This window comes from Myotis lucifugus, unplaced genomic scaffold (assembly GCF_000147115.1).
Source record: "Myotis lucifugus unplaced genomic scaffold, Myoluc2.0 scaffold_195, whole genome shotgun sequence".
Lineage (NCBI taxonomy): Eukaryota > Metazoa > Chordata > Mammalia > Chiroptera > Vespertilionidae > Myotis > Myotis lucifugus.
In genome coordinates, this window is record NW_005871243.1 from 1404333 (window position 1) to 1476421 (window position 72089).

At 46.3% G+C, this 72089-nt stretch overlaps 1 protein-coding gene across 2 annotated transcripts; it reads right to left on the reverse strand.

Moving 5' to 3' along the window:
• Positions 1 to 1055: 1055 nt before the first annotated feature.
• Positions 1056 to 59472, reverse strand: TRANK1 (tetratricopeptide repeat and ankyrin repeat containing 1). 2 transcript variants are annotated; one of them, XM_023760858.1, is made up of 25 exons: positions 58975 to 59472; positions 55851 to 55982; positions 53148 to 53186; positions 51970 to 52096; positions 49538 to 49688; positions 47422 to 47540; positions 46543 to 46626; positions 46185 to 46323; positions 44028 to 44159; positions 39227 to 39397; positions 34860 to 35021; positions 33191 to 33445; positions 31540 to 31716; positions 28008 to 30908; positions 26567 to 26766; positions 26131 to 26268; positions 21676 to 21819; positions 20082 to 20238; positions 17217 to 17305; positions 13469 to 13572; positions 13231 to 13363; positions 8409 to 8554; positions 4557 to 7606; positions 3650 to 3748; positions 1056 to 2557 (listed from the first exon to the last, which is right to left on the reverse strand). In XM_023760858.1, the coding sequence occupies exons 2-25, from the start codon at positions 55979 to 55981 to the stop codon at positions 2457 to 2459; spliced, it is 8949 nt and encodes a 2982-aa protein (XP_023616626.1). In that variant the 5' UTR covers position 55982; positions 58975 to 59472; the 3' UTR covers positions 1056 to 2456. The 2 variants fall into 2 exon arrangements, with proteins under 2 accessions (XP_023616626.1, XP_023616624.1); XM_023760856.1 differs by lacking the exon at positions 58975 to 59472 and having other exon boundaries at positions 55851 to 56009.
• Positions 59473 to 72089: the final 12617 nt, after the last annotated feature.

Sequence of the window (72089 nt, forward strand, 5' to 3'; positions counted from 1 at the left end):
AGTCTTCCACTGCTGGCAAAGCCCTTGCCCGCCAGCAAGATGTCAGGGTCCCGAGGGGACGTGGCTAAGATGACAAATGGATGTTTCCATGGGTGGGTCCTAGGATCCCTCAGGGTACTAGGGCACTAGGACACCCCCCCCCCCCCGCCCCGGGGCCAGGAAAACAGCTGGAGCCCTTTCCTTCCAAAGGCAGACTGACAGGGTCTTGGGGACCCTTGACACACACCCCCATCCTGGACTTCCAGGCAAGGCCCGGGCACCAAAGTGCCTGCTACTGGACTGGGCCTCAGGACTGGGTCATGGATGGGAATTACTGATTCTCCGCCCCACAGTCCCACACCCACACTCTAAGGGCCAGGCGAGCTGAGGACATGGCTCCCTGGGAGTTCTCTCCAGGCGGCTGTTTTAGAAGGTGCTGACATAGAAGGAGCAGCACCATCTCTCCCAGACCTGAGCCTCTGGGACCCTGAGGCATAGGACCAGAGGACACTTTGCTTCCTTAGACTCAGCTGTCCTGCTCACCCAACACAAGCAAACACTGGGATCACACAACCAAGACCTGAGGGTATTCAAGCCTTAGACCATTCATTTCCAAAAGGGGGAAACTGGGGCCAGTTGGCTATGCCCCCAGGCGGCCCACATGTCCATCACGCTGCTTCCCCATCTCCATCTCTCGCCCCCACCCCAGGGTGGTGTTCATGGATCTGACTCATCCCAGGTTACTGGCTCATTAGGGGCAGGACAAGGACTCGACTCCAGGTCCCCTGCCTCCCAGGGCAATGTTAGGGGGTGGTCCCAATAGACAGCACTGACCAAACTGTCCACACCTGCATGCTCAGAGCATCCAAATGGGAAAGAATTTGCACAGGCAGGCCCTCAAGGGACACTGCGACCAGCTGCGAGTGCCGGGCTGTGCTTTGTCTGTCCCTGCCTTAGTTTTGGGAGGCACAGCAAGCTCTGGCCCACATCAACCAGCTACCAGAAAGAACCAGCCCAAGACTGACCCCTTCACTCTCTGCGCAGGGACTGGAAATAAACAAATGGACGGCAGCATATAAGAGAAATGATTTAACTTTATAAAATGTGATAATACAGCAAGATTTGATTGGGGTTGTTTATCTGGCAAGTGAAGTTTATAAAAAACACCTAGAATAAAAATTAGAAACATAACTAATAAAAGTTAGAAACATAAACATTTTGAGGAAATAGTCATTTAGAAAGACAGTGACAACAATGAGCAGCAAAAGCAGCAGCGACGACGTGGGTGGAAAGTCGGTTCCGTTGTGATGACAAAACAATGAAGGGCCGAGGGGGAGCCTGACCTTCCGCTCCAAGCCCAGCTGAGGGGCTGGGGAAGCGGCGGGCAGTGATCTCGAGAGAGGCACCAAGGCCTCCAGAATGGAACCCTATTGACGGCCGCTGGCCCAGCGGGGTGGGGGGAGCAATGCCTCCTGCACACCAACGCCACCCCCTCCTCTTATGGGCCTCCCAGCCGTGGGCAGTGATTCACAGCTGAGTCCCTATGGATTGGCACTGTACGACCGGCCTACTACTCTGTCCACCTTCCTAACCTGCATCGCTGCAGGCCGCCCCTGTCCCACGTGGTGAGCTCAGTGGGAGAAAACTCATCAGAATATCAACCTGAGCTAGAATGACAAGCTGCCAGGAAGAACCAAGGAAACGACATACACGGCTACACACAAAACACTTTTAGAGATGTCACCCCACAGCCGAGGCGAAGTGAGGGCCACCTTGGCGAGGCAGGCTGGAAGGCCCTCAGCATCATCCCCATCCTGGCCGCCCAAAGGACATGGGGGGATTCTTGACTACATTGTGAGGTAGTCTAACCATGACTTGCACATGTAGCTGGGCATGGCAGGGGAGGGGGGGCAGAAAAGTTGCCACAGAGAAAAGGCTAACCTATATGACGAAACAAACTATGCTACAAGTAGGCCCGGAGATGACCAGACTGGATTGGGGTCAGGAGAGGCCGGTGGCAGGGCCCACACAGACCTGGGCACGCACAGCCCTGGTTGCAGCGTGTGGAAGGGGATGAGGGAATCCCTGGAGGGATGTCCCGGCCCAGGGAAGCGGCAACTCTGAGGTGAGGGGTGTCCCTCCTACTGACTCATGTCGTGATGGTTTTGAGCCAGAGAACTTGGGGATTTGGGGGAGGAGTCCCAAGGTTCCCTTCAGTGATGGCTCCTCTCATCTGACGAGTTTTAGGGGAGCTAATACTGCTAGGCCTGAACTGGGAAAGCACTAGAGGTCCCGCTCGGAGGGAGCAGTCAGACCCTAAGCCACCTTGGAAGGAGCAATATCACAAAGCAAAGAGGTTGCTAGACTCCCCTACTTTTTTATGCTAATTGACATTCTTTTCTCTTCTGCCCCAGCACTCAGAATTCTAAGTCCGGACGGAATGTTCTGAAGGTTAGGCAGCAGCAGCTGTGTGGATCCTAGTATTTTCTCTGCTTTCCACATTTCCGTGAACGCCTTCTAGGACGGAGCTCACCAAAGTCCTCAATTTCATTTTCATATTCATCTTCCTGAACGATTCCTATTTAAAAAGCAAACAAAACCAAAAAAAAAGAAAGAAACAATGTGCAGAATGGTGATTTTTCCCCACTCCACTGCAAAACATAACACCCTAGTAAAACCTCGTGTTTCTGTAATTGTTTTAAATTAAAGGGGAAAAGGTCTCCCACCAGGGTGACAGAAAGTGAGGATGTATCTGAGCACGGATGCTGCTTCCCAGGATGAGCCAAAGCCAAGGGAAGCCCTCGTCTCTGGAATTAAGTTCTCTTACAGGCTGGCTCCTTTGGCCTTCTTTTAGAGGCCCTTTAAATGAAAGAAATCAAACAAAACCCAAACTCAACCACAGACTAGAGTTGATACATCAGTTACCTCCATCTTGAAATAATAGTCCCAGATTTTTTTTGTTGGCATAGACATTTGTGCCAACGGCCCTCCAGTTCCCCCCAGCTCTGGAGGCTGCAATTTCCAGTAGCGTCTGGATTAAAAGGACTCAAAGAAGGGCCACCTGGGCCGGGCAAAATACTCAGAGCAAGAAGAAATGTGGGCGGGTGGGGAGGGGGCAGCAGTTGGAATGGGCAAGAGAGAAGACTTTCCAGATCAAATAGAACTTGGCAAGATGATTCTGTCGGGAGAGAAGTCTGACTCATCCGACACAGCCTTCAATGTTCTGTGGGAAGACAATTGCAAGCTGCCCCAATGATTCTGTTTGTTTTCTATCCCAAGCCCAGGACAGCACTGACACACACTAAACACACATTAATAATCATTAACTTATATGCAAACATGTTTATCAAGGAATGGCTTTGCAATGCTTTGTGCATCCTTGGGAGTCACTGTTCTGAGTATGAGTAGTGACCGACCAGCATTGATAACAGCTCGAGTGGCAAAAGATTCTTTTGAAAAAACAACTAACATAAACCCAGAATAACCCTCAGTCTGGTGGAGAAGCTCAGATACTGTGTGACAAATAATCTCACTCAGCGGGGCAGTGGTGCTAGACAGACAGTGGTCAATGCTGATGTCCTAGACAGCCCCACGTCAGCCTGACCTGAACGTCAGCAGAACCAAGAACCATGGGACCCAGAGCACGGTCCTAAGACAAAGGGCTCCTTACCTTCCTCCTTCAGGTGCAGCTCTGTTTTCTTCAGCCACTCCCTCGCATCCTTGACTGACGGGATCAGAACATTGACCAGTCGAGTCATCACCTCCTTCGCTGTGGGAACCAAAGAACAAGGGCTCTGAGTGAAGGGGCTGCCATAGGGCCTCAAACACCCAGAACTAGAGCCAAAGCCCCCGCCTTCCCAGAGCTTGTCTCTGTGCTTCCCCCGAGGAAAACGGCAGGCAAGGCCCCACGGCCCCCTTCTGCCACCAGCAGCATAAACTGCGATTATATGCTAGCCCGGCACCATTCCTGTGTGTCTGTTACACCTTAAACTGCAGTGTCTGAATTATGGAATGATTCTGAAATAATCAATTTCACTCACTTTGTACGGAACATAACTTCCACTCTGTGTTGCTAAGTAGCTAATGAGGAAGTTAGAGGAAATCTGATTCAAAGACCCATTAGCATTCTTATCATTAAGGGCTCACACTGGGTATGGCTTAAGGACCCTCCTAAAGGGAAGAGACCAGCTACGCACCTACAGATCTTAGCACAGAGTGGGAGCTCAAGAAATGATCATGAATGAATGAATCAGAAGCTTAAAGAGTTTCCTCAAGACTTTAAACATTCTCCCTATATTATCTCCGTAGAACTAGGCAGCAAGCCCTATTCTTGTCTGTAAGGCTAGGGGAACCAGCCCAGCCCAAGATAATCAGGAAGTTTTTCATTGGGGAAAGGGTGGTCCAAACCATGGTGCCTGGTTCTAATTTGAGAACACACAGTCCTTACTTGTATTTCTGCAAACGCCAAGTTCCATGACCCCAGGTCAGACCTCAACACAAAGGGCTTGATTCTGACCCGTGTTCTCAAAGCCCAGGTTCTACCACCGCCTGGGCCCCCATTCCCGAGGGCCCCTTACCGCCAGCCCAGGCCTTCTGCCTGTAGAGATCCTCCACCGCGTCTGAAACCTTCCTGATGTTCTCCTGGACCTTCCTCTGCAGCATGAGGCTGTGCTCCTTGGAGCCCAGGTGACTACGAATCCACACGCTCTGCTCGATGTCCTGCACCACCAGCTTGCCTTCGTCAATGGCCGGGTCCACCTTCTCATGAAAAAATTCAGAGTATTTCTGGTAGGCCATTTGCTGCCTCTGGTGGCCTTCTAGGTGGATGTGATGCTCATAAGACTCGCTGTTCCTCTCCCGACCTTCCTTGTCACCCAGCTCAGCCTCGGAGAGGGCCACCGCCTCTGAAGTCTCTCCCTCAAAGGCTTTACTGGGGCTGAAATAGTTCTCAGGACTTCGGGTGAACTTCACCCCGCACAGGTCGCACTGGGTCCTGTCGACGTCGGCTTTTTTGAAGATCCCGGTCCCAGGCTCCCTGGTCTCCTCCCTGGGACACCCCATCTGGGCACTCACCCTCCTCTTCCAGCTGATGCACAGGGCCACCACCAGGCATGCTCTCCTCAACTTCCGCTGGATGGAAGCCTTCCGCTGCTTCTGGGACAGGATGGTGGCCAGGAGGTGGTCTCGGTCTTCCAAGGCCAGCTCATCCGTCTCATCCTGACCAAACTCACACTCTGGTTCGGCAAAGTAGCCCACGGGGTCCACGCAGAGCAGGCGGTTTAGTTTGACCTCCTCGTGATAGAGGCCGCGGACCGTGACCCCTTTGGTGTGCCCGCTGTCCCATCGCCAGTGGCAGTCCATCAGGTACTCTTCATCGCGCTCAAAGAGCAGGTCCTGCAGCGCCTCGGCCACTGACTTCACATCGGCCGCCATCAGCACCCGCTTCACCACGTCCCGGAGCCTCTCAGGCACCTGGTCTGGGTAGTCGACGCTCATCAGCTGCAGCCTCTTCTCGATCTCCTGGAAGTGGCGGTACAGGAGCGACTTGCAGAACGGCTGCAGGACCACCTCGGCATTCACCAGCATCACCAAGCACAGCACCAGGGTCCGCTCCGCCTCCCCGGAGACCACACAGTCAATGTCACTGAAGGCATCGAGCAGGACGTTGAAGTTCACATTCTCGTAGCCGCACAGCACCTTGACGAGGTAGGAGAGGTGGAACCGGAAATCCTGAATGGCTCTCGTCACATCCTTCGGTTTGTAGTCCTGAATGATGGAGAACACGTCCCCGAACTCCTTGTCCCTCTTGCTGAACAGAAACTCCCAGTAGTGCAAGAGCGCGATGTAGCTTTTGGGGAGGCACAGGATGGCGCTCTTCCGGAGGCGGGCCAGGACCACCCCGCAGTGGACGAACTGGAACTCCAACAGGGCCACCGTGTTCCCAATGCTGGGGATGAGCGGCTCTTTGCACCTCTTGACCAGGACGTTCATGAAACGGAAAAAGAGCCTCTTGTAGTTTTCTGGGTTCCTATACACGTAGAGCTGGTCGATGCAATTCTCCAGCAGCCGGATGAAGCACAGGTGGGTCTTCTCGGTGCTCTCGTCATCCTTGTTGGGTGCCAGCATGCCGAACTTCCCCTCTATCCCTTTCATCCTGCTGCCTCGGCCCCGGCCCCGTTCCTCTTTCTCCAACGCTAGAGCTTTGAGCTCCCGGTGGTAGTTGTCTTCCTCCTGGTGGAGCAGCTTCCCGAACTCCTCGGGGTAGCTGGACGAGAGCAGGAAGGCCTGCATGGCGCTCAGCCACAGGTCGGTGGACTCCCGGCGGCTGCGCGCCCGTTCGTTTTGAAACAGGAAGTAGATGTACTCCTTCAGAGCAAACCTGTAGGACCGGAAGGACTTGTAATTGGGTTTGAGGATCTCTTTGCACGCCATGGGGTTTTCGGACAACACTCGCTGATGGAAATGTTTAGGGAAGACTACACTCAGGAAGGATTTGCAATGGCCATACTTATCTGCAGACAGAATATAATCGATCTGTTCAAGTTCTTCAGCTAAGCTTTTAGGGAATACTTTCTTGGCTTCCAAAAGCAGCCCGTTGATGGCCACCTGGTGCATTTTCGACTGAACCAAACACTTGGCCTCACAACGCCGCAGAGGCCTGTGGTAATCTTCACAGTTTCCATCCTCACATTTTAAGCCAACAATGAACCGCAGGCAGATGCCCGGGTAGGTCTTCCTCAGCAGGCTCTGCGTGATCTGACACAGCCTGCTAAAGAGGTGTTTGTTTAGGGCCAGTTTCACTTGGTCAGTCATTATCAAGAAATGATCTTTTGTTTTCTTCTCTTTCAAGTTTAAATCCAGGTCAAAAATTATTTTTAATATGGGTCCAGGGTCATTCTGAGCTATCTGGCAATACTTGGCATCCACTTGAGAAATCCCAAAAAACTCAAAGCAAAACTTGACCATATCCTTCTCTGCGTTGTTGGTCACTCTTTTGAGGGCCCTGACCAGATTGAGGAGGACTTCCAAGCCCCCTGGAGCCAAGGCCAGAACCTTCTGAGGGTCAGCCTCACAGTGGCTGGTGGCTTCGTAGAGCGCTTCCACCACGCCAGCCGAGTGGTTGAGAGTGTCGAACTTGAAGAAGGCATCCTTGAGATTCTGAAAGTCTTTCAGGATCACCCCCAGCAGGAACTGGGCCTCAGCAATGCCGAACAGCTGATTGGTTTGATAGCAGAGATCCAGGGCTTCTCTCAAAATGGCCTTGGTATGTTCTACATCCGAGTCCCTAGCCACATTGAGGCGGGCAGCCTCCAGCAGACACGAGGCCTGGAAGTCCTTGTCGGCAGTGAGCTTGGCGGCCTCCAGCAGGAAGCCGTGTTGCTTCATCAGCATGGCAGCCTCTTCTCTCCGGCCTTCCCTGTTCAGCAGGTCTGCGGCCTCTGCGAGCCGTTTCCGAGACTTCAGGAACACCAGCTGGTCGTCCACGTCCAGCTTCGAGAGGACAGCCATCATCTCCTTGATCTTATTTGCACTCAGGTACTTTGCTGCAGCTTCTAAGTAAAACTGACTGGCTGAATAGGAGAGCTTGGATACGGGAAGGGTCTTGCTCCTTAGCATTGCTTCATACCTACAGGGAAAGATGACCCAAATCATAACTCATGGTCATGCACCGATAGAAAACTTCCTCCAAAATACAGCACAGGGCAACTTAAGTAAAACTGCCACATGTAGTATGTAGCCTACTTTTCCAGGAGCCGAGAGGGGATTCAAACCCCTGCTGAGCAGAAATGCAGAATAACAGATTCTAATACCACGAGGGAGATCTCTTGGGGGCCTCAACCACTTCAACCACATGCTGTTTCTAGATTCCTTGTCAAGCTTTAAACCCACCCATTTCCTCTTCCCCTTTGGAATAGCAAATAGGCTAAAGGCTCAGGAGGCCTCCATTGGGTCATGTATGAAACCTATGTATCTTAAAACTGAGGGTATGTGCACATACCTATCATATACATATTTATAAATACATAGCTGAGCATCTACCAGTAGATCACAATGAAGCAAAATCCTAACTTGCCACTAGTGCTCTTACCTTTATCTAGCCACACACCAGTGAAATTGTCATCTCAGCAGGTAAAGGTGAGAGGACAGAACCGTCACTAAGCACAAAATTGCTGTGCATTTTATATACACATTTTATATACAACCTCTTCTTCAGCCCCTTCCCTTCATGACCCTGTGTCAAAGCTTATAAAGAGCATGGAGAACACAGAGTCCTGTTCTCAAGAAGCTCTTGACCCAGCACTGAGACCACCACTCAAGTGGAAGAAGGGTGACATGGTCAAGCCATTATGGAAGAACAGGGTGACATCACCCAGGGAAGGCTGCCCCAGGAAGCAGGGGTAGGGGAGGGAGAGAATAAAACCACCTACTTTTCCACTGCAACAGCAGCTTCTTCATAGAGCTCCTCTTGACAGTACATTTTAAGTGCTAGATCAAATTCCTGAATCTGCTCAAAGCATCTGAAAGCATCTTGGTAGCACTGGCTTCGCTTATAGAAATAGGCGGCATCTTTTATCTAAGATGGAATACAATTTTCTTCTCTGAATACTCAGAACATAACTTTTTATCTTAAAAATAAACCAAACATCTTGAGTGATAAATAAAATAGTCATATGTCTTGCTAATTGTTAGAATCCATTCGGGGGGGGGACTAAAACACAGGTAATGTGGGGAAAACTAATTCCTTATAGGGAGAAAAATAAATGTAAACCCCAACCTCACACCATACACAATACACAAAGTGAAGCTCCAGATGGGTTAAGCTATAAGTGTGAAAGCTATTGGGGGGAATGTATGAAACTATCTCTTGTGACTTGAGAGGTAAAGAAGGTCTTCAGCAAAACCCGAAACACACATTCAGGAGAGGAATGGATGGATTTGGTTACATCAAAACTGTTCAACAATGAACAAGTGAAACACAGTTAACAGAGAGAAGAAAAACACTGACATCTAGATCAGCACTGTCCAACCGACCTTTCTGTGAAGATGGAAATGTCCCATATCTATGCTATCCAACATGGCAGCCACTCACCAGGTGTGAATAGTGAGCAATGAAATGTGGGCAGTGCAATCAAGGAGCTGATTTTTTATTTCATTTAATTTTGATTAATTTTAATTGCCACATGTGGCTAGTGGCTACTGTACTACACTAGGCAGGTCAGAACATAAAATGGATTCCTGCAGCCATTAAAAAAAGAAAGAAGAAAAAAAAAAGACTTTTCTAAAAACACAACAGAAAACTAAGCCAAAGATATAAACTGGCAGTTCACAGTGGGGGAAACTTAATAATCAGAGAAATGCAAATTAAAACCATATGAGATCCAACCATCTGGTTTGCAAAATTCAGAAAATCAGTACCCACTGAATGTGGAGCCCACAGGCACCAAGTGGCATGACTGTTCTGGAAAGCTCTCACCTTCACTTGCTGATACTAAGTATATGCATACCCTGGGGCCAGCAATCTCATTTCTAACATCACATCTCCCAATCTCACACAGACCTGGAGGAGACATCCTGCACTAAAGTACCATGTCTGGCAGCCAGGAGTTGGTGGTCACTTGGGTGTTCACCACTAGGCAAATGGATAAGTAATACTGAAGATGCCCACTGTGGAATACTATCAGTGATCAGCAACCTGGCCAGACATAACACTATACCAGGAGGTGGGGGGAAAAAATAAAAAACAGAATAGATGTATTTAGATAAGCTTAAAATATACATGCACAGAAAATACGACTATTTATTCTTCCATTGTGCATGCACACGAGGACATATAGTAAATGCATTGGAATGGCTGCCAATAAGAAGAGAATGGGAATGGAGACTGGCTATGAAGAGGAAGAGGATGAACAAAATGAAATGCAATGAGCGTGGCCTTGTACCACGTTCATTGGTGGGCTTGCCACGAACAGAAGAGCATTCCACTCCTCTCCCTCTCACACTCCCCATCCAACCCATCACTTAATCCTGCCTGCTTGGCTCTCCCAACATTTCCCAGATATGACCCCTTCCCATCACCTCCATCACCATCGTGGCAATCCAGGCCACCTACCTCAGCCTCAGCCACCACTAGACTTTCTTGACATTTCTGCTTCTACTCTTGCTGCCTACAGACCTCTTGACAGAGCATCCAAATAATTAGCTTCATGTCAGTCCTCCAATCCAAACCTTCTACTGGCTTCTCCGCGCCCCCCTTCCCCCACGTGAACAAAGTCCAGTCCCCTACCATGGACTCTGAGGCCCTACATGATTTGTTTCCACCCGTCTCTTGCTCACTTTACCATTTCTACCTGGCTCGCTCTGCTCTGGCCAAAAGGCTTCCTTGCTGTTCTTCAACCTCGCCCACACGCTGCCATCTGTGGCCTTACCCCTGCAGGGGTCCTTGGCCTGCCATGCCCTCCAGCAGTTGTTCTCAGAGTCTCCGCTCAAAAGTCAGCTCCTGACACCTCCTGTCTAAAACAGCAATACCTACCACCCTGTCTCCTCTCACCATCGCTGACATCTTACACTCCACTGGTTTATGTGTCATCTCTCCCTCACACCAGAGAGGGAAGCTCTGCAGACAGAGCCCCTGCTTTGTCGCCTGCTGCCTGCTGAGCACCCACAGTGCCTGGCACAGCAGAGGTCCTTGGATTTGTTGAACATTTAACTTCATAGCTCTACTTGCTGTACCTGAGGTCCAAAGAGAAAACAAAAACCAGGTACATATGCCAGGCCCTCTGATAAACCTCAGCTGGGTCTTATTTAGTGCGACAAGCTCCATGAAGGACCCAAATATGCATAAGATTTGAGTGTGAGCCTCCTCTGTGTCCAGAGACCGCACAGACCTGAGAGCTCTTAGACCCATCTTCCACATCGATAAAACCCCATAACCAGTACACCTAACTGCCCTGGCTCCTTGCCTCTCCATAACCAATACATCTAACCGCGCTGTCTCCTTGCCTCTCCTCGACAATGCTGATTACTCTGAAAACATTTCCCTAAGTATGAGTGAAGGCCCCAATAAGTGCCAATGTGCCCCCAGCTGAAGAAAAGAGGGGATGACTCTAAGAGGCAGCTCCCCACTAGGCCGGCTCTGCTCCATGAGGGGGTCCCCACTGCCATCAGAGCAAGGGCTTTGAGAGGTTTCCAGGGAAACCAATGTTGCTCTCTGGAGAGAGGCTGGAGGCAGGCAAGGCAGAGGAATCCCTGAAAGGAAATCTCGCACTCCCACGGCCCCTCCTAAGCATTTCTTCCGTGGGGGAGGAGGGAGTACACACGTGGGGCTGGGAGCAGGGAGGCAATGTGGCTGAAGGATTCTCACAAAGGCTGCTGCCAAGCTGGTCAATCTGAGTAAAGCTGGTGATTTGGTGGGATGCCCCAAAGGCCAGAAGCTGGCTGAGGGTCCAATCCTCTTCCAGGAAGGGGCCTGAGCAAAACAAAAAAGGGCCCAGACACTCCCTTGGGTGGGGCTTGGAGCTACTGGAATGTTCTGGTCAAGCCTGCAGCAGTGGAAAGGAGGAGGAGGCTGTGGCTCTGGGAGCAGGCGGTCTCCACACTCTGTGGGCACTGACGTCCTGGAGGGGAGAATGTGGGCTGTGCTATGGCCGCCTGGGTCCCCCCCACCCCACTTTCAGAGGCAGAGCTTGGCAGGCTGGGAAGGTGAGGTGACAGATAGGAAGGGGTCTCTGGCTCAGTCATGACTGGCACTGGTAGGCAAAAAGGGGAAAGCAGTAGGCATAGGCCTGCAGTTGTCACCGCTTGGGGTCCAAGTGGTGGCATTAGAGATTGGAGGGTGATGGCATTAGAGACTAAGGGACACGGAGAGTTTGGAAACTATTCTAGTTCCTGAAATCTTAGCACCCAGAACTTCCAGCCACACAGAAATTCCTATTCCATCCCCATCCCCCACATCCTAAGTCACATCCCATAATAAACATGGCGCAGGGCAGGCAGCATGGGAGCCACACTTCAAACTTCCCCACAGGTCCCACCTCCACTCCACCTAATGCTCGGGGTGCTCTGAGGATCCAGGAGTTACCGCATTTCACATACAGACATGGAAGCCCACCTCCCTCCTGGAGCGACACGGTAACCCACCAGGGCAAATGCACCAGCCACAGCTGGACGCTGTAGAGCACTGCTTCTCAGACAACTGGCGGTGAAGGACTCAATGGTTTTACACGTCCAATCCATCACCACTGATTCATTAAAACAAATCACATAACTTCCAGCACGGTGATTATAGTCAGTAATGTTGTCATGCATTTGAAAGTTGCTAAGGGAGTAAATCCTAAAAGTTCTCGTCACAAGAAAAAAATCTTAACTCTGTGTGGTGATATCAAACTTATGGTGGTGGTCATCTCACAATATATACTAGTACATATATCAAATCACTATGCTGTACACCTAAAACTAATACAACGTCATATTCTATTCTAACTCAATAAAAAATGTTCACTAAGAAAATTGTCACCAGTTGGATGCACAGCAATGCTAAATTGCTATACAAGTGTCTGACTGCTTACTTTCATCTTCTGTGCCAATCTTGTTGCAGAAAAGCCATAGTGTGTGGCCTCGGCCAGCCCGCTGCCCACTGTGAGTCGCCGTGCCCTAGGCTAGCAGTCTGTCTAGCAGAGCTCTCTGCAACAATGGAAATGTTCTGTAACCGCGAGCACTTGAAATGTGGCTGGTGAGGCTAAGGAAATGGACTGTTAATTTTCTCACACTCTAATTAACTTAAACTTTAAACTAAATAGCCACATGAGGCTAGTGGCTGCCAGAATGGTCGGTGCGGATCTAGAGCAATTACAGGGAACACAGAACAACCGCCATGCAAATGCCAAGCCGTTCACCCAGACGGACGCCAGACTGCGAACACAGAGAAAGAGAAGAGGAATATTCCAAAGCCCGTCTTCCCTTTGATTTGAACATATGGCCTCCCCATGGTTAATATCAGGTCTCAAACATTCCCACAGACATGAACACACACACACACACACACACACACACACACACGTGCGTATCCTTGGAGCCCTCTGAACATTTGTGCAAATGGAGGAAGGACTATCCTAGAGTGAACAAGGCCAACCTCTCCCTCTTTGGAGGACTGGAGCCCCTTCCTGAAGCAAGAGAGGCAGATGCTCCCCCCACTCCCCCATCTGCTCACAGGGAGCCCAGTTTTCCCAGGAGCAGCTGTGGGCCAGACTGTACCTTCCCCAGCCTCTCGCACAGCTGAGCGGAGAGCTGGAACTCCTTGGCGTAGCTCAGACACTTCAGGGACAGCTTTGGCTCATTGCATTCCAAATAGGTCTTAGCCAGTTCCAAGTACTCCATCTGCTTTTCCCTGTGAGGGGAAACAAAACAGAGTTTCCATGGGACGTTGACCTAACACCAATGTATTTACCTGCTGAGCTCACCACAGCAAACCTGAAAGGACTGAGGCTCTTACTTGGGGCTGACTTTCTTGGATTTCATGTTCAGGGCGGTGTTGTGGGCCAGGGCCAGTTTCTCCTTCTCAAACGCACCTCCTTTCTGGTAACACTTGGCTGCAACCTGGAAAAGGCGAAAGGTTTTGATTCCCTGAAAGGGAATGGAGGTGACCAACAGAACCAGAGTGTCTGAGCTGACAAAACATGAGGCTCACCCCAGCCCAATCTGAGAGGGAGGAGAGGAAGGTGCTGGTGAGCTAAAGAAAACGGCCTCCAAGGATCAAGTCCAATAGTGTTACCGGCTAACACTTCACACTCAAAGGTTCCTTCTCGAAGTACCCGGCAGCCATGGAAAGGGTACACAGTGCATACTTTTACAGGCCACCATCATAACACCCTCTGTTAATCATCCAACAGTCACACATGAGAGATTACATCCTTCTCTTGTACAGAGTAGCAACTTCAGGTAAGAGACACAGAGTAATTGGCCCAAAGGCACACAGTGGCTTTTCTGGGCTCAACACAGGTTCTCCCCGGTTGGTAACTGTAACGGCTAACTGGTGGTGTTGGCGGAACAGCCTCAGTGCACCCACTGGGGGTAGAAATAGGGATAGAGACAGTACCAAACATATCCCCACAACCTAACAGATCTGGGACATACAGATCTGTGTAAACCAAACAGAAGGTGGGCAGACAAGTGTCACAGGGAGTCAGCCTGCACCCCAATCCCTTCCAGCAGAAAGCTGCTGTTCTCCAACAGAAATGCTGACACCATGTCTGCAAGCCCAGGCTACAGGGGCAGAAAGTTCACATTCTGTCCAACAGGTTGAGATTGGGCCTCATGGGCAAGGGAAGGGTTAAGTGGCACTTGCTGATAAAATGGACAGGATGGCATCTCTTCTGCTCAAGCTCTTTGCTGCAGCACCCACAGCCCCATGGGCTTCCTTTCATTCCTGTGATCTGTGCCATACCCCTTTCCACCACAGGGCCTTTGCACATACTGTTCCTGATTGAGATGTTCTTCCATCCCTTATCTGCCTGGTTAACTTCATTCATCCCATAGGTCTCAGCTCAACACTCCCTTACTCGAAGCAGCTTTCCCTGTCCAGGACAGGTCATTCTGGGGGCAGCTGGTCTCTCACCCCTGACATCTGCAATAACTGGGACAGTGCAATCTTCTGTTTGCCTGCCTCGCTCATCATCATATCCCCACAACCTAAACACAATATTGGCCCCTAGCTTAATAGGAATCTGTTGAAGGAATGAATCTCAATCATTTCTCATTTGTACAGTGGTTCTGGAACATTCACTGACAGGCAGCCAGAAACTCAATAAACCACCTGAGTCCTGAAGTCCTTTAGCGGAATCTAAATAAAGTCAGAGAGGAGAAGGCTTTTTATAACATTCTCATCTGTGCTGGCTCCCCTAAAAAGATTTCTGCAGCTAAAGACTACATATTTACGAAAATACTTTCCAGATACGCCCAACAGTGCAAATTCTGTTTTCTCACCCCTTGGGATTCATGGGTGGCCACAGTTCTTCATTCCTCCCTGTATCTGTCCACGCCCTTTTATCAAATAACCCTGCACCTTCTCCCATTATAAAGGCTGCCCATGTCCCCGCCCTTCTGATCTCAGCTGAGACTTGCTTGGCCAGCAGGACACAGGGAAGCAACACTGGAGCAATCCAGGTCAGGCCTCAGGAGGACTGCGTGTGTCTGCTGCCCTCTTTGAACCCTGCTCAGGCGTCATATGAACCAGCCCAGGTTGGTCTGCTGGAGGCTGAAGGGCATGTGATCCAGGAACCCCATCACCCCATCACCTGAGCCAAGAGCCAGAAGCAACCTGCTTGCCACCTGGCAGCTGCATCCAGACACGTGAGGCCCCCAGCTGAGACCAGAACTGCTCAGCTAGACTCAGCTTTGCAAACCCACAGAGCTGTGAGCTGCCTAAGTGACTTGTTTTAAGCCACTTAAGTTTTGGGGTGTTCGGTATGCAGAAAAAGGTGAATCCTACATATGACTTACTTGCTGTAGACTTAAAACCACTTTCTCTGCCATAGGAGACAAAATTCTCCTAAGAATTTGGGGAAAGAAAACTCTTGGAATTCCTTCTCCAGGCATGTCAGATGGAAGACACCTCCAACAGTGACTCCCAGTAAGTTCTGACTTGTATTTTCATTGCACTCATCACTTCCCAGTACCTTCACTCGGGTCCAACGCTAAGAAATTCCAATGAAAAGAAAGATCATTAAAGCGGCAGGACAAGCTCTTCAGAGAAATCACGGTCTCGGAACATTTCTTCGGGATTAGCAAGAGAAACTGCAGGCACTTTTCCGGTAACGTGTGAGGAGCTGGACCAAGCCTAGCGTGAGCGCGGAGGCGTGGGAAGGAAAAGCCATGCTCTGGCCCAGGCTCAGTTCCGGTGTTCTCTCAGGAAGCACTGCCCGCGCCTGCAAGCACGGGGCACTCCGGGTGCCTGCGGGAGCCAGATCTGAGAGAAATGTGCCTTTCCGTGCGGCCATGCCTGTGGTGGCCGACCCTGTTGTCAGTCACCCACACCCACTCCTACCTTTCTTGCCTAATGGCAGAACCTGCCTCCCATGAAAGGCCAGATGGGATAGCTCTCCCAGACTCCCATGGAGCCAGGCATGGGCATGTGACTGAGTAGTAACCAATGAGATGTAAGGAGAAGTCCACTGGGGACTTCGTGATAAAAAAGAGACCCAGGAGAAGAAAGTGCCTGCCCTTCCTCCCTGCTTGGGATGCTGCTGAGATGGTTGGCACTGCCATAGCCATCATGTGACCATGAGGGGGACATCTCAGACAAGCTGCAGGTGACACAAGGAGCAGATGGAATGAGACTGGGCCCATGTGGACTTGGTTGAGCTGAGGTGTCTGTGACCTGCAGGTGAAGACGTCATTAACACTGCAGCAGACACACATTCAATGGTGCCCCACCCGAGACCATGTGATCTGGAGGGATAATGACCATGAGGAAAAGGATGGGGCCCTTTAAGCTGGTTCAGTATTTTGAGAGGACTGCCAGTGGTACCATTTCTCAGAAGAACACTGCTCAGGCTCACTAAGATGTCCTGTGGCTAGAAATCAGTCAGCTCAGTCTAGTGAAAAAGCTTAACCTATGCCCATCAGACTCAAATGGGCAGTGAAGTCTATGTCTGATCAACTTAAAAAAAAAAAAAAGGACTAATCTATTACTGTTTTAAAATGTCTTTTGATTGCCCTGGCTGGGTGGTTCAGTTGTTTGGAACTCATCCACCGAAAGATTCCGGGTTTGATCCCCAGACAGGGCACAGAGGGGAGGCAACTGATCAATGTTTGTCTTTCATATCAATGTTTCTCTCGGGCTCTCTCTCTCTCCCTTCTTCTTTCTCTAAAATTAATACACACATCCTAAGGTGAGGATAAAAAAGTTGTCACATGTTTGCAGCAAAAGCTTTTAAGCACAGAACACAGGAGGGAAAGAAAATAGCTAGCAGTGTTCCTTGGTGGGGCAAAAACCTTCCATTTTTGTATCAGCACACGCTGGCCCTTGGCCAAAATGAAGGGCTGCCATGGTTGCATAGGGGAAGGAGTATGACAGGGAACTCCCCTCATCCAGGGGTGACTTGATGTTGCAGGAAGTGGCACAAGCACCATCACCCCCACCCTGTCCTGGTGGGAAACATGATGGTAAGAGACATGCCGGTGAGGCTAGATGAGGCCACCGGTCACCAAGACTTCCCCGGCCTCCTGGCCCAGCCCCTTACCTTCCAGCACTGGTGTTTGGCATAGTATTCCCCTTGTGCGATCCACTCCTTAGCAGTTGAGGTCTTAACAAACATGCTATCATCGAAGTCTAAAATGAAAAAGAAAAGTAAATTTGCTTCTCTGGGCATTTGTTCACTTAAACCTGTTTTTAGGGGATGAATTTTGCCCTCCCCTTCACCGACCCCTGAAAATTTAAACATTGAAGCCCTAACCTAGTACTTCAGAATGTGACTATATTTGGAAATTGGGCCTAAATGAGGCTGTTCTGGTAGGCCCGGAACCAATCCAACTGGTGTCCTTATAAGAAAAGGAGATTGATGCCAGCGGCTCGCACAGAGGAAAGGCCACCTGGCAGCCAGAAAGAGAGGCCTCAGAAGAAGCCAAACCTGCTGACAGCTTGATCTTGGACTTCTAACCTTGGGAACTGTGAGAAAATAAGTTTCTGTTGTATAAACCACCTAGTCTGTGATATTTTACTATGGCACCCCTAGCAAAAGAATACATCTGCGTTGTCTTTCTGGCATTCATTTAAAGATATGTTATAGCTTACCAGGCCCGGATGTTGTGGGTTTCGAAAGGAGGGTATGGTGGTGAGAAAATACATTTTTTTGGTTTTTGAACTTGGTTGGCCCTACCTTCCTTTTCTATGACTATAGATTAGAAGACAGGTAGCAATTCTAATTCCTCCTTGAAAATCCAAAGCCATGTACCTCTCAGCAAACTCAGATGTCGAGACTTTAGCAAGGGACAAGGTGATGGGATTTCACAGTGTTCCCAAATGTGCACTCATAGTGAGCAGTATGACACTCCCTTGGTGAGCATAGACTGTTATAACCACCCGCTGTCAGACCCACCTGTTAGCCTCACTAGCCTGCTGGTGAGGGTATCGCTCCCCCACCCCCCGCCCCCTGAGCGACACCAGGAATGGGCAGCATTCTGCGGGTCTGAGCCACAGCTTCATCAAGCACATGATGACAGTGACTACCAGGACAACGCAGACAGCCAAATCTGAGCTGAAGGGGTCAGAGATACCCAGGACAATGGATGTCAACCGGGGAGCCAGGCAGTCATGCCAGCTTTGTTTAGAAGGTGCAAAGCCATGCCTTAAGCCTTGCAGCCTGACCCCTCCCTGCGGGTCCTCTGCTGTCCCTACAGCACTGTGTACAAAGATGACTCCGCAGCATCTTGTTCTGACTCAGTGTGCACTACCAGTGCCCTGGTGACATTTAACTCACAGCCAAGTGCTGCCGTTTCTCTGCAGAAGGCCAGTGAACGCTGCCGCACTGTGTTGAAGAAACCCGAATCAGTCACTACACTCATCCCCAGCTCCCTGGCAGAGTGGGAACAGATGTTCTCAAAGACTTGACCATGTGCTATTTATAACACAATTAGGACTATACTTTTCTTGTGTTCTTTCTTTCTTTTTTTTGGTTAATCCTTTATTTCCATTGATTTTTTTCCATTGATTTTCAGAGAGAGTGGAAGGGAGTGGGAAGAAAGAGAGAGTGAGAAACATCATGTGAGAGAGACACATCAATTGGCTGCCTCCCGCACATGCCCCGACTGGGCTGGCGATCAAGCCTGCAACCTAGGTACATGCCGTTGACTGGAATTGCACCCGGAACCCGACACTCCATCCACTGAGCCAAACCAACCAGGGCATTTCCTCGTATTCTTAATGCTACCAAGACATAATAAATTGTAATCCTTGTTCATTTTGAATTTTTAAATTTGTAAAATGCCTATCTTGATGGTCTCTTATAATGGGATGCCTCAACAGATTTTGAGAATAATGGCATGCAGGAAAGATTAAGGATGCCCACAGCAGGCTAACCCACTCATTTTCCTTTCAGTTGAGGAAGTGAAGGCCCAGGGAGAGAAAGTGGGACCTGAACAAGGTCATGTGGCTACACAGGTGGAGAACACTAATGAGACGCTAGGTTAACCCAAGCCTTTGACTCTTCCCACTACACCCCAACAGTCAGGGCCCACAACAGAACATCTAATTCTGGTTCCCAACTGAGCCATTGGCTATAACCAGAAAGCCTCCATACAACTGGTTGAAACACGCTCAGGAAGCCAGCAAACATCTCTGTGCAGCAGCTGAGCCCAGCGCTTGGCCCTGTCCTTGGAGAAATTAACTAAGACCTGGACAAGCCAATTCAACTGCTAACCCACAAGAAAGACCACTATTTTCTCCTTTATGCAGGGCTGATTATTTCTCCCGAGTTATCCTATCAGGAGACCTTCACTCCATTTTTTAATTAACTAGTCTCTGTAAATTATGAAAATGTTCTTCTTTAAAAAAATGAAAACACTGCAAACAGCCTGGAAGGGCATAAAGTTGAGAAGAGGTGCCCACATCTCCACACCCACCAGTCCTCCTGGCACCATAGGAGCCACTATGAATGGTTTCACACTGGGGGACACATAGGTCGTTTTTAGCTTATCATTATAAACAGGGCTGTGATGAGCACTCTTGTTCATGTATCTTTGAGATTTTATACAAGAATATCCTAGGATAGATTCCTAGAGTGGAATTACTGCGTCAGAAGCTATGCTCATTCTTTATTTTTATAGAAATTGCCAATCAGCTATCCAAAAGCCCACAGCAATTTGTATTCTCCCAATAGAGCCTATCTCCTCTAACCCTTGACCATGGCCCTCACTGGTGAAGGACAAATAAAAGATCTTCCCTAAAGGAGTTAACCCTCCCAATCCCATTACAACTCACTGTCCATCACACTTTACCAATAAATGAATAGAGAGATCTCAAAATCTATGCCCTTTATACCTGACCCTAAGAACAAGTGGGAGTAACACACTTTCTATCCCACAGACAGAATATGTTAATGAGATCTTACCTTTATTTTCATCTGTCTTCACAACTTGGACAAAATTTCTTCGAATGAAATATTTAAAAGCAGGAGCCCGCTTCTCCGGATTTTCATCGAAGATCCAGAGATTGGCGCGAGCCCGGGTGATGGCTGTGTACAGCTGCTTCAGCTCTCCATTGAGGAGCTAAAGGTGGGATGAGGACAGAGACCGTAAGTCTTGTGTCTAGAGCTACAAGGTGACACACTTCAGTGGGCTAACTCTGATTCTGGAGAAATACAGGAAGTAAATTATAGAGAAGTCCAGGAAGGCGATGAAGAATGAGGAGCTCACTGTGGTCTCAGCACTGATCAACACAGCTCCAGCAGGGAGTACACATTAGTTCAGCACCTCCCTTGAATATACGGTAGTTTTATCTTTCAAAATAAATTATAGATTCATAGGAAGTTACAAAGATAGTACAGAGAGCCCTGCCAGTGTTGTTCAGTGGTTGAGCGTCAACCTATGAACCAGGAGGTCATGCTTCAATTCCCAGCCAGGGCACATGCCCAGATTGCAGGCTTAATCCCCAGTAGGGGATGTGCAGAAGGCAGCTGATCAATGATTCTCATCATTGATGTTTCTCTCTCTCTCTCTCTCTCTCTCTCTCTCTCTCTCTCTCCCTCCCTCCCTCCCTCCCTCCCTCCTCTTCCTTCCTCTCTGAAATCAATAAAAATATATTTTTAAGAAAAAGATAGTACAGTGAGGTCCCATATACCTTCCATTCCGTTTACTCCAATGGTCATATCTTACACAATGACTGTAACTTATTTTTAAAAATTAAACCAGTCCTACACTTCTATTATAACCATCCAAGTACTAAATTACCCATCACTGACCCCGTGACTGAGCACTGTAGCTGCAAGGTGATTATGACTTGGACCAGGGACGGCCTACTTGATTAAATAGTGCATCTTTCAAGACAACAACAGATTAGTGGCTACCTAGAAGTTTGTAAAGCTTAGGGGATTTAACTTGTATTTCCAAGAGCCTTCGAGGCATTTACAGAAATAACCTGATAGCTGCTATTTTGTTTGTTTTATACTTTGAGACATAAAACTAGGATTGTACTTGAAGAGAAAGTAGTTTTTGGTTTTGCTGGTTCAATTTTCGGTGATGTCACCCTCACTTTCTTGAGTTCCCCATTACCCCTCAGTGGGGAATTCCATGGGACTTTTCAGCTTTGCCTCCTCAGTGACGTAGCTGAGATGTGAAGGGCAAGGAAAGCCAGGCCCCTTAACAGTCAAGGCTGCTGAACAACAGCCTCCACTAACTAGGATTCTGGACTTCACTTCTGAGTTGCCATCAGCAACATCGAAATTTCTGAACAGTTCCTGAGGGGAACAGAAGGTACAACCACCGCCTCCACTTTCTCAGTGCCCACCCATCAGGCCCGCTTCTGCTGAGACCAGGGACTTTTCGGACACGGGTATCCCTGCCGCTCCCTCGCCTGCCTCCACTCCCCAGGACTGATGTTCGGGAAGAGCCAAAAGCAAGCATCCATCTTCAATCTCATCTTCTCATCCCAGCCTTGGGCACTGGCTCCCTGTCAAATACCTGTGTGGACAAATGGCAGAAAATCACCTTGTACATTTCTGGATTCACGAGAGAGCGACCCTGAGAGGAGCTGGGTTTGTCCAGGGGCACGTCAATCAGCGGCCCGCTTGTCTCCCTGGAGTCGGGTGATGAAGGTGTAAACGAGGAAATGATCTTCCATTCCTTGTAAGCCTGAACAACAAGGACAGATTAAAGACCAACGGAACATGCTTTCCAACTCTACACACAGCCACCCCGAGCCTCATGGAGAAGTGAGCCCCCCTTTTCCTGGCCTGGGGACCAGGGCGTCAGCCCCAGCTAGGAGGAGGGGGCCATCCTATGGCCTCCAAATGATGGGCTGGGTCTCAGGTTGTGCAGGCAGGGGTCAGGGAAGCTTCCAGGAAATCTCCCACAGATGTGGTCAGGACAGCTGGGAAGCCAGGCACTTGTGCCCACTTCCAGAGGAATGCCAAGGGCCCAAGAAGTTCTTGTTGGAAGAATTTCGACAGGCAGCATGGAGGAAGGAGCCCAGTGTCCTCGCCTCTTTTCACTACATGTTTAAAAGATGCCACTTAAGGTCAGCTGCTAAAACACATGAGGCAGCATTTTCTAACTACCTTATTCACCGAGGATGGAAGAATATTCCAGAGCTGTGAGGTACATGGTTCAAGGTAAACTCTGAGCTCAGACAGAACAAATTCATATCTCAGTCCTTTCACTTATTAGCTACATGATCTTGGACAAACCATTTGTCTCTTCTTGATCTCATTCTCCTGCTCTATAAAATGAGAATGCTAGACCTACTCAAGTTTGTTGGGAAAATAAAAGCAGATCATTAATGGTGAGTATCTAATACTATGGCTGATAAAGAGTTCAATATTTTAGCCAGTTTTCCCCTTTATGTAAACTCAAACCATACTGACTCTGTAGACTATGAATGGGCAATTTTTTCTCTCTAAAGGGTCAGATAATAAATATTTTTGGCTTTGTGAGCCCTATGGTCTCTCTTGCTACTACTCATCTCTGCTACTACAGTACCAAAGCAGCTACGGTCAATATGTAAATTAATGGGCATGGTGTTTTCTAATAAAATGTATTTTTTAAAACTAAAATTGAATTTAATATCATTTTCATGTGCCACGTAATGTTACTTTCCTTTTAATTGTTTTTTCTTACCATTTTAAAATATGTAAATACCATTCTAGCCCACAGGCCATTCGAAAATGTCAGTGGGCTGGATTTGGGCCCTGGGGGCATGGTTTGCAGACCTGTGTGGCTAAAGTACCCAGGTCACATGTAGTATTTAGAGTCCAGAATTCCTACGACATTTCAGATTTCATACTGTACTGTGACTTGTGAGAGTAGCTTGTTGACTCACCTAGACTTTGCTTTGCTTTTCCTAAAGTGGTGCTTCTTGCCACCTGTGTATCTCTTCAAGGTAAAATGGAATGGATACTGCTCATTGCCTCTTGTCAGTTAATCCATGACTTAAACTATATAAACTTCAGGTTAAATGCTTTAAACACTATCTCTTAAATAAGAATGGTTATGCTAGTAAGCAATTATGGAATTAATCACCAGGTTCTGAAAAGAGATGTGAGTCATGTAATTATTTAAGTAGCTGGAAGTTACAAAAACCTCTCAGGGCATATTATGACTGTCCTCTCTGTAAAGCTGTTTACACGACCGAACTGTCTGCCAAGGAAAGCAGGCAGAGACATATATGCTTGACATTTGGGAGGGCCTCCCAGCAGACAGCATGGGGTGCAGACTGGCTGGCCTTGGAAGGGCTGGTGAAGCACAATGCATTTTAGAACCGCTGAATGGGAAGAAAAGCTGCTCGCATGGCACTTGACAACTGTTTCCAGGAATAAAACACATTCGACTTTCGAGACAAAGCCTTTTAAAAGTGAGTCCGTGCATTTGTGCACAAAGACACAAGACCACAGGCCTGCAGCACTTCTGGCAATAAAGCAAGAAGCCTTTCAATCTCCCAGCTTCTACTGGGACTCATCACTGTGAAGGAACAAGGCTCTGTTTCTACTGCAAGCCTACCGTTCCACGGTGAGGCCTGCAACCCACAAAGGTTGTGGTTATTGAAGTCCTTCCTGTCCTATTTGCACATGAGTGTGAAGGAAAGGACTCCCCACTGGGGCAGAATATAAATGGCAGGCACCCTTCCAAGTCCCCACAGGAGGAGAGTTTCGGGGTGACTGGGAGAATGACTGCCCCTCCCCAAACTGAGGCGAAATCCTACAGAAGGACTTGGTGTAACATTTCCTGGCTCCTTCCCCATCTCAGGAGATGGCCCTGATGACCTGTGGTTGAACAGGTGAACAGTAAATCTTCTAGAGAGAAAACTCACAAATCAGGGCAGTAAGAACCCCCTCACACATGCACGCACACACACGCACGTATGCGCACACACGCATGCTCACCCAAGTGGCAGGTTCTGCAAAGGGAGTGCCTGCCAGAAACATCAGCCAGGATGGGTGGAAGAAGAGGCCAGGGATGGGGAGGAGCCCTCCACAATCCCCCATCTCAAACAGCAATTACTATTCAACAGCCTTCTGCCAGTCACCCCGAAAGAAACCCCACTTGTGCAGCCAGTCCACAGGCAACTGGGGACTTATGTGATCCTTGTCTTTCCTCTGCTTTGATTAAAGCATTTCCTCTCACGTGCTGATGCACACGTTGGGGTCTTGAGGTTGTAAATGACAGACTCAGGGTGTGCTCTATTCTGGGAATGCAGAATTACATTGCCTGGTACCTTGGGAAGCACATGAGAGGTCTTTCTATAAGTCTTACTGTGCACAAAGGAGGGAGTGGATGTTACCAGAAGATTCCACTTGTGATTGTTTTAATTTCGTGCAACTCACTGAGCCACCGGTGGGAGCACAGGGTCAAGGTATCGCGGGCCTTTGCCATTTCCAGGATCAAAGTGAGACAATCACTGGGTTTTTCTTTCACAAACAGAGGCGACCACAAGCTACAGATCCATAAGCCCAGAGCTCCTTGAGCTTCTTACTGGCACAAGCACACAACTGGCACTTAATAAAGGACAGGAACAACAAACTCTTACCCCTTCCTCTTTAGGAGAGCCTCGGTCCAACCATGACCAATGGATGTATTATGAGAAAAAAAAGTTAGTCCTCAGAGATTAAAAATGGTTCCAGGGTTAATGCGAGTGCATCTGATTTTATTAGCAAAAGTCAACAGAAAAGGAATGCACTTAAGGTATGGCAAAGATACACTCATTGTGGAAGGTTCTAGAAGCTGATTTGCATGCAGGGCTTTAAAAGGAAGGGAGTACAGTGACATTTAGAACTCAAAGCGTCTGAGTTCATGTCTAGGCTCTGCCACTTATATTATCACTATAGGCAATTGACTTCATTTCCATGACACTCAGCCTTATCTGCAAAATTAGGGTAATAAAAATACACACAACCTCAGAGGGCTGGTGGGAGATAAAGTGAGGCAATGCATTCAAAAGGTATTTCACAAACTGTAAAGCACCCATGGCAACCTTAGTTATAGGTATTATCAAGTCAAACATGACATTTTTTTCAAAGATCACAAAAAGAGTAAGGATTCCATGTAAAGGGTCAAATTCTGGGGCAGATTTTAAAGTGTCAAAGCTAGCAGTGCTCCTGAATTGGCTATGGAAACAGCCCTTCCGAGCATGCGCCATGTGCAGTGGAAGTCTGCAACAGGGACCAGGGCACAGCCAGCTAAGTCCCCAAAGGAGACCCACAGCACAGTCAGCAGCCAGCCTGAGTCCCCACCAAAGACAGTGATGAAGAGAAATCAGTGGCTAGAAAACCAAGGACAGTGGTCTTGAGTTAGTGGCTCTACCCATAATGCGCTGAGAAAGACCATCAAGTCAAAGCAATGAGCTGGCACAGAGGTCAATGGGGGTCAATCTGGGGACACTCTTGCTGCCATTGTCTGCATGGGTGGCAAGCAGTGGTGGCGAAGCCATGCCAGAAGGGAGCCCCCAGGCAGGCGGCTGTTCTCATCCCCCGCATTACCTGATCCAATGGGCAGGAACCAAGCCTCATTTGTCTTCCTGGAGTTGTCTCTCTCTATGGACTGACCTTGCCCAGTTCTGTCCTCATTGGGTGGACACTGCTACCCTTGCCTTCACTTGTAAAGCTCTCCTTAGAGCTCACTCCAACTTGAGCATCCTTGGGAGTCAAGGATAACAGTAGCTAGTGAAAACTGGCAGCTGGCACTTGGGTACCAGGCATTTAGAAGAAGGTGAATACAAGAAAATAAGGAAGGGCGGGAACCAGCCCATAACACACTGTGAAACAACTCATGGCCACTGTCAAAACCCACATCAAACACTCCAAGCCCCACACTAAAGGGATGATACTCCAAAACAGAAACAGGCACCTTTGGCAAACTCTCTTCTACTCAGCTCCAAATTCTCTTTCCCAGAGTGGCAGGGTAACTCACACATACACATGCACTGTGTGAAAAGAAGTCAGTATGACATACCTCGGAATCCGTAAAGAAGTTATAAAGGAGGACATCATCAAATTCTAAGCCTTTTGCTTCATAAACTGTTAGCACAAGCGCTAACCCCAGTTCTTCTGGAATTTTCTCCTTTGCCATTTCATTGGCTACAAGGATCACCTAGAAAAAGAAAAGGAAGATAGGAGGGAAAAAAACATCAAATTCTACAAAGAAAAATCAGCTGAACCTCAGTCCTTTTCTATAGGAGGCAGTAATGTGATTAAGAAGTAGCCAGCATGGACTTGGTTGGCCAGGCTAGTGGAAATATTAGTAACAATTAGTCACTCACCCATCTCTGAAATTTACCCACTCTGGGAGAAGGGCTATTGAATTCTACCCTGTAGAATAGTTTAGCCTCTCAAACCTTTTTTTCAATTGCAAACTGCCTTTTATTTCAAAACAATCCCCAGAAGCTCACCTGGTGGGCCCCAAATTCAATGGGCTGGGTTTTCCTCTTGTTCCCTCGGAGCAAAATTGCTAAGTCGCTTACACTACAAGACTCCAGGACCGTTGGTTTGGGACCATCAAAGAGGCCAGAATCCCTTGGAAGGCGATCGAAAGATTCTGGGAAATAGAACTGAAGTAAATCCACTACTCCTGAGGCCAGATTGAGGATTCCTGGGATAAAACAGAAAATACATGTCCAATATTGAACAACATGACAAAATGGCTGGGATTTGGGGGTTTTGTGTGGGAGTTTTTTCCTGAGAAGCAGTACTTGTCCTGATAATATAATTGCAAGCCAATCTCCAGTTCTCATTAGATGATCACTTTGGCCCTGAGCCGTTCTTACTCCAGGCACAGTGGATGAAGGCAGAGGTTTTGTAGAATCTCATTACTGATCTACATTCATATTAGAGAAAATTGCCTCATAAAGAAGAGTCAAGGCAGAAATGTAATCTGAACAATGAGAGTTGTTAGAATGAGAATATCAGGGGCCAGTATAGATGGTAAGGAAACAAGACTTATCCTGTCCCCTCTCATTGCCGCTTAGAGGACTGGAGACAACATTGCCATGGTAACAGCAGTGCTGGAGGTCAGCTGAGGCTGCAACCAAGGCCTCCATCGCCCTTTTCCACCAGGTTTATAGCCAGCTGAGAGAGAGCTATACCAAGAAACACTGTCAGAGCTGGAGAAAAGGTATTCTGAAGAGCTTTCTCCCTGGGTCCCATTTTTTGTCTAAGCTTAAGGTAATAGTGACAGTGATGCTGACTGAATGCTACCATACAACAGGCACATTCACAGAAATCACCCCATTTTATCCTCACGACTGCCCAGTGAGACAGGCCAGGTAATCCCACTGTGACAAACAGGGACTCCGAGGTCCGAGGAATCAGTCAACACCTGTGAGGACATGAAGCTCCAATGCACGCAGATCCCCCTGGGTCTCTCCACTAGTCTTAGGCGCATGTGCCCTTTGCCTAACACCACACAGAACACTATGTTCTTGGTAGATGACCACGAAATGAGCTTATATGTCCATTGCTGTTACCAAGTAGTAAAGGGAAATTTTACTAATACTTATTAAGATATACAATATAAAGAAATCATGAGAAGACCAGCCAGCATAGCTCAGTGGTTGAGCGTCATCCTATGAACCAGGAGGTCATGATTCCATTCCCAGTCAGAGCACACGCCCAGATTGCGGGCTCGATCCCTTGTAGGGGGCGTGCAGGAGGCAGCCAGTCAATGATTCTCTCTCATCATTGATGTTTCTATCTCTATCTCCCTCTCCTTTCCTGATATCAATAAAAATACATTAAAAAAGAAAAAAAAAAAGCTAGGCCACAGCTTCCAAAGCAGCCCAAGGCCAGTTCCCAAGCACCTCTCTCGTAGGTGAGTCCGAGCTCTGGACATACCCGAATGGGACCTGTAGTTCTGGTACAGCTGGTGGATCTTCTTGGGCTTCCGGACAGCACACTGCTTGTCCCCGGTGCTTCTGCTGGCGTAGTGGAACAGAGAGCGCAGGTCGCTGAAGCGGAAGGCCACGCCCTTCATGATGCTCTGGGCCGTGTCCCCGGTGAGGAACATGGCATTGGGGTCATTGATGCATTTCATCAGCAGCGCGAGCTCAGCCTGCGTGAAGTCCTGAATCTCATCGCCATAGAGCTCGTGGATGGACCACGGAAGCACCTTGAGCTTCGACAGCCTCCGGGACAGGTTGAACAGAACATCCTCTTCGTCAAAATAGCCCTTCTGGGACCTGATCTGCTGATACAGGCAGAAGAGGTTGTAGATCTCGCTCCGGTCTTCCTTGAAATTGGGGGACCGCTTCCTCCCTAATTTCTTATACTCTTCTTCCGTGAGTCTCCCCTCGGGGCTGCTGAGGGCCTCAAAAGACCCCTTCAAAAAAGATTTTATTTCTTTCCAAATCAGTGCAGGGTTGTAGGAGGTCTTCCCTTTGTGCATTCTGGGCCATATTTCATTGGTGAACACCTCAAATGTCACGTACACCCGGGGGTCAACATCACACGAACGTGTTTCTGCAACCTTATCCTCCTCGACGTTGTCCCCATCCCCCTCAGCCTCCTCCTCCTCCTCCTGCCAGTTGGGGATGGTCAGCTCCTCCTGCGTGGACCACCCAACGATGGTTCTCTTTAAGCTGCCATCTTCATTTCTCAGAAAAAATGGTTTGGGCAGAGAAGCATCAAGCAGGAGGAGCAGCTGCTTGGAAGTGACGAACAGAGGGAAGTTCTCGTCCCTCAGGTCCTGGAGTTTGTGGACATTGGGTTCCAAGGGTTTGTAGTGGCTGGTGGCCTTGGCGGACTTGGAAAGCTCAATGAAATTCCTCTGCACCTCCTGGCACAGCACGTGGTTCTTGGTCACAAAGATCTGGTGTAAATGCTCCAGCTGCTGGGGACCTTCTGGGGCACATACTTCTGCCACCTGGCTGGGCCCCCCAGGGTCCTCACTGGCTGTCCCTGCACAGGCTCCGCTCTCCTGCTCCTCATCTATACTGTCCACTGTCTCCACTTCGATGGAACCTTCCTCTTCCTCGTCCTCCTCCTTCTCCTCCTCCTCCTCCTCACCGGGACCCTCCTTTCTGGGTTCCACTTCCAACCTTCTCTTCAGCCAGACCTGCTTGGCCAGCAGCGGGCTTCCCGCCTGCTCAGCTTTCTCCCAGTAGATGTGGAATTTCTTCCAGAGCCGGTACAAGCAGCACGTCGTCTTCCCGGTGCCGCTCCGCCCGATCAGGATGATGGGCTCCAGCGGCCGGGGGTTGAGATGGATCACGGCGTACTCGAGCTCGCCCACCCGGAACGGGTACTCCACTGTCGCCGTCATGTCGTTGAGGATGTTGAAGGCCATGTTGGAGCTGAAGCTGTGGAACTTCATGACGTTGTACTCGGTCTGCACCGCGCTGGCCGGGGGGAAGTACTGGGGCTCCACGGGCACCCTGCCCTTCTCCGCCTCCGTGTCCTCCACGTAGCAGCGGGGTATCCGCTTTCGGATTCTCATGTTGGCCGACACCTGGCCTTTGTTGATGCCCCTCAGCTTCTTCCGCAGGATGCAGGATAGGCCGCGGTTGTAGGCGCTGCAGATAGCCCGGATAGAGTCCGTTAGCTTGCCATGATCTAGGACGATGTCCCAGATCCGGATGATTTCTGTGTAGACCCGCCCCGACTTCTCCATGGGGTGTGAGCTCCGCTCTGTGGTGATTATCTTCTCAGGGTTCTCGCTGCATCGAGGGGAGAAGTCGATGGCGAGCTCCCATAGCATCCGGGCCCCTTTGTCCAGCTTGGCCTCGAAGAGCTGGATGTTTCCTTTCAGGTGCTTCAGCCGCTTCTGCAGGCCCTGCGTCCACTCGCCGTTCCCTAGCTGATGGATGGTTAGGATGATTTTCTTCTTCATGACCTTGGTCATCACCTTACTGGACAGCTTCTTCAGCATCTCAGAGGTACACTCGATCTCCCAGGTCATGTTCTCGAAGTCCTGGAGGCAGGCCTCCACCTCCTGACAGCTATCCTGATCGCTAGTGTCCTCCCCGCCTCTGTGACCAGCGGGCGTGAGCTGTGAAGTCCCGAGGCCCGCCTGAGCGTGTCCACCCCCTGCCTCAGGGACAGCAGGGCTGTTTCCACCACAGTCAGAGCCCCCCACCCCCAGGGTTCGCTGGAGCTCCTCCCTCTTCGTTTCTGTGACAGCTCCTATCTCCAGGGGCTTGGAGTCCTGAGGACAGTCCTCCGGGAGGGACATGTCCAGTTCAACCTTCTCGATCAGGCGCATGATGTGCTGCACAAGGCGGTCCCTCTGAGAACAGGGCCTGGCCACTCCAGACTCCTGCCTCGCCATCTGGGCGTCCGAGAGAGTCTCCCAGCTGTCAGGAACCACGGCCCCTTCGGGCAGGGGTCTGTCAGGGTCACCGCACAGCAGCGAATCAGATGGAACCTGGGACTTGAGCTGAGCCGTCTGACCAGGAACAGCATTCTTTGGGAACTTCCCCAGGTGGGCAGCGGGGTCCTGCCGGCTCCTCCGCCGGCTCTCCGCCACAGCTTTGTTCCAGGCCAAGAGCAGAGGGGCGTTCTTCTTAATCCGGTGCCGTGCGTCTTTGCCCTCTTTGTTCTTCAGGTTGAAGTTGATGTCAAACTTGGCGAGCAGGTCTAGCAGCTTCTTCATGCGCTTCAGCATGCCCCTCTGGAAGAGCAGGTGCATCAGCGTGTTCCCGCTGCTGTCCTGGGTGTTGGGGTTGAGGTAGTCAAATTTGGCGGGGTTGGACCAGAAGAGATCCAGCAGGTGGTTGAGGAAGTTAAAACCGATGTCAGCTGAAAGACACAAACAACATTCTGTGAGTGCTGAGCCCCTCTTCCCGGGGAACAGGGACCCCTGGATTTAACAGAGATGCCGGCCAGGGGTGTCGTAGAACACCTAACTTCCCCAAGTATTTGACAACTCGGTGGTTCTCAACTGGGGAAATTTGCTCCCCATGGACATGTGACAATGTCTGGGGCATTTTTGATTGTCCCAATTTGGGACATGCTACTGGCATCGAGTGGTGGAGGCCAGGGATGCTGCTAAGTATCCCAGAGAGCACAGGGCAGCACCCACAGCAAAGAATTACCCAGCGCAAATGTCAACAGCACCAAGGGTGAGAAACCCTGAAATAACCTTATGATATTCCAATAAGATCCTTTATGCCAGGACCCTTGAAAACCATGTAAATAAAGTATTTGTTAGCTATGGAGCCAAATTTGAAACTTAAGAATCCTCCTTAATCAACCCACCCTGATCATTCACCGTGATGGTCACTCCCTCCTGTCAAACTAGGGGCAGGCCTTGCCAAAGAAGGGGCTTTTTCCAGATCATTGGCTTGCCCAACAGGAAAAAAACCAGAGCATCAGTTCTAATATCCAGCCTCCTCCCCAAGGCAAAAACCGGTTTGAAAAAGAGGCCTACCATTGACATCCAAAAAGATGTGGAGAGCTGCATGCAGAGGTGTGTCGCCTTCCGTGAGAGAAATGACGCGGGGGTCCGCACCCTTGGTCAGGAGCAGAAAAGCCAACTCGAAGTCCTGGTGTTGTAGGCACACGGCTAGCGGCCTCGCCTGGCTGTCCTGGAGGCCCTCGGGCAAGGCTGGGGGAGGCAGAGAAGGGCACGTGAGCTGTATTCACATGACGAGGTACAGCCTGGGCACCTGGAGGCAGGGCCACCTCTGCCATTATTCCCAGGGAGGAGCTGATGCTCACCTGACTGGTGAGGCCCGCTGCCACCGCCTGGCAGGCAAAGGCTTCCCAGACCCTCAGAGTGAAAGCCCAGCTCCTTCCAGTGCCCTGTCTGTGGGCCTTTTCTCCCCCAGCTCTCTGGCTCCCCCTGCCGTCCCAGAACAGGACATGGACCCCAGCATCAGCCCTGCTGGGGAGGAGAGCAGGGCCTGCAAACCCGGGTGCTGGCCTGACACCGTACCTGCCGCACAGTCAGCCAGTGATCAGGACGTGAGCTCCACTACCAACATCCTTTGTTTCTGTGACGCTGCTTCCAGAGGATGCGCATCTACTGTCAACTGCCATCTTCCCTGACACCTCTCAGCCCCACCTCCCTTCCTTTAGCTCAGTCCTCCCCTCCCCTCGGCACTGCCCAGGCCTCCAGCAGCCACACCTTCACTCTCTGCCCTTAGGCCCAAGCACCTGATCCCAGGGAGGTGCTCCCTGAGTGCTCGGTGACTCAGGAATAAAACTGGAATCCCACTGCAGCCACAGTTTCTGGGCTCAGGGAGTAACACTCCATTTAGGGGAGAGGTTTGAAGAAATAAACTATAGGAGGCATCCATCCACCTCCTGAAACCTGTGGGAACAGCCGATGCCTGGGGGCTTTGTATGGCACTTGGAGAGCCGAGGACCAATGTGTCACCACTCCCCTTAAACGGCAAAGCAAGCGGAAAACCCACAGCCAGGGTGCTCTTCCGAGTGAGCTCACTTCACATTCAAAACATCCCTAAGGAAGAGGGACTATTAACATTCCCGTTTTATAAGTGAACAGACAAAGGCACAGAGAGCATGCCAAGGCCACACAGCTCGCCATGGCATGAGTAGGGGTGGGAGGTGCTGCCAGAGCAGGTTGGTATTTCCAAATTCGTTTTAAAATAAAACCCAATCCAGCAAGACGCTACACACTCCAGACGTCCACCCAGCCAAGTGCGATTGTGCTGATTAACGCGGCAGGTGCTTCCACCAACCAATTATTTCACTGTTTCTTTTAAAAACAAGCATCTTGAATCCCAATGTGTTGATTAGAAAAGAAAGCCGCAGAGCTGACGAGGCCCCACGCAGCAGATGCCGTGCAGGGTCCAGCCAGAGGTCAGGAGGAAGTGACCGCTGCGGCCAAAGCACGCCCTCCACGTACCTGAGGTTTCTCATAACTGTAATTCACAGAAATGCAGGCTTCCTACAGAGCACCACCCACTGCAGGCCTCGCTGTTTCCAAATGAGGAGATACGGAGGAAGAGAAGGAGCAGGACTTAAAGGAGCCTTCAAAATCAAGTGGAAAAACACCAGGCCAGGCACGGCCTGAGCTCCCATGGGAGGGGAGCCCCGCATCTCAGCATGCTCACCTCCACCGTCTACCAGGCGGCCCAGGAGCTGTACCCGGCGCTGGTCCCAGGTGCTGAGCGGGGGGATGATGGCACAGAGGTCAAGGCCCGAGAAGTCGCAGTCCTTGATGAGGCGGTCTCCCAGCGGGGGCTCCCCGCTCACTTTGCGGGTCAGCAGCAGAAGCACTTCGGGCCATTTCTGTTTCTCCAGTAAACACTTGACGAAGGTGTTGGCGCAGTCGCGGTTAATGTCACAGACCAGGTCAGGAGGGATCTCTTTCAAAAATAAGAACACACCACACTCCAAAAAAGGTTCATACGGTTTCTGTCCCCAACCACAACTTAGCACATGTATGCGTAATTAACACATTACTGATCAGTAGTTTGAAGCACTGGAGAAACTATAAGCAAATAATGAATTACGAGGCATTGCCACCGCCCACCTCTACTCATGCCATTTCGAGCTGTGTGGCCTTGGCATGCCCTTTGTGCCTTTGTGGCAAAGCTCCTTGGGAAGGTCAGAAATACCCTAAGTTGAGTACAGCCTGGTCTAGGAGGAGAGCAGAATTTTTAATTGTCCCTGATTATCTAAAGTTTGTCATCTAAAATTCTTTTCCTTCCGATTTTCCCATAATGAAAAAAATTAACAATTCCATTCTACAATAACCAAATGTCCCAATATCTATAGAAGAGAGAAACATCTGTGGTATTTTTAAAAGGACAGCCTAAGCAAGGAGTAATTCTAGGAGGATGCATGAAAAACTAATAATGGAGGTTGCCTCAGGGACGGGACTTAGGGACTGAAGTTCACAGACGGATGATGGACTTTTCACTGATAGATAACTGGTGTTCTGTGCTGGCTGTTTTACATGTAGATCATTACTTTTGTTGTTGTTGTTAATCCTCACCCAAGAGTATTTTTTCATTGATTTTTAGAGAGAGTGGAAGGGAGGGGGAGACAGAGAGACACATCGATTGGTTGCCTCCCATACACACCCCGAGCAGGGTCTGTAACCTAGGTACATGCCCTTGACCAGAATCGAACCCAGGACTCTTCAGTCCACAGGCCGACGCTCTATCCACTGAGCCAAACTGGCTAGGGCAGATCATTACATTTTTAAATCCATTTCTAAAAGATATTCAAAAAGTCTGAATGAGCATAAATCACCTTTCACACAATTGAATTTGTGAGAAAAATTAGCTTGCAGGGCCCTAACCTGTTTGGCTCAGTGGACAGGCAGTGGTTCCCAACCTTCCTAATGCCGCGACCCTTTAATACGCTGGGTGCTCGTATGTGGGCGTATCCGTATGTGGGCGGACCCGCCTGGAGACGGATAGAGGAGCAGTGTCTTGGTTCCTAAGACCATTGAAAATATGTGTTTTCCGATGGTCTTAGGCGAACCCTGTGAAAGGGTTGTTCGACCCTCAAAGGGGTTGCGACCCACAGGTTGAGAACCTCTGGGATAGAGCGTCGGCCAGCGGACTGAAAGGTCCCAGGTTCAATTCCGGTCAAGGGCATGTACCTTGGTTGCGGGCACATCACCAGTAGGAGGTGTGCAGGAGGCAGCTGATCGATGTTTCTCTCTCATCGATGTTTCTAACTCTCTATCCCTCTCCCTTCCTCTCTGTAAAAAAATCAATAAAAATATTAAAAATATAATAATAATAAGTAATAAAAATAAAAAATTACCTTGCAGGGAAGAAAGGAGGCGCAAGAACTTCTGGACTACATCTTGCTTCAGAAAGTTTTTATGCAGCAACCGGTTTCCTGAGTTCAGGTACTTCACCAGCTGCGCAGAGGCCTCCCGGAAAATGTTGCTCTCGCTACTGGGTCCTTCGCCATGGCTCAGTCCTGCAAAACAGCACCCGGTGATGCTTCCGAATAGAGATCACAGCTGCAGGAGATGGAAAAGTTACAATTCTGCACCCCTCCCAGTACCCACATGCTTTGCCATGACCTTGGCAGCTCCTCCCACCCAGAGGTGGAGCCTATTCCCCTCCCACCCCTGATTCTGGCCTGGCTCCATGACCAGTTAAAACCAGTAGAATGCAGTGGCTGTGGTTTTTGTGCAGGATCTGAGCCTAGGCTTCAAGAGGCCTATTAGTTCCATTCGCTCTCTTGGGACCCTAGCTGGTTTGGCTCAGTGGTTAGAACGTAGGCCCGAGGACTGAAGTGTTGCGGGTTCGATTTCCAGTCAAGGGCATATACCGCGGTTGCAGGTTTGATCCCTGACCCTGGTGGAGATGCCTTCCGGAGGCAACCAGTGGATGTGTCTCTCTCATGTTTTTCTCTCTCTCCCTCCCTCTCTCTCTCTAAAGATCAATGGAAAAAATATCTTTGGATCTGAAAAAAAAAAGTGACTATATAAGTACTAAACAACAACAGAAAGACTGGGTGAAAATATGCTAAACTGTGATTACAATAAATTTTTGTTTTTATATAAAACCATATTTTTACAAACTTCCTTCAATGATCATATTTAGTGGATATATATTAGGAGATTTGAAATTAAAACTAGTCCTAGCCGGTTTGGCTCAGTGGATAGAGCGCCAGCCTGAGGACTGAATGGTCCCATTCAATTCTGGTCAAGGGCACATGTCTGGTCCAGGCTTGAACCCCAGTAGGGGAGGTGCAAGAGGCAGTCAATCAATGATTCTCTCTCATCACTGATGTTTCTATCTAGCTCTCCCTCTCCCTTCCTCTCTGAAATCAATAAAAATATATTTTAAAAAATTAAAACTAAAAAAGGTCTTCTGAAGTTGCAACAGTGCTCAGAAGTGTTAGAAAACAGAATAAATCATTTCAAAAAGAGATTTCGCTTTTGCCTAAAATCTTTCTCCCAAGCTAAAAAAGACAAACTGGTAAGATTTATCATACAAACTGGTACATTTTATTACACACATTTTAATCAGTTTAAATGTATGCAACCATCTCACTTCATAAAAGAAAAACATAAAAACATATAGCTATAAATGCATGAGATAAGACTAAATAGCCAAGTCACAAATATATGAATTTGCAGATGGAGGTTGGTTTATAGAGAATTAGTATTTTCTTGTTTTCCTTTCCTATTTTGTAAATTTCCTTTAAAAAAGAGTATATTGCTTTTAGAAGAAAAAACATATCATGGACACATTTAAGTAAGCACTGCATCCCTGCATTTACTGAATACAAGGCCCGTCTTGGTGCTGAGGGATGCGAAGATGGGAAACCTCTGAGTCACAGGCTCTGTCTGTGAGGGAAACCAACACACAGAGAAAGTTCCAGTATCCTCCAAGTGCTTGCTGTGCTAGAGATGCCTGCACCAGCACAGAGCAGAAAGCAGCTGGCTCCCCCTAGCAGCGGTTCTCAACCTGTGGGTCGAGACCCCTTTGGGGGTCGAACGACCCTTTCACAGGGGTCGCCTAAGACCATTGGAAAACACATATATAATTACATATTGTTTTTGTGATTAATCACTATGCTTTAATTATGTTCAATTTGTAACAATGAAAATACATCCTGCATATCAGATATTTACATTATGATTCATAACAGTAGCAAAATTACAGTATGAAGTAGCAACGAAAATAATTTTATGGTTGGGGATCACCACAACATGAGGAACTGTATTAAAGGGTCACGGCATTAGGAAGGTTGAGAACCACTGCAGGGCCTAAGGGACCAGAGAGAAAAGCTTCAGAGGGCTGGATCTGTTCTCACTTGAAAGGCCCTGCATTAGTGAGTGAGAGAAGATCAATCAATCTTGTTCTAGGTCCTAAGGAAAGTTGAGTTCCAGAGAAGGTGGACATGCTGCCATCTGGTGGTGAAAGGCAGGTAAGACCGTTACATAATCCTGACTCTTCAGGAGTGAACCCTGGCTCCTCAAAGTGGACTCTGGCTTCCCTTGGCTGCTTGTAAGAATCCTGAGTCCTGCCCTGAACCTGCTGAATGAAAATCTGCATTTTAACAGGCTCCCCAGCGGTTTGTGTGCACAGTTACGTCGGGAAGCTCTGGTTTAGAGAACAGCAGAAATATTCAGTGAGATTTCTCACCCAGAAGCAAAAGCCACCCTATCCACAGACACCATCACTAGCTAGCTCTTCCAGATAATTGTCATCCTGCTCTTTTCTGATTTGTATCAGTTCCTTTTGCTTTCTTTTCACTCAGTGTTCTCCTGTGGTCGTTCAATATTCCTCTAGCGCAGCAAGGAAACCTTCCTGGTTGATGGTCTGGAAAACGTTGCGGTAATCAAACCTCCAATACGTTTACCAACGACCACTGGGGGACTTTAGGCTTGACTGCCTCCACTGCCATCACAAACTACCAGTCAGCCCAAGGGCCGGCCTGGGATGGCACATCCCTCCTAATGGGCTTTTCAGCCAAGCGAGTGCAGTTGAGTCCTAGTAAGTAAAAAAAGGACCAGCTGCAATGCTGAGTCTCTCCTCCTAGTTCAAACCTGGACCAGAATTAGTTGATGAAGGAGCAGAGAGAGGAAGGGAGAGTGAGACCCTGTCTCAGTAGATGAGATGTTTTTAGGATCAGCAGATTTTCAAAAATTCTATTGTACAAGGAAACGGAAAATATTTTTAAAAATAAATAAAAATGAATGACATGCTAAAGTCTGTAACACTAAATATAACATACATACATATACAGTATTATAAGAATTAATATTAGAATTAATAAACAATAAATTGGCAAACAGAGCAGCCATTTTCTACCATTAACTGGTGGTCATTTTTTGTTGTTATTTTAAAACCTGGACATTCATTGGCAAAGACAGTTTCGATTTCTTAATTTAATATACCATTAAACAGAGACATGTCAGTGATGACGAAACACACTCCAGTTTTGAAGATGTTAAAATGTGGGGGGGGGGGAAAGGGTAACTTGGAATCAATGAAATACAATGCCTATATTCAGACATATTATCAACCAATAGGAATAAAATAAAGACTCTTCCCAAATTCCATAAGTCTACTACCCATGTCTCCTTCCTCCACGAAAAACGTACGAGTTGGTGCTCTAGCAGAACAGAAGAGAAATCTAAATAGACAACATGATCCAGAAGAATCATATAGAAGTAACAAAACTAAACCCAGCATAATGTACACACATGGGGACTAGAGCCTAAGTAAAGTCTAAAAAGCATATACTGTGTGTGCACATGCATAGACACACATATGCAATAATGTATATGTATGTTTCATTAAACTGGGATGCCTAAAGAGTGTCACATCTCTTAAAATTTTTTTTTCATTTTTCAATTACAATTGACATTCAATATTCTATTAGTTTCAGGTGTATAGCATAGTGGTTAGACATTTATATAACTTACAAAGTGATCCCCCCAACGCCATACATAGTTATTACAATATTTAAAGAGCAAAGTTTTCAGGACACTGGGTAATTCTTTCCTATGGGTCCAGGTATGCTATTTGTTGTAGAAAGTGTAACATTTATATAATCATCCTACCATGCCAATGCCATGTACTGGTTTTCAAGTTTTAGAATCAATCTATAGATGCAGCACAGAAAACTTAAGAGTTGAGGAACAGAATGTAAATGACACAAACAACATTACTAGACATTACTCAACAATTGGGGCTGACTTGTTTAACTTCATCTTATACAGCAGTCAGTCAATGGATGCTGTCCTAAACTGATAAAGAAATAGGAATAGAAGTTAATATGTAAGTGCATAGTGTAATCTAGTGCAACATGAATGTATTTTAAATGTTGGCTGTGGCTGTTTCTGAAGGGTAGGAATGATTTTTGTTATCTCCTATTCCTTCTGCTTTTTTTTCTTTTTTACTGTGTGCATGCGTTAGAAAATAAATCCCCCATAGCATCTAAAGGACAACCTGGCGAAGTTCCCGGAATATTGCAGATGCTCTCTAAATAAGAGTTGTCTCGTTCTATCTTCCAAAAAAAAGGAAACAAGTTTTCCAAAGATTGGGAGTCTCATTTCCATCTTCATATACCAAGAAAAGATTAATCAATTTGTATCTAACATCACAGAACCAGTTTTTACACCCCCCCCCAAAAAAAAGTTAATTCACTGGAAGCTGTACCTGATAGGTCCTTAGAACACGCAGCCAGTTTTTCCAAGTGACTATTGATTTTCTCGATGGCTTTAAAGTTCTTATTCCTCTTCAGGACATCCACAGGGGTCCGGGACTGTCGATCTAGCAGGGTGGGGTCTGCCCCAAAACGCAGGAGCATCTGCACATCCTCTGTTTGTCCTAGGGCAGGCCAAAAGGAAAAGGGGGCATTGTCATGGTTCCTTCCGTAAGGAGATGTCCCCATGAGTGCTCGTCCTCCCAGTTTCCTGCCTAAGCAGCCGGGGCAAGAGGACCACGGTCCCTCTGCTTGCAGAACCTAAACTGCTGGCCTTGGGCAACCCACCAAAGTCCCCGAAGCAAGGCGGACTTTGTGGAGTGGGAAGGACAATAGCTTTTAAGAGGTTCAGAAGTGCGCTCCTCTATACCTTTCTCCCCTCTCCTTGGCAACAAGCAAGGAGATGGGGAATCTGGTTACTAGGCAACTGTTACAGCTGTAAGGATAACAGCAAGCTGTGACTTCAGATTTCTTTATTCCCTAGAGAGGAAACAAAATATTCTTCCAGAAAAAAAGCCTGTCTGGAGACAGGAGAAAAAAGTGGCAATTGCTCTCCAATCGGGGTCTTTTTGTTGTCACTGTTTCCATCCTCCCAGCCCCTACCCTCTGGCTGCCAGCTCCGTTTGCTGCTTTGACAAATCTATTTGCCAAGCATCAAGGTGTCTCTGTGGTCACAGATGCAGCAGTCTTCATAATGGAACAGGTGTACTTCTGGGGTACAAAGACTTATGTGGGCATGGAGAGTTAAATGAATCAATGCCCGATCCCCAACGTTCATACCCATGCTTTCCTAAAATGCATTGCCTTGACCAAGCACCTGTACTCAAGGTATCGTCCTACTCATGGTGTTCTCCTTCCCCATCTCCCCAATAACAACTGCCCTTCTTCCACTTTACAAAAATAAGACAAAATTTAAAAGGCCTGCCCTAGCCAATTTGGCTCAGAGGATAGAGCATTGGCACACGGACTGAAGAGTTCCAGGTTCAATTCCAGTCAAGAGCACTTACCTTGGTTGCAGGCTCAATCCCTGGCTTGGTTGAGAGCAACCAATCGAAGTCTCTCTCTCACATCGATATTTCTCTCTGTGTGTCTCTCCCCCTCCCTTCCACTTTCTAAAAATCAATGGAAAATATTCTCGGGTGAGAATTAACAAAAAAATTAGAGTCCTACTTTTCTCTTCCCGTCAAATATCTCACAGTGGTAAGCAGAATCCCTTAGATTCCTAGCACCTCGCATACACACACCTTCTCCCAGTTCTTCAATCAAATACTAATCCAAGGACTGCTGTGATGAGACTCTGAGAATGTAATTAAGGTCCCAGAGCAGTTGACCTTAAGATAATCGGGAGATTTTCCAGATGGGCCTGGCCTAACCATTTGAACCTTAAAGGTCAAAAGTGTAGAGGTCAGAGATTCAAAGTACAAGAGAGATCTGATGCACAAGAAATTCTCCCCGCTCTGAATATAGAGGGGGCCTCATGACAAGGAATGTGTGTGGTCTGTAGAAGCTGACAGCAGCCTCTGCCTGACAGTCAGCAAGGAAACTCGGACCCCAGTCCTACAACCACAAGGAACTGGATTCTGCCACAATCATGTGAACTTGAAGGAACGCCTCGAACTTTTTTTAAAATATATTTTTATTGATTTCAGAGATGAAGGGAGAGGGAGAGAGAGAAATATCAATGATGAGAGAACCATTGATCAGCTGCCTCCTGCACACCCCCTACAGGGGATCAAGCCTGCAACTCAGGCATGTGCCCTTGACTGGAGTCGAACCCGCAACTCTTCAGTACGCAGGCCAACACTCTATCCACTGGGCCAACCCGGCTAGGGCTAGGCCTCAAACTTTAGGTAAGAACACAGTTCCATGGCCCAGCCGATATAGCTCAGCGGTTGAGCATTGACCCAGAAACCAAGAGGTTCCATTCAGGGCACATGCCTGTGGGGGGCCTATAGGAGGCAGCCAATCAATGATTCTCTCTCATCATTGATGTTTCTATCTCTCACTCCCTCTCCATTCCTCTTTCTCTAAAAAATCAATAAAAACATATTTAAAAAATAATAACAAAGTCCCAGCCAACACCTGATTTCAGCTTCAGGAGACACTTAGCAGAAAACTCAGTCACATGGAAGCCCATCTTCTAAAAGGGAGGCTGCTCCGGGTCCCGTAGGAAGGACGAGGGATGGAACCCCATTCCCATCCTACCACTGATCTGGAGAGTGACATGGGTTCTAGCGGCCTGAGGGTCATCATCTGTGAAGCTGGACTCATAATACCTTCCTCACAGCTATCCCTGAGGGTGAGTGAGAAAACCTGCCGGGTACATGGCATTGGTGGAACTTAATGGCCCTTTCACTGTTGAGACACAGCAGTAGGGGCTGGCTGAGCCTCGGGCCAAGGCTGGCATTGTGAAAAGTCATTTCTCATTGTTTCTCCTAATGAGAATACAGGTATCTTTTTGAAGGAAGCAAGTATCTCTCAGACATGTCTTCAGTTCAAAGTTTTCTATACATACAAAGTAGATTTAAAAACACTGGACTGCCTCTGTGTGTGTGTGTGTGTGTGTGTGTGTGTGTGTGTGTGTGTCTATGTCCCCTCTAGCTCTATCACTTGAAATACATGCTCATTCTCCTCAGTTTAGACTGGAGCTGGACTTCCAATGTCAAGGTTAGATATCCCAGAAAATGGGCTTTTATATTTTATATCCTAGAAAAGTGATGGATACAGAGGTATTGCTCCAGTTAAGTGAAAATCCAGAAAACCCACAAAGTTAAGCTTCCAACCTACTTCCCTTCACCCTTGCTAAGCCCCCGTCTGAGATTCTCAGAGCTGCAATGCTGAACCTGGCCACTAGGTGACATCACACCTATCTCCATTTTTGTTCTTTTTTACTGAAAAGGGGTACATATTGCAGAGTGAAAAATATCATGAACATAGGGGTGCATATGTTCTTTCTGATTGGTGTTTCAGGCGTCTTAGGATATATTCCTAGAAGTGGGATCCCTGGCAGTTCCATTTTTAACTTTTTGAGGAAACTCCACACTGATCATAGCAGCACAATTTACAATAGCTAAGATCTGGAAATAGCCCAAGTGCCCATCAGTAGATGAGTGGATAAAAAAGCTGTGGTGCATCTATACCATGGAATACTATGCAGCAGCAAAAAAGAAGGATCTCTTACCCTTTGAGACAGCATGGAGGGACCTGGAGAGTATTATGTTAAGCGAAATAAGCCAGTCAGAGAAAGACAAGTATCACATGATATCACTCACAGGTGGAATCTAATGAACAAAATAGGCTGATGAACAAAATAGATCCAGAGACATAGAAGCATGGAACAGACTGTCAAATCTCAGAGGGAAGGCAGGGGTCGGAAGAGATCAACCGAAAAAGCTGTATGCATATATGCATAACCCATGGACACAGGCCACAGTGTGGTGAAGGCCTGGCGCGGGAGTGAGGGGGGGCGGGTGGGGGGCATGGAGGCAGGCTAAAGGGGGTCAATGGGGATACAAAGGGGACATATGTAATACTTTCAACAACAAAGGTTTTTTAAAATGTAAAAAAATATATCATGAAATGATTTGTTTACTGAGATACCAATTATGTTTGAAACATCCATATGTATATTAAAGCAATTCTCTCTGTTGATTCCCCAACCAAAAAAAAAAAAAAAAAAAAAGAAAGAAAGAAAACTCAGTCACATCACTCTGGACCTACAGAACTGTGAGCTAATGAATGGGTGTTGTTTTAACCTATTTTTTAAAAAGGTAAACAATTTCATCAATGTCCTGACTTTAAGTAAATAAATAAATCTCACAATAAAAATCCATAGGGCACCCCGACATGGATTCCCGGGGCCCCGGTCAGTGGGGGATAACAATAGAGAAACAAACCTCACTGGAGAGAGAACACTGCAATTTCCTAGGAGGGCCCTCCAGACCAACAGCAGGACTTAGACTTAGGCTGTGTCCAGTCCACAGGCACATTCAATTCCAAGCCGACATGTTATAATCATGAGTTTTCGTATTTTTTTAAAAATCCAGCCTTCCAACGTCTCTTGCTATCAGAAGACAGCAGCAAGCCTGGTTCCCACGAACAGCACCGGCTGCAGCCAGCCCAGACACAAGCTCCCACTGCTCCGTCGCCTCCCTTCCACTGGGGCTGAGAGTCCATGACCATCTATCATCACAGCGACCCCTTTTCCAGAGCTGTGTGGGCGTGCTCACAGCTTCCTGTTTCACAGGCTAACAAGGTACATCTGCGTCAAGAAGCCAGCTTTTCCTCCCACGTGTCAGCCCCTTTCAGGAAGCCTGTCTCCCCCTGGAGGGCAGGGGAGGATGCAATTCCTGTGTTAGCTCCTAAGTGCCAGGAAGGCAGGATTATGTCTGTTGTCTGGTTCACAATTTGTCTCTGGTGGAGCACAGATTTGGCATAAAATAAAGCCCTTAGTAACCACGTGATGGGGGTGAGAACAAATGCAGATGGAAGCCCATGTCCTTGAGTCATTTGACCCCACAGAAGCCATTCAAAGCCGAGAGCCCTGCAATTCTTCCTTCTCTCGCTCCATCTCCTCTCTGCACACAGCTTACCCTCCTAATCATGTTTAATTCAAGGCAAAGTTTACTCCTGAGCCCGTCACAGGACAGATGGGGAAAACATAATGGCCTGTTAAGTGAGTTCGCCAATGCCTGAGGTCCTCCAGCCCACAGCACGCCCTGCACCCGGTGTCCTGCACCCGGTGTCGCCACTTACGCTTGATGAGGTATCCCGGGGAGTGGGCGGCGACCACGTGCAGGACGGTGCAGCCATCCTGGTCCTTCTGGTTGACGCGGCCTTTCCATTCGGGCTGCTGCTCCATCAACCACCTGAACAGATGGTTTTCCCCTGAAGGGCATTAAGATGAGTTACTGATGTTCTCTCCAGCAAAGCAAGTCGATGTGTACCACACTGAGGCAACCGAGCGGGCAATCCAACACATGCTGCCATTGCCACACACAGGTGTGGGAGACACGGGAGCTTGTGAACTGAAAGCTTTAGAAAGTTACTCACAATGCACTGAAGTCAGCTTCCCTAGAAGCAAAGCCTAAGACATAGATTCTTCGCCATGTGACTTAGAGAGGGAGCTCGAGACCGAGGGAGGGGCACAGGACAGGGGGAGGAGGCAAACAGAGATGTGGTCCCAGCTGCATCCACTCGGGCCTGACCCCAGGGGGAGCTCTGGAGTGTGAACTGTACCGCAGAGTTGACCCACCTGGAGGCAGAGGTTGACCTCTGTACCTCACGTCAGTCAGCTGAGACCTGCAGGATGCCCCTGGGAGGAAGGTGAGGTTGAGGGAGAACGTCCCTGGGATGTGGTGCCTGTTGGCAGAGAGCAGTTCTCTGTCCAAGCCTCCAGCACTCATAGCAAGTGGGGGTAAGCATGGTCTAAAGAGGATCTGGGCCCGGCCGGCGTGGCTCAGTGGTTGAACGTCAGCCTATGAACCAGGAGGTCACGGTTCAATTCCCGGTCAGGGCACATGCCTGGGTTGTAGGCTTGATCCTCAGTTAATGATTCTCTCTCATCATTGATGTTTCTATCCTTCTCTCCCTCTTCCTTCCTCTCTAAAATCAATAAAAATATTTTTTAACAAAATAAAAATAAAGAGGATCTGGGCGCCTAAAAGCGCCCATCAAGTCGGTATTCTGAAGAGATGACTACATTACTATCATAGGACATATATTTTAAATTCTCTTCACAGACTCCTTTCCTTATAGCTCCTGGGATGGAGGAAAGCCCCACACTTCTGCCAATTCGGTAACACCACTTATCACACGTCAGAGTTTTCCTCTCAGAAACTAAACAGGGATGAACTTGAAGACCTGATCTCACGGACACCTGCCTGTTCTCACAGGAGCCGCCTTAAAGAGTAGACAGGATGAGGAATCGTGCCTTTCAAAACCAGAGGCACACTTCTCTGGGTTCCAGATTCCTACTTTGAAGCTGGGAACATGGATCAGATTGCTCTGAATCAAACTTTACTTGGTGTTTTATCTAACAATCCCCATGTAAGAATAAATCTCATACAGATTCCTCAATACATAAAGTGAATGATGGCAGGGCAAATCTGGCTAAAGCAAAGATGGGGGCCCAAGTCTTCAAGCCTCTGGCCACCACCACTCTCTCATTCTGAGAGATGATATGGCCGAGAAGAGGAAGACTGCCTAGACAAGTTCTCGTGGCCCTGCCGGCTCTAAAATTATATGGGTAAATGTCCATCAGAGATACCACACCTGCTTGGAAAAGAAAAACAAGCTCCCATCTAAAGTGTAAAGAGAGAAAGAGAAAGCGAGAGCGAGAAAGAGAGAGAGAGAGCGAGAGAGAGAGAGAGAGAGAGAGAGAAAGAGAGAGAGAGAGTTTTAACAATAACATTTTTAAGATGTTTATGGAAATAGAAGTCCTTGAAATTTTAAAGTCCTTTAAAGTTTAAAAGAACCACCAACCATCCATGTCGGCAACAGCCAGTGCTTCCCATCCTACCCCCACCACAGTCGCCCTCTAGGCTACAGAAAATGAACCTGAACCTGGGAAACGACCACATCTGCCATTGCGGTGGGAGGACACCCCACAGCTCTCCTGGGAGCTCTGCCCAGCAAGGCTGTGGGTCCCGGGCTCCACCCTACTGGCAGGACCTGTCTAGGAACACAGACCCTTTCAATCCGGGCCTCCTGTACCTACGAGGTCCGGGGAGAAATAAAAAGGATGCTGTTACCCTGCTGCCTTCATGCTTCTGAATAATCAATCATTGAATTTTAAAACATCTGAACAGTCTCCATTCAAGGGGCTAAATTCTGCTTTCACCTGAGCTGAGAGGAGCACCAGAGCTCAGAGCCCGGGGGCAGCTGGGAGGGTGTTACCCGGAGAACACTCACTTGCTTGGATACAGAGTCGCATGAGGGCATGCAGAGGGTACGGTCCTATCGTCTCGATGCTCGCGCCAATGGAGATCAGCCACTGGACTAACTTGGGCACCTGTTCCATTTTCTCATAAAGTCCAATGAAGACATATTTCTGGGAAAGAAAACACACAGGAACAACCATGGAAGTCACTGTAGCAACATGAAACTTTCAACTCCTTCACCCATAAAGCTCAGAATCAGTAAAACCTGGACTTGTTGTGGCCCAAGCATACGATTATCATAAATAACAAATTTGCAGTTGGGCAGCTGAAAAAGAAGGTCCCAAATCCAAGCCCGAAGTAAAACCATACCCTTCAAAAAGCCACCTTACCTCAAAGAGACTTTTCAGTGATAACTCTGGGACGTGGATATTTCTTGGTAGTCGATCTTTTTTCGCTGACAGAAGGAGAAATGACTGGTGAAGGCAGAAAAATAAAAGATTAGAATAATGATGTTCTCCACATAGGTTATTAGAGCCAAAGTATCCTTAAGCTTTAAAACAAACAAACAACAAAACAAAATACCCTCTGAACCTGTCTCCTTTTTTTAGGCCAGCTGCCAAGCTTTTCAGCCTGAGCCATGATAATCAGAGACTCTGGTCCAGGGCATGTACCTCGGTTGCAGGCTCCTCCCCCGCCCAAGCCCTGGTCGGGGTTGTGCAGGAGGCAACCAATCAATGTGTTTCTCTCACACTGATGTTTCTCTCTGTCTTTCCCTCTCTCTTTCACTCTCCCTAAAAATCAATGGAAAAATACCCTCAAGTGAGGATTAACAAAAAATAAAATTTAAAAATGGAAGCTAGCTAACTAGCTAATTAATATATCTCAGTGAATTTCTATCTTTAAGGATATTCTAGTTAAAAAGTTATTTTTGCGCCCTGGCTGGTTGGATAGAGCATCGGCCTGCGGACTGAAGGGTCCCAGGTTCGATTCTGGTCAAGGGCACATGCCAGGGTAGGGTTGCGGTCTTGGTCCCCAGTGGGGGGCGTGCAGGAGGCAGCCAATCAATGGTTCTCTCTCATCATTGACTCTATCTCTCTCCTCCCTTCCTCTCTGAAATCAATAAAAATATATTTTAAAAAAAGAAAAAAGTTATTTTGGCATCAAGATAAACAAATGCTAAGTTACAATGCCCCGGGGCCAGCAGAAAGAAACCAGTTAATGTAGAAGGTGCTTTCTCCACAAGGGAGCCACCATCTCCTCTTACTTACATGCCATAATCCTTTCTTTGCCAACTTCTCTATTACCGATTGCCACACTTCTGTGGAGAATCCAATGGTGAAAATGTGATCAAAGTAGGGCAAGAAACTTTGCAAAACAATGGGGTCACCTGAAAAAAAATGCCATCGTTTAGAAGTTTTAACTTGAGGAAAGTCTAGAACATTTGGGCAAAGGTCCCCTAATTAAGACCACACATAGACAAAGGAAAAATTAAAGATGTATGGAGTTGCAATCATTTTCAATTTGGGTGACAATCAATCCCCTAAGAGTCAGACAGCATAATGTGAGCCACCATTCACTTAGCCCTTCTAGTCACCAAATCCAGCAACATGTGTTTACATTTAACCCCTCAAACATACCAAGAGGGCAGTGGCTATTACCTCCATTTACGGAGAAGGAAATGGAAGCTTAAGGGAAGTTACACAATTCACTTCCTTAAAGAAACATGTGACAAATAGTATTCTCACCCAACAGATGAGGCACTATCACAAATGAGGTCAGGCTTCGTGGCATGTCATGCTGCTAGTTCATGACCAAAAACAAGACTGGAATCCACATCTAACAACTCTTTTAGTCAACACACATTCTTCTAACCTGGTGGCCCATCAACCTTGCAAACCACAGTTCTCAAACTCACGGATGAGAAGAACATCCAAGGGGATAGGACAGACAGACTAACATGGCGCCTCTTCCAGAGTTATTCATTTCCAAAAATAAATATCAAAATAACCATGTACTAGTATTATATGAAAGGCTACAAAATTTCCACAAGTATATTTTCCAAAATTTAAAAACTGGGCATGGGCATACTCTCCTTGGTAGAAAAGTTGGGGCTGCATCACCCCAAGAAGTCCCGCTAACTGCTCCCTCTAAGATGGGGGCAGAGGGAAACCACCCCGATTTCTCCAGGGATGGTCACCAAGAACAGTTGTGCAGCCAGTCGGGCTCTGACAAGAGAAGTACTTTCGGAGGATACGCAGAGACGATGAGGAAGTGTAGGCAGGGGACAAGCCATGTGGTTCTGAAAGGGGATGCAGGCTGCAGGCCCTGGCGGAAGTGACCAGCTGGAAATCTGAAGATTTCCTACCTCTCTGTCTAGGGGACACGGCAGTGCCCACTTCTAACCCCGTCACTCACTGTCTGACATGCTCTTACCCCTCTCTGTGCCAAAATCTGTAAGGTTCCACCCACAGACCACAGAAGTCACTCTCCCACCATCGCAGTGGAACAGTAGGATACCTAACAGTTGAGTCTGTGGCCAGCAGTGATTTCCCCACTTCTGAAAGCCAAAAACCACACTCCACCAAGTCTAGCATGTGCTGCTATTCACACCCTAACACCTATAGAATCGGGATATGTGTTACAATCAATGTCGTGTCTCAGTGGCAGAACATAAACTAGTGGCTCATCTTAAATCAATGAGAACTTAAATCGGATCAAGCGTAATATTTGAAAACAACGGCCTGGTTACTGGCGGGACTTTAGAAGGAGCCCCTTGGTCACTGGTAAGGAGTATACTACACTGAGCTTTTTGGTTTTCTGTCCAGGCCACTGACAAAAGCCACCCCTTGGGCCAGGTGATTACAGTAAGAATCTAGTGGTGATGCTCAAGGCCTCCCACGCGTCACTCCCAGACTGAGCAAGTGGGTCCACCAATGAAGTGAGCATTGCAGCCGCGACACTGAACGCCGCTGACAGCTTTCACAGGACCCTGCCAGCCCTTTCGGGTTATTTTCACAGCAAACCAGAATATTTTCTGAACACATTGGAGAAATATGCAAAAATCATAAGGAAGCACAAAAACACATAAAGCAAGTAGTAGTATAAATCGGGAAAACTCTATGAATAGCAATAGGAATTAGTCATTTTTACAAAGGCATGAGCCGCCAAAGCTTTCAAAATACTTTCTAATGTGAAAACCAGTTTTATTCAAACTACACAAATCAGCCACAAAATACACCCTGTAATCATCTCCCCAGGAGCCTGAGTCCTGCAGGAGGAATTCAAATAAAATAACTAGGACTGGAAGGAAGAAAGGAAGGGAAGGAGGGAGGGGAGACAGAGGGAGGGAAGAAGGGAGGGAACGCTTCCCCAAGTCAGACTTACTGCCCATAGTGGTGAAGACTCCCACAAGGAAATCAGCAAACTGGCTCTGATCGCTGCTGCCCTGCAGAAGTTGAAGACCCTCAAAGAACATGCGAGCAGCTTCGTAATGCTGGAGCAACTGCAGCAAGGAGTAACCAGCGCGGTAGTATCCCTGGAACGAAAAAAGGAAAACCTTGCCGTCTCTCCTCAAGCGCTGCTGAGAGGATGAGCAAGATTGGGGGGCTGGCGGGGACCCTGGAATCTCACTTCCGTGTAAACACAGATCTCTAACAGCCACTGCCCACCAGACTGCCACATGATGTCCCGTGCAACATTTTTTTCTGTCATTTCTAACTGCTAAGAAAATAATCACTTTCAAATCGATGACGTAGGACACAGAGAGAAGGAAGCTGGCCTGCTTCCAATTACATGTGTCATTTATTTATCCATGACTCAAACCACAGCCTGTGCAAGAAGAGAGGAATGAAAAAAATCCCGCGGCTACAGTGTTCTGGGAAAGAATGAGCTTGTCGTGTAACTCAGAAATTGTTTCCTGCTCCTTTCAATCGAAGTAAACACAATCTGCACTGGGATGTAGAGGGAAAAATTGTAATCACCAGCATTGAGAATTACGAAGCTCCACATTATTGGCAAAAAAAAAAAAATGATTTCTGTAGAAGAGAAGAAAATTACAAGGATTAGTGATGCAAACGGCCTCCCATGCCCTGGCCGGGTGGCTTGCTTGTCGTCCCGTACACCAAAAGGTGGAGGGTTTGATTCCTGCTCAGGGTGCATGTGGGAAGCAGCCCATCAATCGACTGATCGATATTTCTCTCTCACCTCTCTTTCTCTCCTTTCTCTCTCTCTCTCTCTCTCTCCCCCCCAACCCCCACTTTGACCATCCAACTGCATTGGCATTTATAATTCCACTTAACACCAAATCTCTGATTATTTTTTGATTTGTCTTAACTTTCATTTGAAAGCTCTTCTAAACCTTAGAGAACAATCAGAAAAAGTGTTTTCTTTTCTAACCAGGCAAGCTGGTACAGAATTTCCCATTTCTCTGACTTCCTCAGATTTAAGTCTCATCTTTTTATTTTGGACACAGGGATTAGGGGGTATCAGAATATGTCACCCCAAAATATGGGGCATGAGGACTGCATAAATCCCCTCTCCGGGGAGTCTTTATGGCCTGAAGGAGATAGAAAGTCGGCACTGAGATGAGCCTGCACAAACAAGCCTCGCTGATAGCCCTTATCTGCCATTAGTTTCTCCGTATGTTTATTTCTCCACAGTTCACAGACCCTAAAGTCTTTAAAACCCTGTCCTTTGTCTTGTCATGTCTCTACAATGTATCACGCTTCATTAAAAGTGATATATAAACTCTCCGACCCACCCACTTCTTTGGAGTCTTCACTTCTTTTCTCAGAAGGACCCCATGTCACATAGAAAGTAACATCAAATAAAATCTCGTCGGGCCGGCATGGCTCAGTGGTTGAGCGTTGACCTATGAACCAGGAAGTCAGAGTTCGATTCCCGGTCAGGGCACATGCCTGGGTTGAGGGCTCTATCCCCAGTAGGGGGCGTGCAGGAGACAGCTGATCAACAATTCTCTCTCACCATTGATGTTTCTATCTCTCCCTTCCTCTCCCTTCCTCTCTGAAACCAATAAAATATCCTATACAATAAAAGGCTAATATGCAAATAGACCAAACTGCGGAACAACCGGTCACTATGACACGCACTAACCATCAGGGGCAGACGCTCAACGCAGGAGCTACCCCTGGTGGTCAGTGCGCTCCCACAGGGGGAGTGCCGCTCAGCCAGAAGCCAGGCTCATAGCTGGCGAGTGCAGCAGCAGTGGCAGGAGCCTCTCCCTCCTCCATGGCAGCGCTAAGGATGTCCAACTGCCAGCTTAGGCCCACTCCCTGCAGAAGGGGAGGGCCTAAGCCATCAGTCAGACATCCCCTGAGGGCTCTCAGACTGAGGGCTCCCAGACTGTGAGAGGGCACAGGCCGGGCTGAGGGACCCGCCCCACCCCCAGTGCACAATTTTCGTGCACCGGGCCTCTAGTATATATATAAAAGAATCGGTGTCATGTGGTACACTAGCTTGCATCTGAAGTAAAGCTTTGCTATCATGAAACCTGTAAACAGCAAAGAACATGAACAGACTATGAATTTGGTGTCACTACTTTAGGACAAAATGAGCTCAGAGGATCTCCACTACACTCCATCCACCAAAAGCCCAGCTCTGCTCTCCCCTACAAGGGCATTTCAACACTTGGCCATCATTAGTTCCGCCCTTCTCTGGGTACCACTCACGTGCCCCATGAGCACCTGCGTGAAGTGCAAAGGGAGTTGAATGAGAAGTACCCACATTTTAGAAGGAAGGGGAGGAGGCAGGCTAAGAGGAAGGAAGCAGCAGCTGTCCCAGTGTCCCTTGCACCATACCTTCACGTAGGTTGGATCCCACTGGAGACACTCCTTGGCAGCCACAAATGCCTCGTTCCATTTCCCAAGGTTGTAAAAGGCATTGGACTTGTTGCACAGGAGCACAGCCAAGTCCCTGGGGGGAACCCTGTGAGAAAGAACAAGCTGGAGATCCGTAAAACTATCTTCCTGCAAATACAGAAAACAATCCTTAAAGACCATCACTCTGATCCTGACTGCTGTCACGCCCATGGGGTTTCGGCAGGAAATGTGCCAGGTATGGCTATCAGAGCTGACCCTTGTAGGCCCCTAGAAATCCTGGGGCACTTGCAAGGTACAATCTGTCCTTCCTCACTTCCAAATCCTCTGCTCCCAGCTTTTAATGACAAATGTTCTCAACACCTTGGTTCCATTTCCTACTGATCCCCACAGGTCTCTTCATTTTTTAGAGACTGTTCCTAAGGATGGAGAGGATGGGAGTTTCCCACTGAGCGTGAGCAGAATCCAGACACGGTGTGAACCGCTCCACATGCATGCTCCTCCTGACTGGAGGCAGAACTTATCACAGGAAGGGCTGTTCAGAACACGTGACCAAAGCATCCCCACGGACCCACTGGGAGAGACCCAGGTCAAGCACTATTCTATCATGGCAGGACCCAGAGTACAAACGAGGCCCACACACCATGTGGCTAATCTGCACTGCCCAATAGAGGAGCTACTATCCACATGTAGCTATTTAAATTTAAATGAATTAAACAAAATGTAAAATTCAGTTCCTTCGTTGTATTTGCCACATTTCAGTACTCAGTAGTCACCTTCTATATTAAAGATCGTCTTCATGGTCACAGAAAGTCCTATTGGACAGTGCAGTGAGTGTTGGCTGCAGCTAGGGGCTCCAGAGATTTACCCTCAGCCTAATGGGAGCATCTGCTCCAGGAAGTTATACTCCTCCTAGGGTCTGATTTGTGTGCCCCAACCCCCAATTCATATGGTGAAGCCCTAGTCCCCAATGTGATGGTGTTTGGAGATGGGGCTTTGGGGAGGTGATTAGGTTTAGATGAGGTGGTGAGAGTGGAGCCCTCGAGATGGGGTTAGTTGCCTTATAACAAGAAACACCAGAGAGCTTCCTTGCTCTCTCTGTACCATATGAGGACACAGTGAGAAGGTGTCCGTCTGCAAACCAGGAAAAGAGTTCTTACCAGGCACCGTACTGGCCAGCAGGATCCCAGGCTCCAGAACTGTGAGAAATAAATTCCTGTTGGTTAAACCGCCAGTCTATGGTATTTTGTTATGACAGTCCACGCTGACTAATACCGCCTCCCTCCCTAGGACAACTCCCAGGGGCTGGACAGCCTACAACCAATGATGGACTAACATGGGAATCAAAGGGTCAGCCCCTTGTCCCAAAGTGGGACCAGCTCTGCAGTACAACTCATCCTCCCAAGTTCACTGGAGATCAGGCTGAAGGGGACTCCAGGTGAGACAATATCCCTGCCTGGAGCCTTCCCCTGCCCCATCCTGCTTCCCTCAGTCCCCATCTCCTGAGAGCACTTGCTCTGAAAACCCCATGCACCTAAATCCCTATATCAGCAGGAAGACAGGCAGCAAGTGACGGGCAAAAGACAGTGTCAGGAAGGTCCATGAAAGGCAACATGTGAGGGTCCGGGCAGAAGTCCCATTAGCAGTCACACAGCCAGTAAGTGGTGGAGCTAAGATTTGAGCACTCACAGTGTGGGGTCAGTCTGTGATCATAACCACTTTCCAATGCTTCCTCTTTAAGAAAGCCGGATGTTTTGCCCTGAATGAGGAGCTCTAGGCCCAGCTCTGACAGTTCTGATCTGACTCAGGAAGGGGCAGAATAACAGAAATACAGGCCCAAACCAATTACACTCAACCCAAGTCCAGCTAGAGTGCAATACTATGGTGATAGAGAGGTAGGGTTAGGAGCCATGTTTCAGTAATTTAATTCAGTGTCATTTCTAAGTACAAGTTTAGGTTGTATGTACCCACAAATGCCAAGCTCTTGCTTCTTCTGCTATGGCTGTTCCCAAAATATGATCTGGGAACCTCAGGGGGGAAGGGGTTCCCCAAGACCATTTAAGTTAATCCACAAGGTCAAACTGTAGTAGACTGAATAATGGTCCCCCAACAATGTTACCTTTTATGGCAAAAGCAGATGTATTTAATTTATGAATCTTGAGAAGAGTTTGTCCCAGATTATATACAATCACAAACATAAGGATGAGAGAGAGAATGAAACCAGGCAGAGGAGAAGGTGATGTGATGACAGATGCAGATTGAAATAATATGCTTTGAAGATGGAGAAAGGGGCCACAAGCCAAGGAAAACGGGCAGTCGCTCAAAGTTCAAAAAGGCAAGGAAATGGATTCTCCTCTGACACCTTGATTTTAGCCTTGTTAAGACTCATTTCGGACTTCTGACCTCCAGAATTGTAAGATAATAAATTTGTATTGTGTGAAGCCACTAAGTTTATAGTAACTTGTTACAGCAGCAACAGGAAACTTATACAATAATAATGCTAAGACATTTTGTACCTTTACACACTCATTCTCTCACGTGTTCAGGGGATGTTCAGAGGCTACATGACGTGTGCTATCAAAACAGATTGACTGTAGAAGCAGATGTGAGAAGCCAGATGTCTACTACTAAGACAGACATTAAAAGGATTTGTGAAAATGTAAAATGTGCCAGTCTTCTCACCAAATTGTTTGCTTTGGAAAATATAGTTATTTTTCTTTAAAAATATTTTATTTATATTAACATGTAATGGATTTCTTATTGATATTTTTATTTAGATTAATAAATATAAACTTTAAATTTCTCTTAGTTTTTAAGTTCTGATACAGACTTAAAACCTACATATTGACAACTAAAAACCTACATAAACAAAAGCTCTTTGGGTCCTCTATGACTTTAAGCATAATCATAATATGAAAATGTTTGGGAACAGGTCTACTAGAAGTGAAGGGGCAGGTAGAGAGGTGAGCCGCATTCCTGTGTGGTGAGCACTATGGCCAGGGGGTATATGGCATAGGTACTCCAGAAGATGAAACGAATGACAACTGAGAAGTTTGGAGACTTCTCTCAATCCAGGAACTCTGATCCCATAATCAGACAGAAGGGAAAGCTTTGTAATGTTTATCAATAGTCCCTCAAGTTTCACTTTCCATTTCCCTTCTTACTCTAGTACAGTGGTTCTCAACCTTCCTAATGCTGCGATCCTTTAATACAGTTCCTCATGTTGTGGTGACCCCCAACCATAAAATTATTTTCATTGCTACTTCATAACTATAATTTTGCTACTGTTATGAATCATAATGTAAATATCTGATATGCAGGATGTATTTTCATTGTTAAAAATTGAACATAATTAAAGCATAGTGATTAAATATGAAAACAATATGTAATTATATATGTGTTTTCCAATGGTCTTAGGCGACCCCTGTGAAAGGGTCATTCGACCCCCAAAGGGGTCGAGATCCACAGGTTGAGAACCACTGATCTAGTGTATTCTGTTCAGTTCCTGGGCTGACTATGTAGAGAAGATCAACAGGAAGTGAGCAAGAAGAAAACAGAAACTAGGCAGTGTGATAAATGACAAGAAAACTTAAGCAACTGAGTTTCCTTTTACTTAAAAAAGGTGGGAAGAAACCGAAACCGGTTTGGCTCAGTGGATAGAGTGTCGGCCTGCGGACTGAAAGGTCCCAGGTTCGATTCCGGTCAAGGGCATGTACCTGGGTTGTGGGCACATCCCCAGTAGGAGATGTGCAGGAGGCAGCTGATCGATGTTTCTAGCTCTCTGTCTCTCTCCCTTCCTCTCTGTAAAGAATCAATAAAATATATTTAAAAAAAAAAGGTGGGAAGAAAATACAAACACTTACCCCCACTGGTATAACTGCAGAAGAACCTGGATGGCTTCATCGTACTTTCTGATGGCCAAAGAGAAGTTCCCATTCTTAAAAACTTGGTTGCCGGATTCTTTCAACAACTCAGCATAAGTTGCTGGGTCCATCCTGTGAGGAAACATAGGAAAGGGCTGGCTGCCAGGCCTGCATGGGCCTCGGTCCCCTTCCCATCTGCACTGCTGAGAGTCTGGAGAGGCAGTTTGTTAGTTCTGGCTCCACCCACCTGTAGAGGGCACACCCTGACAACACTTCTCGCCAACATGGGACCAGAGAGTCTGCCTAGGTCACTTCTTCCTCAGTTCTTTTCTGACCTCAGGGGCAGAGGCCAGAACAATTCCATTTAGCCTGTGTTAATGATCAGCTCTGCGCTGAGCAAGGAGGCTGCTTCCAGATGCCCAACAGCATAAACCCGGTAGGTAGTTTGGCTCAATAAGTGGCAGCGGTTCCTATAACTGGCACGATTATTATGCTCTCATTACCATCACTATGCCCATAAGGATGCACTGTCCCCACTGTTCAGATGAGGGAACAATTCTCAAAGAGGTTCACGCCACTTCCCTTAAGATCTGCTAATGGCATTTCCCAGTTCAGACCCCAAATTCAGGCTTCTGCTCTTGACCACTATGCCACATCACCTGATGGTACAAGCAAAACTCAGCTGATGGTCCTTCTCAGAAAGGGGAGGAGGAGGTGCAGTGCAGAAAGCCACAATACACAAGGGACTAAGTCACAGGGCCACCATCACTGCCTCTCCCGTCCCCCACCCTGCCTAAAACACTATAAAATACGTGGCAGAGCACTCGTGTCTGAGATTTGTGCCTGATTTTGCCTTCGCCTGCTTACTCACCTGCGCCTCGCAAGCAGCACATGGTTCTCTCAAGTCGTGACTTTCTGTGTTATTCATTTTGTGCCCCTATGGCCTAGCATATCATGGGTACTTTAATATTTGTGTGTAACAGATTTGAATGCCAGAACCAGAGGTCGACTCTCACTTCCTGATTCTCTCTGGCGTGGCCTGGGTAACCGGAGAAGTGCTTGCAGCCCTGTCCACATGATGGGCCTCAAGAGAGCAGCTTGGAGAGCCTCGAGGAGGTAGGGGGAGGGGGGGAGGGGGAAAGCAGAGAGCCTTTAGGATTTCCTCCTCCCAAAATAGCAGCAGGAAAGGGAAGGCAGTGGGGGAGGTCTTAAATATAAGGCTGATTCAGGTGTTTGCAAATGCCATGTACCTGTGGGGATGTACAATCCATTGGGGGTCTTACTGACCAACACAATTCTTAGACACATAATAATTCTTATTTTTATTGTTTCAAATCTTTTTTTTTTATCCTCACCTGAGGATATGCTTTCACTGATTCTAGAGAGAGATGAAGGGAGAGGGAGAGGGACAGAAAAACATTGATCGGTTGCCTCCCTCCCACACATGCCCCAACTGAGGACAGAACCTACAACCTTGTTATGTGCCCTGACCGGGAATCGAATCCGAAACCCTTCAGTGCATGGGACATTTCAACCAAATGAGCCACACTGACCAGGGCTAGTTTCAAATCTTGATGAGGAATTTCGGATCAGGGAAAGCAGACGCACGCAGATAAAGTGATGGCTTATTTTAAATCCGCCTGAGCGTATTGGAAATGGGGTTTTTTAACTGAGCTGCATTCCTCAGGCAGAGCTGTAGCTGAATGAGGCACATGATTCATAAACAGTCAGAAGGCGAAATTCCACCGACATTTTTCATTAAATAATCTCTTGATCCTATGGCTCCCACATTGACACACAGATGACTTTGAACATGAAAACAGTTAAAGAGTTGATTGACTAGAGAATAAAACCATGTTTCTCTTTCAAAATAATGTCAGCCATAAGTCCCATACATATTTTTTAAACTTGCCATGTTGGACTAGAAAAAGGAAATCGCTATTAACAACTGACAATAGCCCTCTTTTGTAAATACCTTTCCACCCCAAGAAAAGACCAACGCCCTGAACAAAATGTGTGAGGTCCTAAACCAGTGATTGCGAACCTATGACACGTGTCAGAGGTGACACGTGAACTCTTTTTTTGGTTGATTTGCCTTTGTTAAATGGCATTTAAATATATAAAATAAATATTAAAAATATAAGTTTTTGTTTTACTATGGTTGCAAATATCAAAAAATTTCTCTATGTGACACGGCACCAGAGTTAAGTTAGGGTTTTTCAAAATGCTGACACGCCGAGCTCAAAAGGTTCGCCATCACTGTCCTAAACAGACAATTCACAAGGAATACAAGTAATGGCTAAATAAACAGGATCACCCTCACTAGTGAGCAAGAAATGAAAAATTAAAACAAAGTAACATTGGAAAATAATTAAAAGAATGACCCCAAGCGTTGGGTGCTGTCATTTTCTGCTTCCAGAGAAATATACTATCTCATGGATAGATTTAGGCCTGTGGGTGTTTGCCACAGTGAAAACTGGAAATAACCCTGAATATTCCATAACATGTAATGGATTAGAGTCAGTTTGTAGGATATCCGTCTGGTATAATATCATGCAGTTATTTTTAAAATCATGTTGCAAAAGAACATTTAATGATAGGCTGTTAGTAAATAAAAAGCCAAGCAACAGAAAAGGATGTATAATCCCAAATAAAATTTTAAAACCATATAATGTATTGAAAACATGCCAAAATGTGAAGTCACCATTAAAATTAGGCAGGGTTTTAATTTTCCCAATTTCCAATTGCTCTACACAGTACCGCCTTAATAATCAGACCATAGTGATTTTTTTAGTTGTCTACACTATGCATAATAAGCCCCACCCTTTATTCAAGTTGCTTCTAATGCTGCTCTTGGTTCACTCACTTATTAATCCGATTAAGCATGTGCTCCACAGGCCTCATGGTGGACCTCAACTCTAGGCACCCAACATTTCTGCACAGGTCCTTCTTGATACCTCACAAGCTGCCTGCGGGCATCTCAAAGTGGGGGAGGGGAGTTAGGGGGTGGGAGCCATTGTCATCAGCTTGCATATTCTTAAAACCTATGAACATGTCTGGTCCTGTTTCCCCCTTGCTTATTTCTGCAATGATATCTCTTGTTGACAACGCCTCAGGTACTTACTGGAGGCACTAACTTGTCCTTCCGGATTCTCCTGGATGCAGGATTCTCAGCTACTCTCATTCTTTCCCTCCTTGGTCTTGTCACTGTGATCATCTTTTCCCACTGGCGAGTGGGAAGGCATTCTGGTCGTCACCAATTGTCTCATTCTCAGCAGCCTCCCTCAAAGGCAGCCTCACTGGATGGGGGCCTTTCTTGTGGGAAACTCAGACCCACCATCTCCATTCTGGGTTTAGCTCTAACAAACGCCCCTCCACATTTCCATAGACTCAGGTCCTGTTTATGGTCCTAATTTTTCCAGGAAAGATTTCCAGATACAAGCTATAGGATCTTATGTCTTCTAAATATGGAGGACACACAAAAAACAAACGTAACAAAAAAAACACAAAAATATAAAAACAAATAAACATGGAGGACATATTATTGAAACCTCACTAGATGGAGCCCTATTGCAGGCTGAGCAATCAGTGAGACTAAGCAAATCTGAGCAGCAAACCCCCAAATTCTCCAGTGAGCCCCCAATGGGCTTCCCCCACTGTGCCTTCCAAAACACTGCCTTGGTTTTGCTCTAGAACCTTCTGTCTGACCGAAATTCACTGGTGAGCTATTTGGTACTCACTGGGCTAAAGTCCTGATGTTGACCCTTCAGCCCCTTGAGAGGTCTGGTTGCTAGAACTCAGTGATGGGGAGCCTGTGAGTTCCATGACACCCAGATGGGGCCAGGTATGTGCTTCCCAACATCAGTGTCCTTGGCAGTGGAGTACAGTTCTCTACTTTTTAGTTGGTCAACTGGGGAGGAAACTCTCTGATATCCAAAGTCTTTAACCTGGTCCGGCCTGTGCTTCAGCTTCATCTCATAGTGGTAACAGCATCCCACATGATTCCCACTCAGCCATTTCCTAGCTGTGAAACTATGGGCACATTCCCTGACCCCTCTGAGCTTTACTTTTTTCGTCAGCAAAACAGGGCTGATTTAAGGGTTAAATGAGATAGTGTAACTGTAAGTTATGCACAGAGTGAGCTTAGCTCAATAGAACCCCCCCCCCCCCCCCGCAAATTGCTCTAGATCTGTGCTGTCCAATATAGAAGCCACTGGCCCCATGTGGCTAGTCTACATTTAACTTTTTATAAATTCATACCCCCTTCATCCATTTTTCCCAATCCCCACCCCCACCTCTGGCAACTACCAATTTGTTTTCTATAAGCTTGGGTTGGTTTGTGGTTGGTTGGTTGATTTTAGATTCCACATCTAAGAGAGATTATATAGTATTTGTTTTTCTCTGTCTGATTTACTTCACTCTGAGGCCATGTTGCAAACTTCAAGATTTCCTTCTTTTTTATAGCTGAATAGTATTCTTTATCCATTCATCCATTGATGGACATTTAGGCTGTTTCTCTCTTGGCTACTATAAATAACTGCAATGAACAGGGGGATGCATACACCTTTTCAAGTTGGTGTTTTTGTTTTCTTTGGATAAATAATCAAAAGTGGAATTGCTGGATCATATGGTAGTTTATTTTAATTTTTTGAGGACCCTCCATACTGTTTTTCATAGTGGCGGCACCAATTTATATTCCCACCAACAGTGCACGAGGGTTCCTTTTTCTCTATGTGCTCACCAACACGTTATTTCTTGTCTTTTTGATAATAGCCATTCTAACAGGTGATAACTGTGGTTTTGATTTGCATTTCCCTGTTGAGCATCTTTTCATGTAACTGTCCATATGTCTTCTTTGGAAAAAATATCAATTCAGATCGTCTGTCCATTTTTAATCAGATTATTTGTTTTTTCTGCTTTGAGTTGTATGAGTTCTTTATACATTTTGGATATTTGCCCCTTATCAGATATATGATTTGCAAATATTTTCTCCCATTCAGAAGGTCGTTGATGGTTTTCTTTGCTGTACAGACCCTTTGTAGCATGATCTAGTTCCACTGATTGATTTATTTGCTTTTGTTGCTTTCCTTTCTGGTATCAGGTTCAAATGCTCATCACCAAGATATACGTAAAGAAGCTTACTGGCTGTTTCCTTCTAGGAATTTTATGGTTTCAGCTTTTATATTGAAGACTTTAATCCATTTTGAGTTAATTTTTGTGTATGGTGTAAGAGAGTGGTTGAGTTTCATTCTTTTGCATGTAGCTGTCCAGTTTTCCCAGCATCATTTATTGAAGAGACTATCCTTCCCCCCAGTGTATATCTTGGCTCCTTTGTCATACATTAATTGACCCTATAGGCATGGGTTTATTTCTGGGCTTTCTATTCTGTTCCATTGATCTATATACCTGTTTTTATACCAATATCATGCCGTTTTATTTACTATTTTAAATAACATTTAATCAATGGTATCAAATCAAGATTCTTTAAGGGCTTAACTGAAGAATTCAAACACAAAATATTTTCTCTGTGCTTACAACTATAATGAAAATTATTCACGTCAGAATTGGGGAGGGGGGTGTTATACTCCTCTAGAAACCAAGAGTGAGCTCTTACTGTTATGTGGGCAAACATCACGTTTTCATGTGCTTATATTTCTGCTTTTTCTTGGTACCATCACGTCATAGGGGAAAGTGAATTGCCAACCCAGAAGGCTTTTCACTTCTAAGTAAGATTTGCCAGTTACATTCTCATTATAGGGAAGAATGCTCTTTACCTCTGCCTTAGAACACAGAAGGCTCCATTGTTGAGTCCATTTTTTTTAACAACTGGGTGGTCTATTTATAAGATGAAATTATTAAATGCAAGTGATAATAATTTAACAAAATGACAATACGCTTGAGCACCAACTACAGACTTTACATCACCGAGTCATTTTCTTCTTACAAGAAGCCCCATGAAATAGGTATGATTGTATCATCATTTGACATATAGGGGAAATGAGGCAAAGAGAGGTTAAGCTACTTACCATGGTCACACAGAAAGTGGTAGAGCTGGAATCAAACCCAGATGGCCTGACTGGTTCAACTACATTCTGAAGGGCCAAGACAGAGGCCAAAGGCCAGCACCCAGTCAAATCACTACAGTATGTGACATTCTGCCCAGCACTGAGCACTCACTCCCCTGCCCTTTCGGTTTTGATAACGATGCAAAAACTAAAAGATAAATAGAGACGGTTTCACAGCTGCAGGTTTCACAGCTGCCACATGGGCTTTCAGCAGTTTCAGTACATCCCTAAGAGAACTCAACGTCCAGCTGTTGGGAGGTGTCTTGGGCTGCCTAGCTACACCCAAGGAAGCAGAAGCAAGAAAAATACAGATGCACCAAGCAGACTTTGAAACAAGCACATTTGAAGGAAAACAGATCCAGGTCATTGTGGTTTTTATTCGTCATTGTGGGTATGAGCATGAAATTGTGTAACTAACTTATAGGAATAGAGCAAAAACTACCAACAGGAGTGGGCTCGGGAGCAGCTGAAATGGGCAGCAGAGGGCTTTACCTTCATACCTGATCTGGGTACTACTTGAAAATCTTGAAAGCAAATTAGTTTCCATTTTTGGTTTTTGGTGGTTTTCTTTTTTTAAATAAAATCCTTTCAAAAGACCCTAAATGCAGTCAGTGATCCAAGATCAACTCTGGAATGCTAGGGGGAGAGACAGTTCCAAACTGAGACCTGAGAAAACAATTCTCAAAGCTGACTCCTTACTGCCCACAGGAAGTCAGCCAGGATAAGAATCCAAAGTCAGACTCATTCTGGGGACTCCAATGTGTTTTCATTGTTTTTCTTTCTTTCTTTTTTTTCTTGGAGGGAAGGAGACAAACGCAGGAGGAGAAGAGTAGGGATTTTCTTAAGAAACTTACTCAAAATCTTTGAAAAGGCCTCAGGAAAAGTCTGAAGCATTAGGCCTAAGACTTTTCTACTTGGGTATCAAAATAGAACAAGAAAAAACAGATCATCCTGCCACACCAACTCAGCTGTTTCACCAGCCTGTCATAAACCTAGGGCTGTCCCAGTCCACCCTCTCTCCTTCATCCAACACCTTTAAATTATTCTGCCCCAATTTATAGTCTCATTAACCCCCAACCACACAGAAAAGCAAAGTCAAGTTGGTGATGCTAAAACCAGTTGACAAGTCCGGCTCTGAAATGGCCTTGTAAAATTTACATCCTAAAACTCATATTCCCAGCAAAAAGTAAATATAATAAATAATGGTCTACCAGGCAGGGTCTCTTGACTGGTTTTAAATCGATGCCTCTTTTGATGAAATTTTCACACTCATTCAACACACAGGTACCTCAGAATACTCCAATTTTAATATTTACATAGCATCTATCCCAGTGATGGCGAACCTTTTGAGCTCGGCGTGTCAGCATTTTGAAAAACCCTAACTTAACTCTGGTGCCGTGTCACATATAGAAATTTTTTAATATTTGCAACCATAGTAAAACAAAGATTTATTTTTAGATATTCATTTTATATATTTAAATGCCATTTAACAAAGAAAAATCAACCAAAAAAATGAGTTCGCGTATCACCTCTGACACACATGTCACAGGTTCACCATCACTGATCTATCCTGTGCTAGGCACTGGGGGGACAGGGGAGTTGACTGAGAAAGGACAACCCATCTTTGAGAAGTTTACTGTCTATTAGGGAAATGAACATTAAATAAACAATCACACATGTATTATAGTTAACAGATTTTCCTTCGTAAGAAGAAAAAGTAGAGGGTTTAAGGAAGCATGTAAAATGAGACTATAACCTAAACTGTAGGAGGAAGGCAGGTTTCTTAGAAGTGATAGTTAAGCTAAGATCCTGAAAATCGGTCATTAGTCCAGTGAATAGTATGGGTAGGTGTCCAAGCAAGGAGAACAGTACATGCAAAGGCTCTGAGCTTCACAGTTCAAGAACTGTCAGGTGGGTGGGGAACAGAAGTGAGGCTGGAAGAGTAGTAAGGGCTCCATTAGATAGATGAGCTGAGATCTTGAGGAACATCAGAAGGTCTTGGAATTCATCTTAAATGCAACTGGGAAAGCAGCCCTGTCCCTGACAACATTCTGTGATGATGGAAATCATCTATTCTGTACTATCCAATATGGAAGTCACTAGCCACTGTGGCTATTAAACATTTAAAATACGGCTACTGTGACTAAAGAACTAAATTCTTCATTTTACTTAATTTTTAACTAACTTTAATTTGCATAGCCACATGTGACTGGTGGCTACCTTATCGGACAGTACAGCACTAGAGGGTTTTAAGCTGGGATTAACAAGAACTGGCTTATACTGGCTGCCGGCCAGATGGAGAGAAATAGGCCACTGTAAAACAAATACAGGACACGGAGTCAGTAAGAGATACTGATGGGACTACATGAGAGTAAAGAGCAGGAAAAATCAACTCCAAAGCTTTTAGTCAAACTTTACTTTGCATTACAGAAATAGGAGCTTTGGTTTCAAAAATAAATGCATATAATATTGAACTTTTACACACACAGCGCACAGCCTAGCCTCTGAGAATAACCATTCTGGTGCCTTGCATCTAATGGGGTAAAGTATATACTCTATGAAGTAAATAATTGGGGGAAATACATGACAGCCTGAGCACAGATCACTTGTGACTGTCGGGATGTACCAACTAGAACTATATTCCATAGAAAAATATATCCTGTGAGCCAATGTAGCATCATGAACCCCTTAGTGTTCCAGCAACAGCGGCAGTTGCAGAGTAGGGTTGAGGGCAGTGTCGGATACGGAGAACCATTCTCCCCTCTAGAACAGAGGAAGCCATCCCTACACCAGGACTGGAAAGGCTATTTCTCTACTGCCACCAAACCAAAGTCAGGATGCTGCACTTTTCTGTTTGTTTGTCTGTCTGTTTAAGGGATAGGACACACGATGGAGGAGGTTGAAGAGTTAGTTGGAGACGAGAGACCAAAGGTGAGTTTAAAATTTTCTTCAAGTGCCATTTCTTTCATTATCAGGATATTTAGGAAATTTGGGGCTGGCTCCATTTACATTATTCTGGAAGTAATTTTCCTTATAGCACACACTCTCAAGGGAACTAACTATTCGTCCCCCAAAAGGTTGAGGAGTGAATTTTTTTATTCTTTTTATGTACAAAGCATATATATGTGTATGTATATGTATATATGTGTGTGTGTATAATGTAAATGCACAAATAGATAACAATGTGCATAACTGCGGTGTTAAAATTTCATGGGGGTGGAGAGCTGTATTAGCAAAAAAAAGCTTATAAGGTTGGAGGGTGGCTAAAATGAAAAAAAAAGTTAAGAATCACTGCCCTAATGGAAACTGAGGAATAAAAAAATGTTAAAAGTAAACAAAAGATCCATCTATGGATGAATGGATAAACAAAATGTGGTATATACATACAACAGGATCCTGCCCTAAAAAGGAAGGAAATTCTGACACATGCTACCAACATGGATGAACCTGGAGGGCATATACTAAGTGAAATAAGCCAGAAATAAACCGACAAATACTGTCTGATTCCACTTGCATGAAGTACCTAGAACAGTGAAATTCACAGAGACAGAAAGTAGAATTGTTGCCATCTACAGAAAGCAGGTGGCTGCCAGGGGCTGGGGGTGGAGGCAGAGTCATTGTTTGATGACTTCAAGTTTCCGTTTTGCAAGTTCTGGGAATCTGTTGCTCAACAGATGTGAACACACTTAACATTACTGTACACTTAAAATAGCTAGGATGGTAACTTTTATGTTATGTGTTTTTTGACACAATTTAAAAATGTTTTAATCCTCACCTGAGGATATATTTTTTATTGACTTATTTTTAGAAAGAAAGGAAGAGAGAGAGAATAAGAGAAACAATGATATGACAAAAAAACATCGATTGGTTGCCCCTCCCTCCCAGGAACCTTGACCAGGGATCAAACCCACAATCTAGGTATGTGCCCTGACCTGGAATCGAACCCGCAACCTTTCAGTGCACAGGAAGATGCTCCAACCAACCAAGCAACCCGGCCAGGGTCACAATTAAAATTTTTAAAAAGTAAAAACAGCCATAGGAGTTTTTCTCAGTGGCTAGAGCATCGGCCACGGACTGAAGGGTCCCGGATTCAGTTCCAGTCAAGGGCACGTACCTTGGTTGCAGGTTTCCCCGACCTTGGTCCAGGTGCATGCAAGAGGCAACCAATCGATGTGTCTCTCTCACATCAATGTTTCTCTGCCTCTCCCTCTCCCTTCTACTCTCTAAAAATCAATGGAAAAATATCGTCAGGTGAAGATTTACAACAACAAAAATAAAATAAAATATTATTAAAGAAAAAAATTAAAAACAGCCCTACAGGTTTTGGTCAGTGGTCAGAGCACCAGCCCTCGGACTGAAGAGTCTCAGGTTCGATTCCGGTCAAGGGCATGTACCTTGGTTGTAGACTCAATCCCCAGTCCCATCACATCAATGCTTCTCTCTCTGTGTCTCTCTCCTTCCTTTCCACTCTCTCTAAAAATCAATGGAGAAAATATTCTCAGGTGAGGATTAACAAAAAGATAAACAAATAAAAGTAAAAACAAACCAAAAACCCAGAAAGGAAGAAAATGAAACACGAATACACCAGTGTAAAAGAATATTTTCCAAACATGTTATTTCTACTCCAAGCTTGACAGAAAAAATATTTTTTCTTCTATGTATACTATGCTATATGCCAAAATACCCAAAATATGGTAGTGTACCCAAACCTCCCGTCTCATGGTAGTACAGATTTACATGCACAGCCAGCAAAGGGAAGGCGGCCAAGATGCTAACTGACAAAGCCAGGCTAATGTGCTGGCCCCATGGTAATGACAGCAATCAAAACCCATCCCCCAATCAGGGTGATCACTTCATAAGTCATAGAAATGTCAATCACTACATTGTACACCTGAAACTACTATAATATTGTATGTCAACTGTAATTGAAAAATAAAAATTAAAACTTTTTTTTCTTGTTAATCCTCACCAGAGGATATTTTTCCATTGATTTTAGATAGAGTAGAAGGGAGGGAGGGAGGGAGGGAGGGAGGGAGAGAGGGAGGGAAAGAGGGGGAGAGAGAGAGAGAGAGCGAGAGAGAAACATCAATGTGAGCGGGACATATCAATTGGCTGCCGCCCACACGCATCCCGACTGGGCTAAGAATCAAACCTGCAACCCAGGTACATGCTCTTGACCGGGAATCAAATCCGAGACCCTTTGATGCTTGGGCTGATGCTCACACTGGCCATAGCAATAAAAAAAAAATCCCTTTTTAAAAAATCCTCCGAATCCTTTCTCAACATATACATATATCAAATCATCATACTATACACTTTAAATATCTATTATTTTCTTTGCCAATTACACCTCCATAAAGCTGGGAGGAAACATCATCCAGAAGGCATCACATGTATGTGGTTGGCAGTACTCAAAGGTAATTTCTATGATCATAAAAAAAAAAACCAAAAAACCTACATTATGCAAATAATGTATTTGGGCTTATAGTCAAATTGTCTGACAACATACATCAACAATTACAATATATATATATATATGAAAGGCTAATATGCTAAGTGTCCCTCCTACCATTCAACCGGTAGCTATGATGTGCACTGACCACCAGGGGGCAGACGCTCAATGCAGGAGCTGCCAAGCTGCAGTAACTAGGCAGTGGCGGTTCTCGGGTGATGCACCCCGAAACCAGAGAGGAGTGAGCCCAATTCCTCACGGGGATGCGTGATTCCACCTCCGGCATGGGTTATGTTGTTACTGGGGCACCGTTGCCCTCAAATCTGGTTTACTGCACACTTGCGTTTGTGTTCCACACCCTGTACAATAGCAACTTTGCAGAGTGCTCTCTCACACTCTGGGACCCCTTGGGGGATGTTAGAGAGCCAGTTTTGGCCTGATCCCTGCAGGCCAGGCCAAGGGACCCCACCTGCCAGAGGGACCCCGCTCCCTCCACACACGCCGAGGAGGTGCCATGGAGGTTGGCTCCAGGGCGTGTCCAGCCCATCTCGCCCAGTCCCACCCCACCCCACCGGGCATCTTCTAATTAATTTATTTTCAATGTGCACGAATCCGTGCACCAGGTCACTAGTTGCATATAATGAAAAGATATATGTAATAGGGATGTCCTAACCCATTTCCTTGGAAAGGCCAAATTTATTTATTTTAACACTGTCATTGAAGTAAAATACAGTAATGTGCGTTACAAAAACTAATCTTGGGTGCTCAGATCAATGAATTATTAACCCATGTACCCCCATCCAAGTCAATATACAGCACATTGTCAGCTTCCAGAAGGTTCCCTCTTGCCCCTGTCTCCTGTAAACATACCTTCACCACTATTTTGATCTCTAAACTATTGATTAGGTTTATCTGTTCCTGAACCTCGCAGTCACACTGGCAATTCTTGAGTCTGGTTTCTTTCCTTAAACATTGTATGTGTAAGACTCACTAACGTTACTGTGTGTATCATGTATCAGTAGTTGATTTATCTTGCTGCTGTGCAGTGTTTCATTGCATGATTTATACTAGAATTTATCCATTCCACTGATGGATGTTAGGCTGTTTCCAGTTTGAGGTAATTATGAATAAAGTTGTAATAAACATTTTTGCATATGTCTTCCAATGAATATATGTCTGCATTTCTTTTGAGTACATAACCCAGGGATAGAATCGCTGGGTCACAGGGTACTATATAGTTTTTGTAGATACTACCAGTTTTACTCTCAATAGCAGTGTGTTGGGAGTATAAACTGCTAACATTTGTCAATAGTAGGTAGTATCAGTCTTTTTAATTTTAACCAATGTGGTATCTCATTGTGGTTTTAATTATCACTTTCCTGATGACTAATGATGTGTGCTTTTACATAAAGCCACATGAATGTCCGCTCTTATGGAGTGCCAAAAGACCCAATTTAAAAGTAAAGGGTTATTTGTTTTGTTTTTAATAAGTAACCATAGATGACCACATGCCAGACCCACTTTAGCTCATTATTTAATCAATAATATCACTACTTGGCAGCAGGGAGAGGAGTGGACTCTGGCCTGGACACCCAACAACCATTACTCAACTAAACAGCACACAAATGATAACAAGCTCAGGAAATACATTTTCTAAAGTAAGTGACTAATGAGAGTTCATTGGATTCTAGTTTGATAGCATGGTGTCACTGTAAAAACTAAAGTCAGGTTAAACTTTTATGGCAGAAACTTGAAAGTTGGTCCTGAATATCAATTAGTGGTGTTTATAACTCAGAAAGCTCCGACACTACCCACTTGGCTACAGTGAACCATCCTGGGGCCTTCAAAGTAGCCACATCTGCCTAACTGAACTCCAGTTGTGTTTCTGTTACCACTCCTTCCCCCCAGAGCTATTGTCCTTATGGGAAGCCCATCCCAGCCCTAGTTCCTGAGGGTCTGATGAGCAAATCCTATCTCCCTGCCAGGGACTGGTTCAGGACTGGGTGTGGGACTCAATTTTGGCCCTTGAAACTTACAGAGATGTTTGTTAGAGGCTTCTGGGAACATTTTTCTCACTCTTCTGAATAAGCTTCCAGAAGCAAATCTGCCTGCCATTTGAGGCACCGGCCAGTGTAGAAGTGTGGCTGTGAATCTCAACACCGCACGTGCAGATGTGCAGCCCCAAACTTCAGCCTGAGGATGAAGCCAACACCAAATGCCAGAGCCCAGGGAATCACAGGACAAGACGTGGGAGCCACTGGTTTGAGACAATCCTGAGGCCTACCTTATGCATGTGGCTATTTACATTTTAATCTAAAATGACTAAAACTGCCCGGCCGATGTGGCTCAGTGGTTGAATGTTGACCCATGAACCAAGAGGTCACCGGTTTGATTCCTTGTGAGGGCATATGCCTGGGTTGTGGGCTCGATCCCCAGTGGGGAGCATGCGGGAAGCAGCCAATCAATGGTTCTCTCTCATCATTGATGTTTCTATCTCTCTGTCCCTCTCCCTTCCTCTCTCTAAAAAAAAAAAAAAAAAAAAAAAAAAAAATCAATAAAAACATATTTAAAAATAAATAAAATAACTAAAACTAAACTCAGTGGAAAGCTTCAGGTCCTCAGTCACTCCCACCACATTTCAAGTGCTCAGTAGTCACACGTGGCTGCCATACTTGACAAATATAGAATATCACCAGCCCTGAGAAAGTTCTATTGGAGAATAAAGTCCCAGACAGAAAAGTAACCTCGGTGCAACATCTGAAATATGACCTTCTACTCGGTGAAAGACGTAGCCTTTATTGTGTGAGAGAGGTAGATCTGAGGGCTGTTGCCCCAAATCTTGGTGTGCGGCGTCTCTGCCCAGGACTGGATAGCCCCACCTTTCTTGCATTACCCTATTCCCACCACTGAGCATCGTGCCATTTTTCTAGCCCACACAGTATCTAACACACAGAGATCAATAATATCTGCAATCAGGGTTACACGTTCTCTTGGAATTACTTCTGCAGCATATTTTGGATAGAATGTGGGGCCACAGGTCGTGCTGAGTAAACCCAGTCACATCTCCCCCAAGCATCTCTTAGTGCTCGCAGTAGTACAACGAGAAACTAGGTCATTGCTCCATAGCTTCCCCCATAAACACAGAACCTTCCGTTTCCATCCTACTTATTCCCTTAACAGAGCAAAGCCCTGCAAAGCCAAGGTCCAACCTAAGAAAACTGCTACTGACCTTGTAAATCAAGCATGAAGAAAACTTCCTGACATGATTTCATAAAGCAACTTGTTTTTTTTATTTGAGAAGGGGATAAAGTAGCTGTATTCTGCTGTTGCAGCTTTATCTCTGCTGAGTAACTGTTTAGAATTTTTGATTCAGCCAACTCTAAAGCCCTGTTTCCCTGGATATTCACATTAAGACCTGACTCACCTCAGAGTGACTCACTCTTGTCTCTCAAACCAACAAGAATTTCAAAAAACATGTTCTTTGTTCAATTCCAGATCATAAGTGGAACACTTCACTATGTGGAGAAAGGCAGGAAGAGGACTCCTAGGAAGGTTAATTATATTCACACAGCTTCACAATGTAATGTTTATAGGCTTAAACTAACACAGGAATAAAATAACCTATATCTGTTCAACCTGAGGGGACAGACACCGATTTTCAAGGAAAAAACAGGCAATAAAAATTTTAATGAAAAAATATGTAAGCATAGGTATATATAAAATTCTCATAGCTTTTCTTAAGGGCTCCTAACAGAATATCCAATAACACTCATAAAATTGAAAGACTTACATGGATTAAAAACAACTTTACTCAAAAAAAAGTCTTGCCCTAACCGGTTTGGCTCAGTGGATAGAGCGGCCTAAGGACTGAAGGGTCCCAGGTTCGATTCCGGTCAAGGGCATGTACCTTGTTTGCGGGCATATCCCCAGTAGGGGGTGTGCAGGAGGCAGCTGATCGATGTTTCTCTCTCATCGATATTTCTAACTCTCTATCCCTCTCCCTTCCTCTCTGTAAAAAATCAATAAAATATATATATTTTTTAAAAGTCTTGACTTTTAAAAATACTCAACATGTTTCTGTTTGAGAAAATTCACTATTATAAAATGTCGAATCTTCTCCATATTAATGAATTAATATTTTCAACAAAATTTCTACTTAGAAAACAGAACGTTTAAGGAGATTAGTGAAAGAATTCTCAACTTCATCAAAAAGAATAAACAAGCCAGAATAGCCAAGATATTTTTTTTAGCCAAGATATTTTTAATAAAAAGAGAAGTATTAAGAGAAACATTTTCTCTACCATTTTAAAATGCATCTCAAACATTTCTAATTTTAAATTGTAATACTAACGTTGAGTAGGGAGATCAACGGAACAAACAGAATATAAGGAAATAATATATACTATAAAAGAATTTCATCCATGATAAAGGTGGCTTTTTAAATTGATAGAGAAGGAATGAATCAGTTGGTACAACTGGCTAGATATTTGGAACAGAAAGTAAAATTTCTCCTTCACACCATGTTGTAACGTAGACCAATAATGGAGCCCTCTCATCCGCCTCCCTTCCCCCTTCCTCCCCGTGCCCCCCCCCAGGAAAATGTCAATGTGCCCCCCTCAGAACCCCAGAAAATTCTATATTATATGGCAAAAGGGACTTTGTAGATGTAATGAGGATTACAGACCTTAAGATAAAGGTATTATCCTGGAAGATCAGGCGAGC

Bases quoted from the DNA above. Each gene is read 5' to 3' on its own strand.
- TRANK1 (XM_023760856.1), bottom strand. From the start codon at position 55,996: ATGTTTCCTCACAGGATGGACCCAGCAACTTATGCTGAGTTGTTGAAA. The intron at 49,689-51,969 runs GTATGGTGCAAG...TTTTCGTTCCAG, and splicing joins GGGATCCAACCTACGTGAAG to GGATACTACCGCGCTGGTTA. The intron at 33,446-34,859 runs GTAATTTTTTAT...TATTTTTGAAAG, and splicing joins CCTCCTTTCTTCCCTGCAAG to AGATCCCTCCTGACCTGGTC.